The following is a 72,089-nucleotide window of genomic DNA, read 5'->3' as shown; positions in this document are numbered from 1 at the left end:
TACTTACATTTTTGAAACTTGCAAATCCGGTAAGTATTCTCTCTCATAAGTAATTCTGTCAAACGGAAATAATTTCCTTAATATGGAAAAACAATCATATGTATTACTTTTTGGGCACAAAATCATCGCAAAGATGGATTCCCTACAACGGAAATTCAGATATCCGGAACACGGAATTACAGTCCATGCAAAATTGTGTAATTTTCATGCTCGATATATGGGAAAAAAGTTGTCCGTTCCGCCACATTTCTTGCCAGTGATGTTGTTTCGCAGAAGATGATGCGCAGTAGGACGGGATAGCCCCAGGCAATCCACATAGGCTTGCTTTCGAAACCGTGCGTTGTTTAATGTAGTGTAGCAGTTGTATTAGGTTGTTCTAGTCCAGGGGTGGCCAACCAGTCAGAGACTAAGAGCCACATTTTTTACTCTGTTACTGCAAAGAGCCACATCAAGATGGCGGCGCGTGAACACGCAGCGGCTCCTCTCTCTCTCCCGGCAAATTGGCGTTTTTGTGTTTATTATGTTTGTTAAAGTCATTATAAGTGCCTTGCACGCTGGGTCCGAGAGCACAGTCATTTCATCTGTGCTGTATGTCATGCATATGAGCATATTCGACAATAACGCTGACTTTGATAAACATGGGCACACATGAACACTCCATCGCCCCATCCCTCACGCACACAGACCTCTGTTCAGACAGATTTATTATAAGTCTCACCTTTTAAATACTCTTAAATTAATCTTATCCAGGGTATCGCTGGTGACTTGCCCGCTGGCTTTTAGCAGAGTGGAAAAATGTGTTAAATCTCCCTTTTGAATATGCGCCCTGAACAGCTTCAGTTTGTTGACAAACGCAAACACACTTTGCACCAAGTCAGGCAGAATTTTTGAGTTGCCCTGCAGGGTAAGTTCAGTTTGTCCAGGTGACACAATCCTTTGTCACACACCGTGCAAATATTGCCAACTGAGGCTTGTCTTGTATGCCACAACTTTCATCCAATGCGACACTAAAATATTCACATGCTTGAAGGTCAGAGTGCAGCTTTGATTCAATAGCGGTGTTAATATCTGAAATTCCGCGTTCAACAGTGTGGCGGGACAGTTGGAAATCTGCTACCATTTGTTTTAGTTTGTCGTTTTCAGGAGACAAGATTTCCACAGCGTCACTGAGGCATTTCTTAATAAACTCCCCTTCGTTGTATGGCTTTTTAGACTGTGCAATGTTCCAAGCCAGTTGGTATGATGCAAGAGTTACGGTCTCTGGTTGCTTTGTAAATTTTCGGATTTTTTTTTTTTTTTAAGTGACCAACTTGTGCTTGCGAAGTTCAGTCCCTTTGGGGAATTCTTGGTTGATGTTCGCGTGGAGTGAGCTGAAGTGGCGCTGAAGATTTGACGCTTTGAAATGCGCCAATGACGCCTGACATATAAGGCAGAATGGCTTGCCCTTACGCTCAACAAAAAAATATAAACTCTCCCACTCTGTTAAAAACGTCCTGTGTTCATCTTCATATTTTCGTTTTGCTGTGCATTTTTTCCCTGCCATTTTGAGAGCGAACTTGACGCAAATGAATTGTTTACGTCGTAAACAATTTGTGTCGAGTCTCTGATTGGTTGGCCACCCGTGGTTTACGACATAAATGATTGATTTTCATCACACGCACATGCGTGTTAACGTCACATGGTCAGCTTGATACCGTAATTTCACGACTATCAGGTGCACTTAAAAGTCTTCACGATTCTCAGGTGCCCTTAAAAGTCTTAAATTTTCTCCAAAATGTGCAGCGCGCGCTATGGTCACGAAATTACGGTACATAGAGGATGAATGGCAGCGCGAGCGCCAAACCTTTTTTACGCTTGTCATGTGGACGCCCCTTACGAGTCGGCCCCTTAAGAGCCGCATGAAATTAGCCAAAGAGCCGCATGCGGCTCGTGAGCCGCGGTTTGGCCAGGCCTGTTCTAGTCAGTAGCAAATTCTGTGTTCATGGCATCCAAACGCAAGAGAGTCGTTATGAGGGTAGAAGAGAGTGAAGTGCGTTAAACTGAAGGATATAAAATGATACAAATTAAAGGAATTACTCAGAGTACGATAAAAAAACAAAGAAAACATGCAACGGTACAACACGGGTGAGTTGATTGCAACACGCAAGTTACTGGTGTCTCGAAAGACAAACTATACGGAAGTAATGACATCATGATGATGCCGCCGACGACCCTCCTACTGACTTAAAGCCACCATCCCACAAAGAAACTATGGCGATGGTTTTAATACTAGTGTCACCAGATGTTACTGATCAGCGGGACAGTTACTTGGAACTGGCAACAACATTATACATTTTCCACCAAACATTATATACACTGAAGAACGCCCTTTTCATCATAGGTGCATCTCCATTGTAAGAGAGATAAACTAAAAAGAAAAATCCAGAAATCACAATGCATGATTTTTAATGATTTATTTATGTGAATAAGTATTTGAACACCTGAGAAAATGAATCTTAATATTTGGTACAGTAGCCTTGGTTTGCTATTACAGAGGTCAAACGTTTCCTGTAGTTTTTCACCAGGTTTGCACGTACTGCAGGAGGAATCTTGGCCCGCTCCTCCACACAGATCTTCTTTAGATCAGTCAAGTTTCTGGACTGTCGCTGAGAAACACAGAGTTTGAGCTGCCTCCAAAGATTTTCGATTGGGTTCAGGTCTGGAGACTGGCTGGGCCATTCTCGAACCTTAATATGCTTCTTATGGAGCCACTCCTTGGTTTTCCTGGCTGTATGATTCAGGTTCTTGTCGTGTTGGAACTCCCAGCCACGACCCATCTTTAGTGCTCTGACTGAGGGGAGGAGGTTGTCCCCCAAGATCTCACAATACCTCGTCCCCAGTCATCCTCTCTTTAATGCACTTGTCCTGTCCCATATGTAGAAAAACACCCTCAAAGCATGATGCTACCACCCCCCATGCTTCACAGTAGGGATGGTGTTCTTCGGATTGTACTCTTCATTCTTCTTCCTCCAAACAGTGGAATGATCTGGATGATACCTGGAGTGCAGGTGAACTTCTAATGGACAAACTAACAGGTCTTTCAGGGTCAGAATTCTAGATGATACACAGGTGTTCAAATACGTATTTGCAGCTGTATTACACAAATAAATTATTTAAAAAAAACATGCATTGTGATTTCTGGATTTTTCTTTTTTGTTTATCTCTCTCACAGTGGACATGCACCTTCGATGAAAATTTCAACCCCCTCAGTGGCAGAAATAGCAGGGTGTTCAAATACTTATTTTATTCACTGTATATGAATTAATAGGTTTACAGCACATGCATAACACCATACATTTATTTACACTTTCATACAGAACACACGTAAATTCCCACATTCTGTTAAGGAAAATGTTGGTACCGCAAACGCGATTCCTTATGAGAGAATATTTACTATACTAATTTTGATAACTTTGTAAAGGCGACTATTTCAGTGGGGGGTGCCTAGTTTTAGATCTGAATTCTGAGGCCGTCAAGTGTTGCCCTTTCAATGTTTCCATCATGAAATGGTTGTCAGTCAAGGCTTACATGAACCTTTGTGGTTGTCTTTGAAGTCACCTTTGGTACCTCTGATAAAGATTGCAAGTACATTTTTTATTGTGTCGTTAAATGCAGGGCTGCAACCGTCAAAATGTTTTAATACTATTTTTTTTCAATTAATCTGATTGAAGACTTAAATCCAATCCATTTAAAAACTGCACATATGGAATTGGTACAGCACAACAGTGCACAATCGGGTTGCTTCGTGAACATTCAAAAGCGCTTCTCATTTCACTTTATGGTAGAATGTGTCACCTGACCTCAGCATACTGAGTCAGTGCAATTTGGAAGCTCTTTTGCGGGGGGCTTAAAAATACTGTAGTCCAAAATTGATTTCTCTAAGGGGTTAATTAACACTGTAGTTGAAATTGACTGATGAAAAAGACTGATTAAAAAATGCTGCATTATAATTTCAATCATGTCATTCATTGCCAAAACGCATTGATTTTCTCCCTTTGTTATCGCCGACTATTATCCTTGCTGTCATTGCCTTTTTATCGAGCATCTTCATCTTTATTAAGATCATCGAATTGCTTGTTCGGTGGCCAGAAGGGGACACAGGGTCTTATTGTGCCGGTCCCAAGCCCGGAAAAATACAGAGGGTTGTGTCAGGAAGGGCATTCAATGTAAAAGCTTGGCCAAAACAAACATGTGAATCAAACCTCTGAAGATGGAGGACTGATTCGCTGTGGCGACTCCTGACGGGAAAAGCCGAAAGGAAAAGAAGTTATTGCATTCAAAATAGAGCTGTGATTCTAATGTTGGTCATTGTCTCAGGAGCATTTGAGGACACATCTTTTGCTTCTCTCGCGGAACTGGTGAGTGAAAGCACACTGAAAGGAGTTAAGGAGATGGGCTTTGAACACATGACTGAAATCCAACACAGAAGCATTCGCCCTCTACTGGAGGGAAGGTGGGTTCTGATTCTTGGTCATTCGTGTGTAACTGTTTTTTTCTATTGAATTGTTGTATGCTTATTCTGTGAAAATAAATTGCAGCTATCACAAACATCGACTTTGTTGATTGTATTTCTTTGTTTTGGTGGACAGAGATGTGCTGGCTGCTGCCAAGACAGGGAGTGGTAAAACCCTGGCCTTCCTAATCCCATCCATAGAGCTAATCTACAAACTTAAATTTATGCCCAGGAATGGTAATGACTTTTCACCTTATCCTTAAGTTTTATATTGCATATTGGATGGATGTTGATTTTTACACTGTTTTTACTTTTCGGGCTGTACGTCTGTTTTTATTATATTACCATTAATTGATTTTTTTTGTTTGTTTTCTCTTTCTCTCAGGGACTGGTGTAGTGATTCTTTCTCCAACACGAGAGTTGGCAATGCAGACGTATGGTGTGCTGAAAGAACTGATGACCCACCACGTGCACACATATGGCCTCATCATGGGAGGCAGCAACCGATCAGCGGAGGCTCAAAAATTGGCTAATGGTGTCAACATCATGGTGGCAACACCAGGCCGTCTGCTGGATCACCTTCAGGTGAGCTAGGATCTACCTTTTTGTAGAATGTCGAGTGCAACAAAGAGAAAATATCCTCCTGTGGTTGTGAGGAAAGACATTTAATCTGTGCTGTATGTTACACAGAGAGCACATTGGACAGTAAAGTGGACTTGAACTTGAAAGTACACGTTCACACTTAGTGAGTGTGAACACATGACAGCTCAGCAGTTCCCTATTGCCACTATACACTGTTAACGGTGCCCGGTTTTCCTCTCCTCAGACGCTGAATGGTCTTACGTGAATAACGAAATAAATGCTGTTACATACCTAAAAAATACTACCAACTTCTAGCCTTTATTTTATATATATATATATAACTGAAAAAAAAACTAAACACATTTATGTGGGGCGGGGAAAAATGAAATTAGCATGTCTTAATATGAATTAGTGACGAGCAACAACACAGCTGGCTTAGATCAGAGACGCATTTTTAAAAGGTTTCTTTGGAGGGAGGTGACATCTCATCTGGATTTAAAAAAACCATCAAACATACACTGCAAATGCCATGGTGATGAATCGCAATTCCATGTTGCCGCATTTCTATATACAGTGGGGCCTCGGTTTACGAACACCTTGCCTTACGAACTTTTTGGTTTACGAACGTTAAATTTATGAAAATTAAACCTTGGTTTAGCACTACTTTTCGCGATACACAACCCCCACCACGGCTGGCGGAGTAATCTTCGGTGGAAGAACACCAAAGCACACGACCGAACAGCTCCCCTGCCGGCCTACCTTTCCACACCCCCTTTCTATGAGTGCACATGTCGATTGTCTTCAACGATACTTTTGCTTTTATGGGGCCGAAAAAGACCCCACCACAGGCTCGTGTTCGGCCGAAGAAGACACAAAACAAAATTACAGTCGAGGAGACGGAGGAGATCATTGAGAAACATGAACGAGGTGTGCGTTTGTGGTGTCCCAGGTGCGCACCGCGGCTTTCATGTGAATCTCAGCCTGACACATTTCCCATGCTGTGTGTCACTTCCCTAAGAGTAACTTTCTACTACCATTCTACAAATAAAGAGCCGATATGCTAAGTCCACCATTGCTACACAAAGGCGTTATTTACTCGATGCTTTCACGTGACTAATGACACCGGACTTGTCACGTGCGAGTTGACAGCTGGGGCGGGGTCCCCGCTCCCGACCTCCGCCAGCTGCTGTCAATCCGCTGATCACTGATACTGGGACATTTCAACGAGTCGCTGTCACCTCACCAGTGACATGATTACGACGCCTCGCTGGACTTGCCAGCACAAGAGTTTGCTTCGCCCGAGGTGATTGTTAGCCGCGATCGCGTAAGTTTGTTGCTTTCCGGGATGGCAAATTTTTTCACCCCCGCGTGCCGTTCTTTTCAGCCTAGATTGATAGGCTGGACGGATCACCCCCGCCCGCCTTCTTTTGTCGCACGCGTCATTCCGGGCCCGTGGAATCATCGGACTCGCGCCTTTTGTTGTTTTCTATGAGTGCACATGTCGATTGTCTTCAACGATACTTTTGCTTTTATGGGGCCGAAAAAGACCCCACCACAGGCTCGTGTTCGGCCGAAGAAGACACAAAACAAAATTACAGTCGAGGAGACGGAGGAGATCATTGAGAAACATGAACGAGGTGTGCGTTTGTGGTGTCCCAGGTGCGCACCGCGGCTTTCATGTGAATCTCAGCCTGACACATTTCCCATGCTGTGTGTCACTTCCCTAAGAGTAACTTTCTACTACCATTCTACAAATAAAGAGCCGATATGCTAAGTCCACCATTGCTACACAAAGGCGTTATTTACTCGATGCTTTCACGTGACTAATGACACCGGACTTGTCACGTGCGAGTTGACAGCTGGGGCGGGGTCCCCGCTCCCGACCTCCGCCAGCTGCTGTCAATCCGCTGATCACTGATACTGGGACATTTCAACGAGTCGCTGTCACCTCACCAGTGACATGATTACGACGCCTCGCTGGACTTGCCAGCACAAGAGTTTGCTTCGCCCGAGGTGATTGTTAGCCGCGATCGCGTAAGTTTGTTGCTTTCCGGGATGGCAAATTTTTTCACCCCCGCGTGCCGTTCTTTTCAGCCTAGATTGATAGGCTGGACGGATCACCCCCGCCCGCCTTCTTTTGTCGCACGCGTCATTCCGGGCCCGTGGAATCATCGGACTCGCGCCTTTTGTTGTAATAAAATCTATGCCAGCACCTACCGCCTGCTGAGGGATCCAACGACTTTTATTAACATTCCGACGAGTCAGCTATCCCTGTCACGCTCGGAACGTGACAGTATCATTGTGTTCAGCTGATAGAAAAGGCTTGGCATAATGTTATCCTTCGATCCTTGAAAGCAGCATGGAAGAATTTGTGATGCGCAGGCTTTTATTGAAAAGTTCCATCCAGAAAAGACTGTGACTATGAGAATCAACATGATGAATGATAATGTGATGCCTCAGTTTTGTAAGACCTTGCAAGTGAGAAAGCAACAGGTGTCAATTAAGAGCCATCAACGACCATCACACATGTAAATAAAGTGACTTTATTATACTGTGCAGTGTATTTATTTCATTACAATACAAGAGAACATGTATTATACATAGAATAAGGTATGTTGTGTTTAGTTTTAAGGCTTATTTAGTTGAAAATTATATTTTATGGAGACCTGGGAACGCATTATTCTCATTTTAATGGTTTCCTATGGGAAATTAATTTTTGGTATACACACTTTTCACCTTACACACTCTGTCTGGGAACCAATTAAGTTCGTAAGCCAAGGCCCCACTGTAGCTTGTCCACGTTTTGAGGTTTTCAACTGTTTCTTGAGACTGAATTTATTGTTTCCTTGTTCATTGTTACCCTGGCCCTGTATCCCCAGAACACGCCTGGTTTCATGTTCAAGAACTTGCAGTGTTTGATCATTGATGAAGCTGATCGCATTTTGGAGGTGGGCTTTGAGGAGGAACTGAAGCAGATCATAAAGCTTCTCCCCAGTAAGCCGTTTTTTCTGTACAGATAACATGCAACTTACGACCAGGTTCCATTCTGACTAACCGGTCGTAAGTCAAAATGCTCGTAAGTCGAAATCCATTCGAGATGTTCAATAGAGACTCGGTGCTAAATGACGGGGGCCACCACCTCACCCCGAAGAAGAACAAACAGTCTCAAAGAGGCGGCGGCCGTGGGCCCGCTGTGGCGTTCTCATTGCGGCGAGCACACGTGCCAACGCCCAACCTGCCACGGCTCTAGTCCTGGCTGAGCCGCGGCCGGTGTTGGCGGACACTCCCCCTTCCGATGCCATGACGCGGCTGATTGCTGTGCCAGAGTGAGATGCTGGCTGGCCAAAATTGTCGTATGCGTTAAATAAAAAATAGGGTGTGGCGGTTGTGGTCGTAAGTCAGGCTGGTCGTAAGTCGGATGCTACCTGTATTTTTTATTATTGTTTTTTTAATTTGTTTGTTTACTTATGGGTGGGGTGGGGGCGTTTTCCGGAAAATGTTGTGACTTCTGTATATTTGTTATTCTTATTCATTTTTCAATGGGTCGTTCACAGTCCAAATCAAAGTAAATAAGTGTAAGTGTGTATTTTCTTCAGAGAAAAGACAGACCATGCTGTTTTCGGCGACCCAGACTCGAAAGGTGGAGGACTTGGCTCGTATTTCTCTAAAGAAAGAGCCTCTCTATGTTGGAGTAGATGACAATAAGGACACGGCCACTGTCGATGGTTTGGAGCAGGTATGTTGCTTGGCGTGACAGTTGTAGCTGGGCTCCCTCTTCATGAGTGTCTCATTGACCGCAGGGCTACGTAGTGTGCCCATCGGAGAAGCGCTTCTTGTTGCTCTTCACCTTCCTGAAGAAGAACCGCAAGAAGAAGCTCATGGTCTTCTTCTCCTCCTGCCTGTCTGTCAAATTCCACTATGAGCTGCTCAACTACATTGACCTCCCAGTTATGGCCATCCATGTAAGTCAGGACCTACTGCACATAACCTACCGCTCACACTTGGCATCATTTGCGGCCGATCTGTCGGTGTTACTTTCTCTACTGCTCAGGGCAAGCAGAAGCAGACCAAACGCACCACCACCTTCTTCCAGTTCTGCAACGCAGATTCAGGCATATTGCTCTGTACAGATGTAGCAGCTCGAGGACTGGACATCCCAGAGGTGGACTGGATCGTCCAATACGACCCCCCAGATGACCCCAAGGTCTCATGATGACTATGACATTATACTTGCTAGATTTCTTCTGTAATCTCACCCCATTGTAGTGTGCCTAATAATGTGCAGTTTTCTGTGTTTTATGTATCTAATGCTCTATAATTATTTTTTTACATTATGATTATCATACATTTAAGACAGCACCAATCTAATATACGTTTTAGGGTTACAAATGGCACACCGTGAACAAGTTTGCATCGCGTCATAAGAATGTCATGCTGCAAATCATATCATAATCTGCATTAATTGCCATTCCCAAATGTATTCGGGAATAGAAAATATGAAGTCGAGCGCCATTCCCGAATTTGTTCGGGCTCTGGTTTTTCTTGCGGGGGGTGCTGATAAAGCGCTGCTCAGACCTCTGGCATTGTTTTTTCCCTTCCACGAGGGGAGAGCATTTCCCTTTTTTTACATGTTAGTGCTTTCTTACAGCTTCAGCTGTTGTTAAAGCGCTACATAAACCAATATGTATGTATCATTGTATCATATTTTGGACAGTCGAGCTCATATAACTCCAGACCCATATAATTTAGGGATTAACTCTTTTTTTCTGACAAAAGGAGTTCGTCTAATTTTGCTGCCATGAATGTTTATGTAGTCCTAAAACCCAATATTCTGTGGTTCCTGAAATTTGAGTGAAACTGACAAAAACCCTGGCACTGGATTGGACACATTTTTGCATGTCTGGCAGTCAATGAGTTAAGTATTTTTCATACCACTGTCTGATGTTATTCTGACCATGTAATTGTAGTAGTGATGAATTTGTCACATCCCAGCTTGAGTCCAAGTTGGGTTTATGTCTCACCTCTAGGAGCGGAAATTTGGCCCCCCTTTGATGATTGAATGAAATTGTGGAAAATGACACCAAAAATAAATATAGGTTCATCCCGCCAATCAAACAATGCCTTACTTAATGGACTATTCTTTCCCATGATTTCAGTGCAATGCACATATAAAGTACCGTATTTTCCAGACTGAGGCGCACCCAAAAGCCTTCATTTTCTTCAAAAGATGACACTGCCTGATAAGCCGGTGAACCTTACATGTGAAGTAATATTGAGCCGCAACAGGTCTCACAACTACGGTCAGCAGCCACCAACTCAATTTCCCCCCTGGAAGAAGTGTGGTGCGTAACCACAGCCTCTACTACACTGCCTTATAATGTCGTGTGCCTTATATTTGGAAAACATTTATATATAATATTCCGAAAACAATTTTCATTCATTGAAGGTGCGCCTTATAGTCCGGTTGCCTTATGTATGGCAAAGATTTGAAAATAAACAATCCATTGGGGCGGGTGTGCATTATACCCCGGTGCGCCTTATACACTGGAAAATATGGTAAGCCTTTTCGTGATTAAACTCATGCATGTTAACCATTTCAACTCAACAAACATGCATGGTGGTTCTGTGTAGAGAAGCTACAGAAGTTTCAAAATGTTCCCCTTTCGAACCCTCCCCCCCATGCTTCTACAAATTTATGGTAACTTCCCGCCGACAGGAATATATCCACAGAGTGGGCAGAACAGCTCGAGGCGTCAATGGCAGAGGGCATGCTCTCCTGATCCTGAGACCGGAGGAGCTTGGATTTCTGCGCTTCCTCAAGCAAGCCAAGGCACATGTTCCCAACTGCCCGATAGCCTCCTTGCTTGTGACACTTTGACAGTTGACTAAAAACAATTTTGCTGCGTTCTCCAGATCCCCCTGAGTGAGTTTGAATTTTCCTGGTGTAAAATCTCCGATATCCAGTCCCAGGTAAGAAATCTAGTGCCTCGAGTACCTGAGATGTCATGTTCTGTTGTCATTTGAAATTGTCTTTCTTAGTTGGAGAAACTGATTGAGAAGAATTACTATCTTCACAAGTCAGCCCAAGAAGCCTACAAGTCTTATGTGCGGGCTTATGACTCTCACTCACTCAAGCAGATCTACAGCGTCAACACGCTTAACCTCCTTATGGTGGCTTTGTCGTTCGGATTCAAAGTCCCACCATACGTTGATCTCAGTATCCTTTTTCCGTCATATCACGTGGTTCAAATGTCATGTATTTTGAATTCTGTCCTAGTCTTGAACCGCATCCACATTTGTAAGCCAAATTTGATGACATTTTGATTGAGCAGAGCAATGTGAAATGGTTCAACCAACTTTTTTCCTTCACTCAGCTCTTCCTCAGACGTCCACGGTAGTAAAGGCACGAAGCTCCAAAAGCGAGGTGGTGGTGGTGGTTCTGGGTACCAGAAATCCAAGAACGCGCACAAGGTCAAAATCTTCAAGCATGTCAACAAAGGTTTTCATGACAAAAGGCAGTTCTCTCGTTAATCAGGCTGAGTTGTACTTCGGTTAGGAACAAATGCACCATTGCATGTGCAACAAAGAGAGAGTTCCCTCCTGTGGTTGAGAGGAAAGACATTTAATCTGTGCTGTATATTAAACAGAGAGCACATCGGACAGTAAAGTGGACTTGAACTCGAAAGTATATGTTCACACTTAGTGAGTGTGAACACATGACAGCTCAGCAGTTTCCGCAAAGAAACTATGGTGATGTTTTTAAAACCAGTGTCACCAGATGTTACTGAACAGCGGGACAGTTACTTGGAACTGGCAACAAAGCTTTACGACAACCAAGCAAACATCTTGATTAAGAAAAAACCCAAGCAAGAAAATGATCAAAATATGACTCTTATTTTACAAAGAACTAAACTGCTTTCATATTGCATTGTATTTTTTTTCAACATGTTTATGCACATGACATATTGAAGATTCACCATATTCTGTCTGCCCTTGTATTTTTCTTCTTTTAGATTCATATATATTCTTTTCTGGATATCATGATGTTATCTTGAGTAAATTGTCATATGTTGTATTTGTCCTGATTACTGAAATACGGTTTTATCTAATTTGCTACTTTTGTATCTTCTGCCTTTTGAATTTATTTTTTAATCTGAAAAAAGTTCGACAGCTTGTAACATGCGCGGTTGAACACTCGATGCACTTCAACTCCATCTACACACGAATGGTGTTCCTGGAGTTTAGTGCGGTATATTGGGCCGTCGTTTTTTTTAAACGGTTTTCGTATTTTCTTGACAGATTCAGGCACCTCTGAGGTTGCGCCTTGAACAAGTGTCCTGTCCTACCTACTGACACACGTGTATGTGTTCAACATGGCCGACTTACAGATGAAGCTTCTGCGTCAGAAAATACAGATAAGAAAAGAAAAAAACTGAAGAAGCACGCATTAGACGCTGAGTCTGTTCAGTACTGATCGTCGAAATCTGATGTCTCAGTTCATGGCGATTACTGTTAGCTTCATTACCGTTGTTCGCTTGTATCAGCATGATTTCTCATCGTCATAAGTTACAACTAAATGCCTCGTTGTTTCCACGTTTACCACTGAACTATTATGAATACCTGCCCGTTATCAATCGTATGATATCAATATGTACTGATGTAAACGAGATGTTTAGGATATTGCTAGTTGTGTGTGGATTTAACCCTTTACGGACGATTGTGCCAAATTCGGTACACTAAAGATAAATGCTTATAGATCGAGAAAATGAAAGGTAGCAGTTCAAGTGCCGATTGGAACTGATGCAGCACAAGTTACATGTCCCTTTAAAACAGGTTATGTGCAGCTTTGCCTTAAGAGCGTCAGTGACATCATCTCCTTGCGCAACACAACGTGAGCTTAAAGAGTTTGATGGTTCTCTTTATTTGTAAGTAGGTTCGTTGTCAGATCTCCCAGGCAGGTGACGCGCAGAGATTGATCGCGGCGTGGAGTCGAGAAGGTTGTGCCGTGATATCTGTCCGCCGCCCGGCGCGAGCCGGGCGCCTGAGCGGGTCTGTGAGTCCGAGATGATTCTGCCCCGTGGTTCGCCCCATCTCTCTGTCCCGCGACAGCTTCTTTTATACAATTTGCAAGCGTGTGCTATGCGTCAGGGTGATACGCACATCAAGGAGATCAAGGAATTGAAAGACATGAAAGTGTTGAAAGGCGCACTTCAAAATCATACACTCGTGTGACGCAACAGGGCTCCCCTCCTGGATCCAAAGTCGGTGAAAACGATGAAGGAAAAAGAAATAAAAACAAAAGTCATTCTGCGACATGGTGAGGCCAGGCAAGATGACGGTCACCGGGCATGGCAGGCGTCGGTGGGGTGGTTGCCGAGGAAGTTTCATGGTGCCTGAAGTCGTTGTACGGGAGCACGGCAAAGAGTGCTCTACGACTGCCAGTTTGAGTCGATCGATGGAAACTTTCCTCGCGGCCGTCGAGTCGATGCCGGAAGGTCTTCTCACCGTGAGTTGTTCGGCTGGGATCGGTCAAGTCGGAGAATCGATGAGGGATTGTGAGGACGAAGATGCGTGGGGTTGGCCATGCTGCCGGGCACGGACAGGCGGGTCATCGGCGACGGTGGCGTTGATCGCGCTGCCATGGCGCTCTGCAGGACGCTGAGGAAGAACGCTGACGTCGGCGGCCGTGTCGGCCATGAAGCGTCTTCCCGAAGTCCGATCGTGGACATAAGCGATGTCCGATCGTGGACATATATGATGTCCGATCGTGGACATAAGCGATGTCCGACAATGTGCGATCGTGGACATATACGATGCAGCTAGTTGCAGAGTCGCCAGGCGAATTGGACGATGTCGGCCATCAGGGTGCGGCAGGTTTCACGGTGGGGTCGGGGCGCCCACGGGTGGTGGCGGCCCATCGGGAGCTCGGCTTGAGGGGTCTTGCTGTGAAGATGCCGGGTTCACGGGCGGCTGGGAAATCTGGATCTTTCCATTTGGAGAGTTGATTGGGCTGAGGAGGAGGGAAAAAATCCTCCTGGCTGGCTCGCCAATAAAGAGTTTAATGTTTCTCTTTGTAAGTAGGTTCGTTGTCAGATCTCCCAGGCAGGTGACGCGCAGAGATTGATCGCGGCGTGGAGTCGAGAAGGTTGTGCCGTGATATCTGTCCGACGCCCGGCGCGAGCCGGGCGCCTGAGCGGGTCTGTGAGTCCGAGATGATTCTGCCCCGTGGTTCGCCCCATCTCTCTGTCCCGCGACAGCTTCTTTTATACAATTTGCAAGCGTGTGCTATGCGTCAGGGTGATACGCACATCAAGGAGATCAAGGAATTGAAAGACATGAAAGTGTTGAAAGGCGCACTTCAAAATCATACACTCGTGTGACGCAACAGTGAGCTCCTCCATCTTCAAAGCTTCATTATTTTTGTCATGGATGAAATATCACGTAAGTATATATGTTGTAACTATTTTATGAGCTATTCAGAAGAGGTTTACCTTGATACTGAAATGGATAAACTAACGCCAACTTGTTTATTTACCGAGAAATATTAAAAATCAGGAGTGCCCCGAATTCGGATTATTCGGCGTGCTAACGCTAATTTCATGATGACATTGTTTATCCTGACTAGGCTACCCGATGTGAATAATTGTAAGTGCATGGTGCGTTTTCCACTAATAACTGTACCGCATAGCTTTGCATTATCAATATGATTATTGGAACGGAGGTCCATATGTTTTTTTCTAAAATACCCATGTAATGTATATCTTTCCAGATCCCGATGAGAATGAAATAGATGTCCATGTTGGCAAGACATTTTGGCATCTGACACAGTTGTGACTGTTGCATTGATGAACTTCTATCACCATTCAAATATTTTCAAAGGATTTTCAATGAAAAAATTATGGATATTATTGTTGAACAGTCAAACCTCGATGCAATGCAAAATAAATGCTGTGAAATGTAAATTTCTCCACTGCGAGACTAATAAAGGCAAATCCAATCCAGTGACATCAATAAGGCCATGTGTCTCGACAAAGAAGAGCTTGAGAAGTGGCTGGGATTTATATTTTATTTCTCAATCTCAAAATTACCACAATCGGATGCATTGGGCTTGAAATCTATCGCCACTAACTGATTATGCTGCAGAATGTATGTCAAGGGATCGCTTCGAAATTATAAAAAGTAATTTGCAGACAGGGCGGCTCGGCTGCACAAAACAGGCTTAGATGGAGGACATTGATTCGCTGTGGCGACCCTTGAAGGGAAAAGCTGAAAGGAAAAGAAGATATATTTGATTATTATATCCTGCTTCGATTGAAAGTCCAGTTTAGAAAAGTCTTTCAATTTAGATATGTAATCCACCATTCTGAAAATAAGTCCAACTAACACGAAAAAATGACTGGATGGTTGCACTTAACTTGCTAACTGTTTACTGTAGCTTGCTGTCACTAATTCTATTATTCTGCAGCCGAGGAGTCTCAAGAAGAATCTAATCACCAGCGCCCCCTGTCATGAGGCAGGAGAACTGTGTGCCTCACCTATGCACACAGTTTTGAATAAAATTAAATAAACACTGTCGTACAGTGTTTATAATCAGAATCAGAATCATCTTTATTGCCAAGTATGTAGAACACACAAGGAATTTGTTTCCGGTAGAACACGCTGCACTAGTATCGTTGTCAAAAAAACTGCTAAGTGGCACTATACAGTTCCATTTTGGCTACTGTTGTTGATAATGTACAGTGACTCTACATTATATACACCAGCTAAACTTTAGAAATTTAGTTCATATACTAAAAGCTTTTGAACATTTTAATAGCGATATGCAGATGGACAGCAATGCGGTCTCACTGCAGAGCAAGCCAGCAGTCAGCATAGTGATTGCGCAATCCATGGTGAGGCTCAGCCGGGTGCTGCCTCGCCCCTCGTGTCTACTTAGTATTTGAACGGTAAATGTGAAAATTCAGCGATTTTTGGGAAAAAAATCCAAAAATGGTGAAGTTAAATGGAAAAGAACGTTAAAGTACAAATCACTCAATAAATATAACTTTAATTTATTTTATCATTTGATATTTCCATGATGACAGGTGAGGCATAGCCTCACCTGCCTCCCCTGACTGCACGTCACTGAGTTGGTTGATAGTTGTCCTGCAATGGAGGCACCGATTGCCTGCTGTGTTGGGGTGCATTGCTTTTGGCATAACTAACAGTGCATGCCTTCCTTAATATGCCTGAGTCACTGCTAACTGCTTTCAAAGCCACTGCATGGTGTGCTTTTAAGATACAGTGCTACCTCGGCTTACGAACGCTTTAGCTCACAAACCTTTCGCCTTATGAATGTTAAATTCGCGAGAATATAATCTTGGCATACAAACTATTTTTCGGGAAACACACGGAGCGCCACAGTGATTGATTTGTCGTTCACGAACGAGCCGGTTCTTGTCACTCCAAACAAGGTGCTGGAAATGGCAGCTGGCTTTTTATAATAATAATAATACATTTCATTTCAAGCGCCTTTCAAAACACCCAAGGACACTTTACAATAAAAACAATAACAAAGCACATAACAATAAAACCATAAGTAAAATGATACATAATAAAATAGCAGAATGAATTAGACATTGAAAGCAATTTTAAACAAATGGGTTTTGAGGTGGGACTTGAAAATAGGGAGGGAGTTAATATTACGGATGTTGGGTGGAAGAGAATTCCAGCGTTTGGGAGCAGAGCGGCTGAAAGCTCTGCATCCCATCGTGGTGAGACGGGCAGATGGCACATAGAGGTGAAGGGAGGATGAGGATCTGAGGGACCGAGATGGAACAGAGATTTGAAGCAGGTCAGAAAGATAGGGAGGAGCAAGGTTATGGATGGCTTTGAATGTAAATAGAAGTATTTTGAATTCGATACGATGTTTAACAGGTAGCCAGTGAAGTAGCTGGAAGACAGGGGTGATGTGATAAAAGGAGGGTGTTCTAGTGATGATCCGGGTTGAAGAGTTTTGGACGAGTTGGAGTTTATGGAGAAATTTCTGATTGATACCGAAGAGAAGCGAGTTACAATAATCGATGCGGGAGGTGACGAGACTGGATAAGGATAGCAGCGGAGTGAGGGGTGAGCGAGGGACGGAGACGGTTAATATTACGGAGGTGGAAATAAGCAGACCGAGTTATGTTATTTATATGGGAGTGAAAAGATAGTGAGCTATCGAGGATGACACCCAGGCTCTTGACCTGAGGGGAGGGGGACACGGTTGAACTGTCAATGGTGAGAGAGAAACTGTTAGTTTTGTGGAGGGTGGATTTAGTACTGACAAGGAGAAGTTCGGTTTTTTCACTGTTAAGCTTGAGAAAGTTATGGGAAAGCCAGGATTTAATTTCTGAGAGGCAAAGTGAGAGGGATGAAGGTGGAAGAGAGGCGTCGGGTTTGCTGGAGAGGTAGAGTTGGGTGTCACCCGCGAAGCAGTGAAAGTGAATGCCAAACTTAAATAAATATTGCCAAGAGGAAGTAGGTAGACAATAAAGAGAAGTGGCCCCAGGACAGACCCTTGAGGTACACCAGAGGACACATGAGAGGACCGTGAGGTGAACGAGTTGATTTGGATAAATTGTGAGCGATTAGAGAGATAGTAATGAAACCAGCGAAGTGGGGTGTGGGTGATGCCTAGGGTGGAAAGTTTGTCGAGCAGGATAGGGTGGGAAATGGTGTCAAAAGCTGAGGTTAGGTCAAGAAGGATGAGGATGGAGAGTGAACCAGCATCGACTGCCATAAAAAAGATCATTTGATTTTTATGAGAGCCGATTCAGTACTGTGGCGGGGGCGGAAACCAGACTGGAATTGTTCGCAGAGGTTATTGTGAGTGAGGTGAGAGTGAAGCTGGGATACAACTGTCTTTTCAAGGATTTTGGCGATGAATGGAAGGTGGGAAATAGGACGTAAGTTATTGAAATCGTTTGGATCTGAGCCAGGTTTTTTCAGGATTGGAGTAACAGCTGCGGTTTTGAGTGGGATAGGAACAATTCCAGTTGATAATGAGGAGTGAATAATGGTTGAAATAAATGGGAGAAGAGAGGGTAGGCAGGACTTGATAAGGATAGTAGGGGGGGGGGTCGAGTTGACAGGGGGAGTTCTTGGATTTGGTGATAATGTCTGAGATTATAGGGGGATGGGGAGTTCAAAAGCGGAAAGTAGTTGGGAAGGAGTAGAAAGGCTGGGAGAGGGTGGGGGGGGGGGCAGAGGACCCGAGGTGCTGATGGATTGTTGCATATATCAGAGGAATAAAAGTGTGAGGGGAGAGAGATAGGAGGTTGTATGATTTTGTGATAGAGGGAAAAGAGGACCCGTGAGTTTCCAGGATTAGTGTCAATGAGTCCAGAGTAATATTGCGATTTTGCGCGTGAGATTGAATCCTTGTAATGGGTGAGGTGAGTTGTGTACATGTCCTTGTGAGTAGTGAGCCCGGTCTTCCTGTAGAGTCTTTCCAGTTGGCGAGATTTTGTCTTGATGGAGCGGAGATAGGCGGTGAACCAGGGGGCAGACCGGGTAAATTGGACAGACCGGGACTTTACAGGAGAAAGGGCGTTGAGGGTGTTCGTGAGGTCCGCGTTGTACCGGGAGACAAGTTCATCAGGGGATGAGTTGTAGTCCGGAGTCAGGGTGGCAATCATCTCAGCGAGGGTGGCAACGTTGATGTCCTTGATGTTGCGATATGTGATGACACGGGGTGGTTTGGGGAGAGAGAGGGTGATGGAAACGTTGAATGAAACCAGGAAATTGTCTGTTATAGGAAGTTCATTAGCCGTGCAATTCTTTGGGATAAGGCCAGACATGCAAATGAGGTCCAGGGTGTGGCCTTTTATGTGGGTGGGAAAGTCCGAGAATTGATGCAGACCAAAGCTGTCAAGTGAGGAGGTGAAATCTTTAGTGAGGGGAAGAGTGGAATTGTCCATGTGGATATTGAAGTCCCCGAGAATAATTACATTTGGTGACAGGGTCGAGAGGTGTGTGTGGACATCAGAGAATTCTTTTATAAAGTCACAATGTGGTTTTGGTGCATGGTATACAGTGGCTATGATAGTGGGCGAGGGTCCAGAAATTTTACATGCAAGGCATTCGAATGATAAGGTTTCCTGGAATGAAACTTGAAGGATTTTCCAGCTCTTGCGGTAAATTATCGCGAGACCACCTCCTCGGCCTGAGAGGCGGGGCTTAGAAATGTAAACAAAGCCTGGCGGAGTCTCGTCATTGAGCTCGGAGAAGTTTGCCATTTGTCAGGTCTCATGTATACAAAAAAAGTCAAGCTTACGATCAATTAGGATGTCTTGGATAAGACACCCCTTTCCCGTAAGCGAGCGGACGTTGAGGAGGCCGAAGTTGACGCTGGTGGCGTCCCCACTGTGAGGCGCATTAGCCGACCTAGCCAGGCCGACCTACCACAGGGAGGTGATATCCTTGGAGCCATTGAGGTGAAAGCCTCGATGTGATCCGCGGTGGATATACCTCAGAGAAGGGCGACGAGCGATTTCCGGGAACCGGAGAATCGCCATTGGCACGCTCGTCCATCGGGACCCAACAGGTCGATGGAGAAGCGACATGACATTCACCAGCAACACCGAGAGAGAGGCAGCGGCCAGGTTAGCCCTCGACAGCAGGAACAGGTGGGTGGAGATGATAACGTCTGTGCGGCTTCGTCTGTGATCGGATAAGCGACCGGAATCATGAGATGAATCGATAGCCAACGTTCGTTTGGTGACTGTCTGGTATTTCCAGAGGTTCGTGAATCATAAAAAAGCTAAAAAGAGGTTAAAAAAGGCTAAAAGAAGTTAAAAACATTTCGCGGGAAAGCAGCGGCAGCCAAAGCGCGCCAGCGTACGCTCGACCCAGAAGCGGAAGTCTAGCTTTTTTTCCCTCTATTCCCCACCCCCAGTCTTCGGTTAAAGCCGCACGTGATTGGTCAAGATCCGTGATCGAGGATGGTGGGGGACACATGGAGGGGTTACAGAAACACACACACACGAAAGGGAGACGAAAAAGCTTGAAACAAAACAAACCAAAAGTGAAATAATGAGAACATTGATAGAAAACAGTAAAATTTGGAATTGTTTCAACTTTATTGATAGTTCAAAGGCAGAGTGTAGACTGCAAGTTTAAAATATCCCTTCAATCAGGCTCCACAAATAACCCGCACAAGCCATCTGTACAATTTCAAGAGAACATACAAGCAAGGGAACCAGCTATTAATGGAATTTCTATTGTGTCTGCCTGCATCTGTTGTTGTTGCAATATCACAACTTCTAAGATGTACTACCCAGAGCTTCTTGAGACACTTTATGCAAAAAGCTATCCATTCCATCAAGCCATCAACGACCATCACAATGGTAAATAAAATGAATTTATTAAACAGTCCAGTTTATTTCTTTAATTACAATATAATAGCACATTTATTATACATAATATAAGGTACAGTTTGTAGTTTTAAGGCTCATTTAGTTGAAAATTATGTTTTATGGGGACCTGGGAACGGATTATTCTCGTTCTAATGGTTTCCTATGGTCACCTTACACACACTTTCTGGGAACAAATTAAGTTCGTAAGCCAAGGTATCACCGTACTGTAATATATAAAGAGCAAATAATAAAATAATGTTTAAATCATTGCGTTGAGCAATACAAAATTAGGTGGAGGCAGTGGAAGGAAAACCCCTTTTCTGCTTTTTATTGATTTTTTTTTTTGCTTTCCTGCAGAATCCTGAAGGTTTTATGTTTGGAACAAAAATTAAATATCTCAACCGTATTATATGGAGATGTAAAAAAAAAGTATGTTTAGTGCAAACACAACACTGCTGTATAATGCTTATAAGAAACTGGAGCCCGAAAAATGCTGGATACTGTTATGTACAGTGTGAAATACCAGTCAGTGTTCACACAATACTGTCAGGATTCTGCAAATGTGATTGGTAATCACTGTTGGTGAGTTTTTGTTGTTGTTGTTATTTGTTTTGTTAGGTAAGGGAGCGTCGAGAAAAGACCAGACTGGGTGGCCAAATGGAGGGCCAAGCGGAAACTTCAGGCTTGTCTCAATCAGGTTGAGGTTTGTATATGGATGCCTTGCGTTTGTATAAGATCACATCAGCCAGGGCTGACACACATCATCCTTTGCCGGTGATATAATAACATTTCTACTGGCATCCTTATAATTAAGAACATGCTCATTTCCAGACTGAAGGTGGTGCAGTGTCTCTTTCCCAGGATGGCTTCCCAGTCAGTGGTCCTCAGCAACACAAAGCATCTTGTGGTAAGATGAGCCTCTCGCTCTAATTGTCTAATTCAGTTGCAGTCGTGCCGTTTGTGCATCACACACAAGTAATAAAATGACATGAAGCAGGAAATTCATTTTATGACTCGTTTGCAAACCCGATTTCAGAGATGTCAAACTCATGGACTACGCCGTAGTTCTGGTAACTTCTAGTGGGTCATTTAGTACAGTAATGTCAGTTTAAGGACATCCGACAATTTTTTTTGTTTCCTAACTGACATCAGAAAAACGTTTTATAGCATCTAAAATACCCAAAACACGCAGGCTGATATTTTTAATCAAATGCAAAACACCAATAAACTTCACCAAACTACTTCAAAATGACCTCAGAAAGTTTCAGTTTCAGAAGGTCCCGTCCCCTTGTTCGTGACGTTACGCCAGGACGTCTTGCCTTGCTCGAGAATCAAAACAATGGCTTCAGAGTCGGAGAAGATGCTTTCTTGTTACTCATCCAGTTAAGAATATGATTTAAATAGTTCTGAAGAGGAAAGAATACATGTTTGCAATGGATTAAAGAAGTTCTTCCGTCTCATTTTGAGGCGTCTGGACTCCAATGTAGTGCCCAGAAAATGCACAAGATGGCGTCCACGCTCCGTTGGAAATGGACTGATTTGTCTGCTGGGAATTTGTGTCAATAGTGTCAAATAGTAGTCTTGGTGCAACACACAACGATTCACCATCGTGTTATTTATGTTTTTTCAAAGCTGGCCCGAACGGATGCCTTCTTAAGCTGAGCTTGGCGTCCAAATGTATTCTGCTGAGATAATACTCCACTTTTCGCTTTGAGAGTTCTTCCGCTCGTATTTGGCCTTGCAAGCTATCATACTTGTCTTTGTGATGGGATTCATAGTGTCGGTGAAGATTGTATTCTTTGAATACTGCCACCGCCTCTTGACAGATGAGACAAACAGCCTTTTCTTTGTATTGAACATAAAAATAATCGTTTGTCCACTGTAGGTTAAATACCCTGCATTCTGAATCAATTTTTCTCTTACCTAACCTTTTCGCCATTATTCCGTTCTCTCTTTGACAGGAAGGTCTACAAGAGAAAACGGGTCTGGGACCAAATAGAGCACCTAACTGAGCGCACCTGAATGTCCCACCGGACTCCCCTCCACTTACTCATACGTCACTTTCTTGTGTCGCGTCGCATTGTGACCGACTCCTTTAGCGTTCTATTGTGAGCAGGTGTGTTTGTATTGTTCAATCACGATTATAAAAAACATACATTGATTACATTGATTAAATTTCTGGAGGCCAAATGGGAAAAAAATCGGATAGCATCTCTGGTATTGTTCAGGGGGCCGGACCAAATGTGCTGACGGGCCGTAGTTTGGTGACCACTGATCTAGAGTGTCCTTCTTTGGCATAATTAGAATGAACAAATTATTGTTTGTTTTTGATGATAAGCACTTTCCCCAAATACTTCAGTCTCCATGGTGACAGTGGGGGAGAGACATATAACTGCACTTTGGGGAATAAACCTAAAATGTGTGAACAATTTTGTTGCAATAATCTACGGAAGGCATTGATATTTTACAGTAGCTGGCCAGCCTGAAACATGAGTTGTTGCTATCCTCCAAAATTGTCTGAAATTCCCAATAATCAATAAATGTACAAAGTACATTATTTATAGCCATTCCTGATAATGCCACACATCTCTTTTTGTCTTTAGTGAACTTTGAAAACCTCAGTGTATTGTTCAACTATTATCAATTACTCACGCAGACTGCCAAATGGCTAGCATTTTATTTTTATTTACTCAAACGGTATACACCCTACTGTATGCAGAAACGAAACTTAAACAGTTTTGTGTATTATGTTCACCTTATTCCATTAAAATGTGTTGTGCGAGTAACATGTGTAATCATTCAGTGTTTACCACCACATTTTTAACCTTCATTTTTCCAACAAAAATACATTTAACTGCCCCCATTAAAAAACAGACGTTATAAATAATTTCCATACATTTTTATGTGCATGCATGTATTATCCATTGACTATTTTTTGGGATATGGCACCCGGCAGTGTGTAGAATAACAGGGCCAGGAAGAGCACCGTGATGAGGAGCAGCAGAGCAATGATGATGTACTTCTTGTAGTTCCGCCATACCAAGTGGAAGAAACACTTGAAAGGGTTGACGAACCACGAGAAGGAGGTGTCGGGACGGCTGGGGAACGGGCACACAAAGAGAAAAGGATGTTGTCCACGTTTTGTTTTCTGCCATTTAACTTTGTTTGCTAGTTTATGTGACGGTCCATTAAGTTAACTATTCACTTGATTGAACTGATGAACTTTGAAGACAAGTGAAACCATCAATGAAAAGGTATCTCCAGCCGTCATCTGTACTTCTTTGAAGGTGTCGGACGTTTTGCTTCTTATCCAAAAGGCTTCGTCAGCAAATTCAAATTTTGCTGGTAGCTACTGTCCAGAGGTGGCGGTGCCAGACCTCTGCTGTGATATGTCCCTGGTCTAAGGTTGGGGGGAGCAGAGGACCATTTCCTTAGGCTCCACTGATTGCTTCTATTGTCCTGATTATGGTCTACGATTGGCCTGATTGCCCCATTTGCCCTGGTATCACCTCATCAGCATAACTAAGCCTATGTGGCAACGTTCTCAGAAGTGTGTTGTAATCACGATCCAAATTAAACCTCACACCACCATGGCGATTTAGTGAAGGGTTTTGCTGTTTTATAAAAATAGCTTCTTTTGCTCCCCTTTCAAACCATATATATTCTTTCGCTAAGAGTTTAACCACACTGTTGTCAAATGAGTGGTTGCTAGCTTTTAGGTACATATGTACTGCAGATTGAGGCCCGCTAGTATTAACCCTGTGATGTTAATATAGTCTTTTTTTGACAATTTGTTTAGTCTCCCCAATGTATTGTTCTTTACAATTTTCATTCTTACAATGTATTGAATAAACTACATTACTTTTCATTTGGCAGCCTATCTTCTGGATGCACTAATTTTTTGTCTTAAAGTGTTTATCGGTTTGAAATAAGTAGGAATTTTGTGTTGCCAAAGGACCCTTTGTAGTTTTTCAGAAACCCCTGCAATGTAAGGTACTGATACTCCTCTCCTTTTAGTATCTTCAGAATTTTTGGTTTCATTCCCTATTCTAGTTCGCTGCCGAAGCCTCTTGGATTGATCCAAGATGGCGCCGCGGATGGCAGCCTCGGTCACACGCTCCCTAGTATTGTTCCTGGTTTTGTCATTTTCATTTGTTTTTTGCGATCCTACGCGACTCAGTTACACGAGGGAAGAGTTACTGAGCATTGGGGAATCCACTCTTGGACTATTTTCACCGACACACCAAAATCTACAAGGTTTTTCGGGGCTGCTCGCGAGCGGCGTAGCAGCTCTGTACGGAGCTTTGAGATGCCGGCGTAGGAGGGGGAAGTGAGCCGGCGTGCTCGTCAAGCTTCGGCAGCGTGGATTTCGAACGCCGCTCCCATCGATCCACCTCGCTAATCTGCGCTCACTACCAAACAATATGGACGAACTTCTGCTTCTCACAAAGACCAATAAAACGTTCGCCCGCTCTGCTGCGCTGTGCTTCACTGAGACTTGGCTCAGTGACCGCCACCCGGACTCCGCGCCACAACTACCCGGATTCCGTCTCCTTCGGGCCGACCGTGATACGGAGCAATCGGGGAAATCCAAAGGCGGTGGACTATGCTTTTACATCAACGAAGAATGGTGCACCGATGTCACGATGCTCGACCCACACTGCAGCCCTGGTTTGGAATCGCTGTCTCTCAACTGCAAGCCATTCTACTCGCCACGTGAGTTCGCTTCCTTTATTCTCGTTGCCGTGTACATCGCGCCACAAGCTAATGCTAACGCGTGTATACAAACGCTAGCGGACCATGTAAACCATCTCGAACTGAAATATCCAGAATCACCCCTGATCATTTTGGGCGATTTTAATCAAACACGTTTAAACCGTGAACTTCCCAAATATAAGCAGCATATTGACTGTTTTACCAGAGGAGAAAGCATTCTAGATCATTGTTACACAGCACTCAAAGGCGCATACCGGTCTGTTGCGCATGCAGCATTGGGTCTTTCTGACCACTATTTAATCCACTTAATTCCCACATACAAACTCAAATGTGTAAAACCGGTAGTCAAGACAGTTAAAACATGGACAGATGAAGCAAAGTTATCGCTACAAGAATGCTTAGACTGCACTGATTGGAGCGTCTTTGAAACTTCAACGGGCACATTGGATGAATACACAGACACTGTAACATCATACATCAGTTTCTGTGAGGACATGTGTGTACCAACAAAGTCCTTCCGCTCATTCAACAACAACAAGCCATGGTTCACTCCCAAACTCAGGCAGCTTAGGAAAGAGAAAGAATCCGCATTTAAAAGCGGTGATCGAGCAGTTTACAAACTCGCCCGAAACAGACTGACGAAGGAAATTAACATCGCAAAGAAACGTTATGCGGAGAGGCTTAACAAACAGTTCTCCGCTAACGACTCTGCATCGGTGTGGAATGGCCTGAAAGCAATAACAAATTATCGTTTACCTTCCCCCCAAGCAGTGTACAACAATGGTGTGGCTGATGAGTTAAATACATACTTTTGCCGATTTGAAAGGGACACCCCCATTTCCCCGGTCTGCCCACCATTACCAGAAACTACCGTATCTCCGCCCTCTGCCCTACAGATCCACGAACTGGACGTTAGACGGCTCTTCAAGCAGCAGAAGATCAAGAAAGCTGCAGGACCTGACAGAGTGTCCCCCTCCTGCCTGAGAGTCTGCGCTGACCAGCTGGCTCCGGTCTTCACACAAATCTTCAACAGATCCCTGGAGCAGTGTGAAGTCCCATCCTGCTTCAAACAGTCTACTATCGTCCCAGTTCCAAAGAAACCAGCACCCTCGGGATTGAACGACTATAGACCTGTCGCTCTGACGTCTGTGGTCATGAAGTCCTTTGAACGCCTCGTGCTGAACCACCTAAAGAACATCACCGGACCTCTGCTAGATCCTCTTCAGTTTGCCTACCGGGCAAACAGGTCTGTGGAGGATGCAGTCAACATCGGACTGCATCACATCCTCGACCACCTTGACAACACAGGAACCTACGCAAGGATCCTGTTTGTGGACTACAGCTCTGCGTTCAATACCATCATCCCAGAACTCCTCATCCCCAAACTTCTCCAGCTTGGTGTGTCCCCCACGATCTGCCAGTGGACCCTCAGCTTCCTGACAGGACGGACACAACAGGTCAGACTGGGAAATATATCATCCACAACACGATCCACGAGCACTGGAGCCCCGCAGGGATGCGTCCTCTCTCCATTGCTCTTCTCTCTCTACACAAACGACTGCACCTCAACGCACCCAGCTGTCAAATTCATAAAGTTCGCAGACGACACCACGGTCATCGGTCTCATCAAAGACGGCGACGAGTCTGCGTACCGACAACAAGTGGAGCAGCTGGAGCTCTGGTGCAGCCGTCACAACCTGGAGCTGAACACGCTCAAGACAGTTGAGATGATCGTGGACTTCAGGAAACATCCATCACCACAGCTACCCCTCACACTATCCAACTGCCTGGTGTCAACCGTTGAGACCTTCAAGTTCCTGGGAATCACAGTCTCCCAGGACATGAAGTGGAAGATCAACACCAACTCTATCCTGAAAAAGGCCCAACAGAGAATGTACTTCCTGAGGCTGCTAAGAAGCATGGCCTGCCACAGGAGGTGCTGCAACATTTCTACACGGCTGTCATTGAATCCATCCTGTGTTCTTCCATCACCGTTTGGTTCGGGGCCGCCACAAAAATGGACAAAATCCGACTTCAACGGACAGTTAGGACGGCGGAAAAAATCATTGGCACCGCCCTACCCACTCTCGAGGACTTGCACACTGCAAGAATCCAAACTCGGGCGCGGAAAATCCTACTGGACCCTCCGCACCCTGCCCACCACCTTTTCCAGCTACTCCCCTCAGGCAGGCGCTACCGATCCATACGCACCAAATCCAGCAGACATTTAAACAGCTTCTTCCCCCAAGCCATTAACTCTTTGAACTCTTTCAACAGTAGCCAAAATGGAACTGTGTAGTGCCACTTAGCAGTTTTTTTTTGACAACGATACTAGTGCAGCGTGTTCTACCGGAAACAAATTCCTTGTGTGTTCTACATACTTGGCAATAAAGATGATTCTGATTCTGATTCTGATAAGTAGCGAAACGTCCAACACCTTCAAAGAAGTACAGATGATGGCTGAAGAAACCTTTTCATTGATGGACCACTCCTGTACGACAAAGAGCTTACACACACAAAACACAAGTGAAAGAATGAGTTGAGTGGAGACTACGGAAGCGGGGCTTGGTTTGCAGTCCAGTTTCGAGCAAACATGGCCTTCATGCATGTTTTCACTGCATCTGCTGTTGTAGTCACTGTAGCCTACAAGTGATTCTTACTTGGGTTTGGGCAGCGGTTCTGGTTCCTTGCGGGCTCGCCCCACTGGGTTCTTCTCAGCCTCTTCGGCTGTCACAAGATGAAATTCGGCTTCTACTTTGCCCTGTGTGAGGTAATCGGGAAACACCTGTTAGTCAACTCTACTCGACTTCAAGGATTTATTTCTCAGTCCTATGGGGATGTGCAATCTTATGGTTAGCATACCGTTAACTCTCCAGACTTGCTGAAAGGCCACCATCCTCTGGATCTCTTCTGCTGGAAGATGGAGATCCTCTCTGTCCCATCCGTGAAGACATCCATTTTGCACGATTTGGCTGTCTTTGCTCCACGCGGGAAACTGTGGAGGTCTAACTCCACCGTGCCTGAAAACGTACAATGCAAGCATGGCGTGAAACAACTTTTTGAAGCTCCCTTGGCATACTGGGCATACCGAGGAAGTCGTCGGAGGAGAGCGTCTCAAAGTCCCACACTTGAAGACTCAGGATGGCGGGCAGCTTCTGTTCCGTTTTGTCCAGGGAAAAAATATTGTCTCGCTTCTTCACCACCACGACCTGTAAGAAGATATATTGGTCTTTGACCAAAATGTTTTAGGGCAATTTACAGGCAAATATTTGAAAAAACAGCGACAATCACCTTCTCAGCAGGCAAGTAGCTGAAGGGGAAAACCAAACGCCAGTTGAAATTTCCTTCCCCTGTTAGAGAATTGTAGTGGACGTCCGTCTCCTGGCGGTCGTCCTCCAAACCTTTCAGCCAGCTATAGACGAGTAGAGTTATTTACTGTCGCTACATGCCTCAAGGAAAGGTAAAAAATGCTACAAAAAATTACCCTTTGATATAAATATCACTGGACTTTTGACCAGTCAGGAAGTTGCTGTCCTCGAGTATGACGTCCTCAGTGTTCCAGATGATGACGCGTAGCTCATACCTGCAAACACACATTCAACAGTGACACCTAGTCCCAAAAATAAAATAAAAACTGGCAGGTTTTGCCTGAGTTCCATTCACAAACTGGTCTCACCCTCTAGGCTTGCGAGGGGAAATATCCACTGCAAGACCAGGATGAGGCATTTCCAAGGGGAACATGTCGACCCACATTTGGACCTGGCCCTGCATACAAGAGCGCACACACGAATGCACACACGTGTACACAATATTCACACAAACTCACCTTTAAACAATCAAATTAGCAAAATCGAGCTTAATATTGCCTGCAACAAGGTAACAGTCATGTTGATACGATACTTAGTTTCATCCGGTAGTTCAAAACTAAGTTGAACCTGATCCATCCCAGGCCGAGCCTTGTGAAACAGTGTCCTGGTCTCGATATGTTCGGGTACCAGCTTGCATCCGACAGCCGGTATCTCAGCCCATCGATGTAGAATCTTCAGAGACAAGTGCTCATAGGACTCTACCGGTTCCTCATCTGGTATGTATACACACGTCAGGATCATCCTTTGGGTCATCCATTGTATCAGAAACTGGGTTTATGTACCTTCATGCATGAAAAGGGTCTTGCCGATGAAGTCTTTGTCAGCCACGGTGATGCATCCTGGTCTGAAGTGAGGACCATCCACTTTGTTCTCTCTGCACAGCTTTGACAGCAGCTCAGATGGCTTCAGACAATCTCTCCAGGCGTTATAACCTTCACTGTGGGACGCAATTAGCAGAAGCAGTACATATTTTAATATTTGACGAGATTAATGCAGTCTACATGTTCTGTTCCCTGTCAGAGTAATTGTGTAGTACTCTTCCATCCCAATAGGTCGCAGTGGCAGCTAGCTAACTGCCTTGTGCTTAGGGACAAGCAAATTAGTGACCTATGAATGTCGGATGTTGGTGGCAGTTTTATTGATTGTTAAATGTGTGATTGGTCACTTCACTTAATTCTGGTAAGTAAACATAACACTAAAACTGATACAGTGAACTGCAAACTGGATAAAGTTTTACTGTTCAAATCTATACAGTTACAAGCGGAAACAAACTCGAATATTCTTCTTTTCCTTTCGGCTTTTCCCCTCAGGGGTCGCCACAGCGAATCAATGTCCTCCATCTATCCCGGTTTTGTGCATCCTCTTCTCTTACACCAGCTACCTTCATGTCCTCTTTGACCACATCCATAAACCTCCTCTTCGGTCTTCCTCTCGGTCTCCTGCCTGGCAGTTCAAGACTCAGCATCCTTCTCCCGGTATAGTCACTCTCTCTCCTCTGGACATGTCCAAACCATCTCAGTCTGGCCTCTCTGACTTTCTCTCCAAAGCCTCTAATATGAGTTGTCCCTCTAATGTACTCATTCCTGATCCTATCCAACTTGGTCACTCCCAAAGAAAATCTCAACATCTTCAGCTCTACTACCTCCAGCTCTGCTTCCTGTCTTTTCTTCAGTGGCACTGTCTCCAGTCCAAACATCATGGCTGGTCTGACCACGGTTTTATACACTTTTCCTTTCATCCTAGCTGAAACCCTTCTATCACACATCACACCTGACATTTTTCTCCAGCCTGCCTGGACACGCTTCTTCACCTCTTTTCCACACTCTCCATTGCTCTGGACAGTTGACCACAAGTACTTAAAATCCTCCACCTTCTTTATCTCTTCCCCCTGTAGCATCACTCTTGCACTTGGATCCCTCTCATTCACACACATATATTCCGTCTGCGACTGATCTTCATTCCTCTCCTTTCCAGGGCATATCTCCACATCTCTAGTTTCTCCGCCACCTGTTCCCTGTTCTCGCTACAGATCACAATGTCATCTGCAAACATCATGGTCCAAGGAGATTCTTGTCTAACATCGTCTGTCAGCCTGTCCATCACCATAGCAAACAAGAAAGGGCTCAGAGCTGACCCCTGGTGGAGTCCCACCTCCACCTTGAATTCCTCAGTCATACCGACAGCACACTTCACAACTGTCTTACAGTCATGATACATGTCTTGCACCGCTCTGACATACTTTTCCGTCACTCCAGACTTCCTCATGCAATGCCACAGCTCTTCTCTGGGCACCCTGTCATACGCTTTCTCCAGATCTACAAAGACACAATGCAATTCCTTCTGACCTTCTCTGTACTTCTCTATCAGCATTCTTAAACAAACACTGCATCTGTCGTACTCTTTTTTTGGCATGACGCCATACTGCTGCTCACAAATGTTGACTTCTGCTCTTAGTCTAGCTTCAACTACTCTTTCCCAGAGTTTCATTGTATGGCTCATCAACTTTATTCCTCTGTAATTAGTACCACTCTGCACATCTCCTTTGTTCTTAAAAATGGGCACGAGTACACTTGGTCTCCATTCTTCAGGCATCTGTTCACCATCTAAGATCTTGTTGAATAACCCAGTCAAGAACACCACCGCTACCTCTCCAAGACACTTCCATACCTCGATTGGTAAATCATCAGGCCCGAGTGCCTTTCCCCCCTTCATCCTCTTCAGCGCCCTCCTCACTTCATCCTTGCTAATGTTTGCTACGTCTTGGTCCATAACAGTCACGTCTTCTACTCTTTGTTCCTTCTCATTTTCCTCATTCAACAATTCTTCAAAGTACTCTTTCCATCTTGCCATCACACTACTGGCACCTGTTATTACATTGCCATCTCTATCCTTAATTACCCGAACCTGCTGCAGGTCCTTACCATCTTTGTCTCTCTGTCTCGCCAGCCTGTAAAGATCAGTCTCACCTTCCTTGCTGTCTAGCCGAGCATACAAATCATCATAGGCCTCTTGTTTGGCCTTTGCCACCTTTACTTTAACCGTGCGCTGCATCTCCTTGTACTGCTGTCTACTCTCGTCCGTCCTCTCAGTGTCCCACTTCTTCTTTACTAACCTCTTTCTCTGTATACACTGCTGCACCTCCCCATTCCACCACCAAGTCTCCTTATCTACCTTGCTTCCACTCGATACTCCAAGTACTTTCCGACCTGTGTCTCTGATTATGTTCGCTGTAGCTTGCCAGTCATCTGGAAGGACCTCCTGCCCACCCAGTGCTTGTCTTACCTCCTTCCTAAATGTCATGTAACACTCTTCCTTTTTCAACTTCCACCATTTTGTCCTCACTTCAGCCTTTGGTTTCTTCAGCTTCCTCACTGCCAGGGTCATCCTACACACCACCAACCTATGCTGTCTGGCTACACTCTCACCAACCACTACTTTGCAGTCACTGATTTCCTTTAGATGGCGCAGTTGACACAAAATGTAGTCTACGTGTGTACTTCTGCCTCCACTCTTATAGGTCACCCTATGTTCCTGTCTCTTCTGAAAGAAAGTATTCACAATAGCCATTTTCATTCTCTTAGCAAAGTCAACCACCATCTGTCCTTCAGGGTTCCTCATCTGGAGTCCAAACCTGGCCATCACCTCCTCATTATCTTTGTTTCCTGCGCCAACATGTCCATTGAAGTCTCCACCAATTACAACCCTGTCACTTCTCGGGATGTTCTGTATGACTTCATCAAAATCTAACCAAAATTCCTCCTTCTCCGCCAGCTCACATCCTACTTGTGGGGCATACCCACAAACAACAGTGAACCTCACACCTTCTATTTCTAGCTTCAGACTCATCATTCTATCTGAGACTCTTTTTACTTGTAAGACATTTTTAACAAACTCCTCTTTTAAGATAACCCCAACTCCATTTCTCTTTCTGTCTTCACCATGATAGAACAACTTAAACCCTGACCCTAAGCTTCTAGCCTTGCTCCCTTTCCACTTGGTCTCCTGGACACACAGTATGTCTACCTTCCTTCTCTGCATCATGTCAACCAGCTCTCTACCTTTACCTGTCATTGTTCCTACATTCAAAGTTCCTACTCTTAGTTCTATACTCTTGGCGTTCCATTTCTCTCTTTTCCTCCGGGCACACCTCCCTCCTCTCCTTCTTCGACCAACAGTAGTCCATTTTCCACTGGCACCCTGAAGGTCAACAGTACCAATGGCTGCCGTTGTCAACCCGGGCCTCGACCGATCCGGTATGGGATTCATAGGTTTGATTCGCATATTTGTTTTGGCAATTTTTTTTTAACGTCGGATGCCCTTCCTGACACAACCCTCTGTATTTATCCGGGCTTGGGACCGGCACAATAAGATACTGGCTTGTGCCCCCTTTTGGCTACATTTCGAATGCTAGGTTGAAATCATCATTACGTACAGACTGTACTCGGTTGGAATTCCGCAGGTGGCTCGGTGTCGGCTGTAGAAGCGGTTCTCCAAGTCAATCCGAGTCTCCCCAATCAGGTCGTCCCCTCCCACCATATCATAGTCATAGATGAGCACAGAGAGCAGAGACTCCTGAGGAAATGTCGCCTGCATTTCAAATGACCTGCAAGGCAAAACATATCAACCGGTGTGCGTTTTAAACAGCAGAACTGTCATGTTGGAGAATGCAACCTTCCAAAGACGGGGTTCAACTCTTTAGGGATGTAGTTGTCACGGTCCTTGATTTCATTTTTGCCAAGTTGAACAACAACGTAAGGGTCTGCTTTCCCATCCGCGTCGGCAGGGTGCAGGTTTGATGCCTTCAGCGACCACGCAATAAAGATTTAGTATGGCAACAAGGAGATCACAACACCAAACAATACAACTTACAGAGACAATGTAAACCCGGATCAGGACTTGAACGGGGGTGTTCTTCGGAATCCCTCTGTTCACTCTGAGATGCGCATTGTCTTCCTTCCAATATCCTTCCTCATCCTCTGTGAGCTTGTACAAGCAGAAGCGCCCCTATGGAAAAGGGAAACTCACATAGAGGAGAAGAGCAATTCTGGTGGGGACAGTAATTTGTCATGATCGTCTCACCTTGAACTTGCCGACGAACCTCTCGTCTGTAGAGCCATCTTCCTGGCTAGCCTTACCACGGAACAGCTCGTATGTGCTGACCCAGTCATCGAAGTGTCCGAACTCTGCCTCCAGCTCCTTGTTGTACAGCTGCAGAGTTCAGGGTTATGAATTTTTAGGTTAACACACACGAGACTTTGAATTATCATTCCTAAAAAAGTAACTGCAAGCCTTTTTCCTTTGCTGGGTTTCATGACTATGGGTACCTCCAGTGTGGCAAGTTTGGTTGCCAAACTCAGACTCCGGTTTAGGTTCTGCTCTGACGTTCCTTTTCCCTTCTGTTTCCTTTTCTTGTTGCCATGTGATAAAGTTCTCACTGACAGGACAAAAACACATGTCAAGCTTTAAGATGAGGAGTTAAAAAACAAAACAAAAACAGAACAAACGCGTTTTAAAAAGGACCATCCCTTCCTGGGGCAAAACAGCTATGCCATACCAGAACCACACCACTATTCGCTCGAAAAACCTGCATCAATTAGGACCTAATGGCAGGCTCTTCACGCTTGTACCACACTTTTCATTTCTATGTTTGTCCTTACCTAAAGAGTCTATTCCATCGCTGAGCAAGCTGTGGCACGGCAAAGCTGTAATACACAACAATCATGTGATCCCTTTCATACTTCCATCCATCCATCCATCCATTTTCCATACCGCTTTATACTCATTAGGGTTCCGGGAGGTGCTGGAACCGATACCAACCGTCTTCGGGCACTAGGCGGGGGACACCCTAAATTGGATCCCAGTCAATCACAGGGCACCAGAGACAAACAACCAGTCACTCTCACACTCACACCTATGGACAATTTAGAGTGTTCAATCAGTCTGCTATGCATGTTTTTGGACCCGGAGAATACCCATGCAGGCCCAGGGAGAACGTGCAAATTTCACACAGGGAGGCCGAACCAGGTCTTGAACTAACGACCTCTGCAGTGTGAAGCCGGCGTGCTCACCACTCGACTACCAGGCCACCCTTCCTTTCATACTTGTGTAAGACTCTCTGGATTTGAAGTTGCGTAAATCTGACTAAGCGCGCATTCACCAAAATGTTAATTGATCTGCCCTTTACTCATATTGCTTGTAGTATTCTAAACTGGTGTAAACGTTTCTCCCCTAACTTTCCACTTTGATTTCCTAGAATTATGCATTTAGCAAATGTCTGCTGCAGGGGTCAGGAAGACCAGGGCGCAGCGCTCTGAATTAAAATTTGAACAAAATACAAGAAAAAAGTGTGTGCTAGTTTGGTCGCAAAGTCATCTCTGATGTTAGACTAATTGGGAGACCACAAAGCAGGAAGCGGAAGTCCGCCACTCAAAGTGTGTTCTTGGTGATGTTTTTCGTTTGGGTGTGCCATTTCTGGTTATGATACACTTTTACTCTCGATCCTGCCCCTCAGGGTTTCTACTATTCATTCAGTTATTCGTATTTCTCATGAGGGTCACGGGGGGTGCTGGAGCCTATCCCAGCTGTCTTCGGGCACTAGGCGGGGGACACCCTGAATTGGTTGCCAACCAATTTCAGGGCACACAGAAACCGCTATTACTCACACCTAGGGATAATTTGGACTTTTCCATTGATCTGCCCTGCATGTTTTTGTACTGTGGGAAGACACTGCAGAAAACTCAGGCAGGCACGGATAGAACATGAAAACTCCACACAGGCTGCAGCAGGATTTGAACTCACAACCTCTGCACTGTAAAGTCGACGTGCTCAGCACTCACCAATAGGGCCGCCCTTGGTTTCCACTAGTAATACTAATATGTTGAGGTTAGCCTACAAGGAGAACCATCTTTCCACACCACCCTGAGAGAAGATTTTTAGCCAATGTATATGCCCTTACCAGGGGTGGAAGCCTTGCATTATTTTGCAAGAAACCGCTCATAAAACAAAACATGCTCACACAAACTTGCGAAGTATTTAAACCTGTCTTGAAAGGGGAACCTGAAGTCAAAGAGGATCTTACCTTTTTCAAAGACTTCTGGAAAGGCATATCCTTCTGTTTGTTTCATCTGTAATGGCAATAAGGCAGTTTATTTGAATTTGAGGATTTAGTGTCATAGAGTTGCATGTTCTGTAGCCACAAGGGGACATTAGCCAGTGTTTCTTGTGCCGGTCCCAAGCCCGGATAAATACAGAGGGTTGTGTCAGGAAGGGCATCCAATGCAAAAGTTTGGCCTCTATCTATCTATCTATCTATCTATCTATCTATCTATCTATCTATCTATCTATCTATCTATCTATCTATCTATCTATCTATCTATCTATCCCGCTTGAGGCAGAGAAAAATGAGCACAAAACATCATCCAGTGTGGGTCTTTGGGCAAGACCCTTCACGCTAATGCCTACCTCATACAATGATGAGAGACAATAAATCAAATGACATGCCTCAGACGTCGCCCGGCCAAACAAGGTCTGCGTCAGGTGCTGGGGAACCAGAGCACCTTGATGAAAAATGGGCTACTGGAACAAAGCGGAGATGGACAAGATGCGATAATATGGCTCTGTTGGAATGCTACTACTCAAGCAACCCTAGTCAGAGGGGAAACATGCGGAGAATGGGGGCTGAATGGTTACTTCGAAACCTAGTCACGGTTGACCACGAAACAACTAGTAGCTTAGTGTTCCAATATCCACAAACGGCAATTGCTATCACAACTTGAGATTGATGATGTACAACACAAATTCCGAGGTGAAGGGCCCCAGGCTGCCACATCAGAAGAAGAGGTTCAACCAGAGATTGGGAGGCAAGCCCCAACGAATGATGAGATTGGGAAGCCAGCCCCAATGAATGAAATGTTGAGCGAAGCAGCAACTGACCTGAGAGATAAGATCATGGCAATAATGACAACTGGGTAACTAAGAAACCGATTCCAACGGCTATGTGAAGTACCACCTGAAAGTCTCATGGAAACTGTGAATGCAGCACTGAGAACGATCCCGGCCGGAACGATCACGGAAACCAATGAGCTGATATACGCTTCAGCATCAGTGATCCTAGAGATGCTTGGCTACAAGAGCAACCATGAGAGCCACGAGATTCATTACCCACCATGGAAAAGACGGTTGGAGGCTAAGATCAAGGCGGCTCGGAAAGATGTGAGTCAATTGACGGAGACTCATAGAGGTGTGAATAAAAGGCCAATACCCAAGCAGATAACCATGCCTGAAGCACTCGAAACTGCCAAACAAAGGCCCCAGGCTTGTCCAGTTGCCTAAAGAGGTACACGGAAGAGAATGAGGCCAGAATAATAAACAGGCTGTTCGCAACACAACCTGTGAAAGTGTACGCTCAGTGGCAGGGCTCTAACAGCAGAGCAGACACTCCAAGGCTAGAAACTGAAAGATACTGGAAAGGCATATGGGAGAAGGAGGTCGCACATAACAGCAGTGCACAATGGCTGGTGAGTCTGAAAGAGGAGCACAGCAACCTCCCTGAACAGAATCCAGTTACCATACAGCGGCAGATATACAAGAAAGAGTCACAGGTATGAAAAACTGGATGGCACCAGGCCCAACATAGTCCACACCTACTGGCTAAAGAAACTCACAGCTCTCCACGTGCGCCTAGCAGCACAAATGAACCTGATGGATGGGACTCACCCAGGATGGCTAACCGAAGGGCGAACAATCCTGATCATGCAGGATTCCTCAAAGGGTGCAGTTCCTTCCAACTATCGGCCAATAACCTGTCTCTCCACAACATGGAAGCTCATGCCAGGCATCATTGCGGCTAAGATAAGTGGACACATGGATCAATGCATGAGCAAAGCACAGAAAGGCATTGGTAGAGATACTAGAGGTGCCAAACATCAGCTGCTGGTTGACAGAACAGTCGCACAAGACTGCAGGTCCCGACATACCAATCTGTGCACAGCCTGGATTGATTACAAGAAGCATATGACTCAATGCACCTGGATCACTGAATGATTGTAGTTGTATAAGGTCAACAGGACCCTGAGAGCCTTTCTTGCAAACTCGATGAGGATGTGGAAAACCACACTTGAAGCCAATGGCAAGCCACTAACGCAAGTGTCCATCAAATGTGGCATATACCAAGGTGATGCACTCTCACCACTGCTGTTCTGCATAGGACTGAACCCCCTCAGCCAGATAATCGCCAAGACAGGCAATGGATACCGCCTCAGAAATGGAGCTACGATCAGTCACTTCCTCTACATGGATGACATAAAGCTGTTTGCTAAGAGCGAAAGGGACAGACTCCCTGATCCACACAACCAGGATCTACAAGTGATATCGGGATGTCATTCGGGCTGGAGAAATGTAGTCGGATGGTGACTAAGAGGGGCAAGGTAGTCCACACTGAAGGGGTCTCACTCCCTGAAGGACCAATAGTAGACATCTACGTCTGTGTAAGCTCTCAGTCGTACAGGAGTGGTCCATCGATGAGAAGGTTTCTTCAGCCGTCATCTGTACAAATTTGAAGGTTTTGGACGTTTCACTTCCTATCCAAGAGGCTTCGTCAGCGAACTAAAGTCTGACTGGTCGTATCGGCCCTATTTATATATCCATAATGTCCAGCCATGGAGGCGCCAGTGGTATTTCTCAGGTAACTCCTACGCCAGGATAGAAGGCGAAATGTCCAAAACCTTCAAAATTGTACAGATGACGGCTGAAGAAACCTTCTCAATAGTAGACATTGAAAACAGCTACAAGTACCTTGGTATACCACAGGCCAATGGCAACCTCGAACTAACAACAAGGAAAGCGACTACGACCAAATACCTCCAGCGGGTGAGGCAAGTCCTCAGAAGCCAGCTCAATGGCAAGAACAAGACCCAGGCAATAAACAACTATGCACTGCCAGTGATCAGATACCCTACAGCAGGGGTCGGGAACCAATGGCTCGCGAGCCATATATGGCTCTTTTGATGATTGCATATGGCTCGCCGATAAATATTACATATTATAATACATATTGTCGTTATTTTCGGCGTTCATTTCCCGTTGGGGCTGCAGTTGGCGGAAAGCGCAATTTTGATTGGATGACACTGACCTAGAATGGCCGAAAGCGCCATGTTGATTGGATAATAGTGGCCCTCATGTTGAAACAGGTAAACGCCCCTTTAAATGAGCCCAACTTGTGCACTTCAGCCTGAATGCACCGGAGCATTAGAGGAGAGAAAATGTTCTGTTTCTAATTTGCAATGAAACAATACCATCGATGAAACAGTCGAATGTCAGTGACATTTTAACAAGCCCCATGTTAACGTTAGCATCGACATACTTCTGCGAGAAGTAGATTGCAGATAGCAAGTGTGGAAGCTTATGAGCCGTGTGCAGGCTAGCTAGCAGTAACTTCGCCTCTGGACCGGCAAATTGAATTTCATTCCGATCGTTTTCCTGGATTTTTACCAAACACGAGGAACGGAAGACCATCCATGTTAACGGTTAGTACTATCACAAAGTTATTTTAAATAATACATTCTGATATTTTGTTGAAAAGTGGCCGCGCGTGCGCGTGTGTGTGCGCGCGCGCACGCGAGCGTTTGTATGTGCGCGCGCGCGTGCGTGTGGCTCTCGCTGAAAAACATTTCTAAATGTTTTACTTTTATGGCTCTCTTAGTCAAAAAGGTTCCCGACCCCTGCCCTACAGGAATAACAAGGTGGCCAAAGGAAGAGATTCAGACCACAGATGTTAAGACCCGAAAACTCCTCACCACGCACGGAGGATTACATCCCAAGTCCAGCATCCTGAGACTGTACACAAGCCGTAAGGAAGGAGGCCGGGGACTAGTGAGTGTGAGAGCCACTGTCCAGGATGAAACATCCAAGCTCAATGAATACATCAAAGAGAAGGCTCCAGCGGATGACGTACTCAGAGAATGTCTCAGACAATGAGGAACAGAGGATGAGGTGCTGGAAGAGGGACAATCATGGGAGGAAAAGCCCCTACACGGGATGTACCACCGAACCATAACAGAAGCGGCTGATCTCAAGAAGTCCTATCAGTGGCTAGAGAGGGCTGGCCTAAAGAACAGCACAGAGGCACTCATCCTGGCTGCTCAAGAGCAGGCCCTGAACACCAGAGCCATAGAGGCAGGGATATACCACACCAGGCAAGACCCAAGGTGTAGGTTGTGCAAAGAGGCACCTGAGACAATCCAACACATAACTGCAGGTGTAAGATGCTGGCAGGGAAAGCCTACATGGAGCGCCATAACCAGGTGGCTGGCATAGTCTACCGAAACATCTGTGCGGAGTATGGACTGGAAACCCCAAGGTCAAAATGGGAAACACCTCCAAAGGTATTAGAGAATGACCGAGCAAATATCCTGTGGGACTTCCAGATACAGACTTACAAGATGGTAATGGCCAACCAACCAGATATCGTGGTCATAGATAAAGGGCAAAGGAAAGCCATTGTCGTGGATGTAGCGGTCCCGAGTGATTCAACACAAACATCAGAAAGAAGGAACATGAGAAAATCAAGAAATACCAAGGGCTCAGAGAGGAGCTGGAGAGAGCCTGGAAGGTAAAGGTGACAGTCGTGCCTGTGGTGGTCGGAGCACTCGGGGCAGTGACCCACAAACTCGAGTGGTTGCAACAGATCCCGGGAACAACATCGGATGTCTCGGTCCAGAAAAGCGCAGTGCTGGGAACAGTACGGATACTGCGCAGATTGGATGATAGTGGCCGTCATGTTGAAACAGCCCCGAACCCTCAAGCTTCCTGGCCTCTGGCAGACACCACCCATGAGGGGTGAGACAAGGATTTATATATAACAGCATACAAGGTACTATGTTGGTTCTGCATGTCATTCAAAACCGCCCCAGAAATATTTGGCCATAAAAAGACCTGGTCTTAGTCATGTTTGTCATCTCGTGGTTAATGTTGATATCTCTCATCTCATCTCATTTTCCATACCGCTTATTCCTCATGAGGGTCGCGGGGGTTGCTGGAGCCTATCTCAGCTGTCTTTGGGCACGAGGCGGGGGACACCCTGAATTGGTTGCCAGCCAATCGCAGGGCACACAAAGACATACAACAGTCACTCTCACACTCACACCTAGGGACAATTTATGAGTGGTCAATCTGCCTGCCATGCATGTTTTTGGAGTGTGGGAGGAAACCGGAGGACCCGGAGAAAACCCACGCGGGCCCGAGGAGAACATGCAAACTCCACACAGGGAGGCCGGACCGGGACGTGAACCGGCGACCTCTGCACTGTGAAGCCGGTGTGCTAACCACTTGACTACCGGGCCGCCCAATGTTGATATTACAACTTAAAAATATTCTCGACTATTGCATATTTGCAGTTTGGTACATGCAGTTTCGCAATTTGGCCTAATCACAGATAGTCTTTTTCCATTTTTCAACATCCTTTTATATTGTAGATGTTTTCCACAAATGTTTCCTGTCATTTCCTACCATTTACATGCTTGAAAGCATTTTTCTTTTAATTTGGACGATTTGTATGAAGATGTTTTCACCCCTATTTACATAAATAAATAAATCATTAACAAACACACGAATAAATAAATGAATGAATGAATAAATATATTTTTTTCCCCAAATGTCCACTAAAAGTGAGATGCAGCCCGCGCGCCACCAGTTGCCCATCCCTGATTGAAGATGTGCTTGACGGGAAGATCATTGAGTGAAGGTGTACAGTGGATCCCAAAAATAAAAACATTTGTAACTGGTGAATTTACAATTTGTGTATACACGGGCGTTCATTATACCTGTTTTTCTACAGATGCATAATATTTGGACCACCAGTCAATGACGCACTCTGCTGACTCATCCGCAATGGTCCGCCTTCTTCGCTTGGAAGAACGATGGGTGCTCTTTTTGCGACTATCCTACAGTATATTCCATACAAATTCAAAAATATAAATATTAAGAGTAAAACTATGATACCCATGTACTCATCTGGGTCACCTTTTTCGTTCTCTGTGCTGTCTTTTCAGGGGTCGGTTCCTCAACTATGATAGCAACGTCATGCATGGCTCTTGACGCTGCAGTGGAGCTTTTCTCCGTAGCATGCTGCCAAGATTCTGTGATTGACAAGAGACAAAATAGAAACACACGCAAACACACACAAACAACAAGACATTAAATTTCTCACAAAATAAAAATATAATAGATTGTAAATGTATGCAAGTCAGTAAATAAAAAGTACAACAAACATAAAACAAAGATGGAAAAAGTAAATAAAGGTATAACGGATGGAATATAAGACTTGTAATTTACTTTTCCATATGTAACATTACCATCATATTTTTGAGGTCCTGGGCTGTATGTGACTGCAAGTGGCATATGCGTCTTTGTGGAGGAAAGCTGTGCTGTGGGAGCAATGTATTCAAACGTCATCAAGTTGTTGACGATGTGGTTTCCAACCAATGTGCTGCGGCCAAAAGCCCTCCAGTCGACAATGGTGATGCTGAGTGGTGGGTGGAGATGCTCATTCTCAGGTAACTCCTACAAGAGGTGAAAAACGAATTTCAATAATTGTTTCTTTACGGAGAATAAACTCATGGAAACATGTTGAAAAAAACCCAAACACGTATAAAACATAAAATTCAGAAAAATGGACAGACCAGCTCAATACTGTCCACCAGGGTGGTGAAGTTGGGGTTGGATTTATATCGTTGAATAACAGCAGAACGCAACGTTTTTCCAGCGCATTCTATGAAGACCTGCGAACACAATATGATTCACATTTATTTTTTAATACAATGTAATGTAATGAAAATGTATTGGTTTCGTGTCATTGTGACATTGTTCTAATCTACTGCGTGTTAAAATAACATGATTATGTTAAGTTCTTAATAAATTTACATCATATGAATATTACAATATATGTTATAAATAAGAAAATATAAAATAGACATTTTAAACAATGGAGGTGGTACCAATATTTCCGCGGCTTATGACAAAAGTGGCCTTTTAAATATGGACAAAAATAAAATCAATACAAAAAAGGGGCTGAACGATCATGAACAATCCACATACATGGTTATAATGCATAAAAATACCATTCAAGGCTAGCACCAAGAGCCAGGACAGCAGTGAAATATTAACATTTTTTTGGATTTTGGATTTTCCTTTTTGTCCGACGAAATCTGTTGCCACGCCTCGTTCGGACGTGACAGAAACAAGACAATGGAACCCCTCTGCTCTACAAGTCGCGAACATATGCATGTAGAAGACGGACACTGAAATGTTTTGGGGAAAATGAAATACTTTTAAGAACAAAAATAAAATATATGCCTCAAATACAAATTTGGTACAAAATTAACACGGTTTATTATTTTAATAAATGCTTCAATTGCTGCTGTGGACTGCAAATTTCCCCATTGCGGTATTCTGATTCTGATTCTGGAATGGGCCAATCAGAGTCTGGCTGCAAATTACCCACTACTAAACTATTAGAACTATTCTTTAATGCAATAAATATGAGTCTATAAGATACAAAATATTTCAATACAATGAATATATATAATTATATATCCATACTTAAAACTTGGCAATTTGTGCATACCTGAGGGCGATCAACAGACAGTAACTGAACCTTCTTCAGCTCACGTAGACCCCAAAATAACACCTAGTGGTAAAAAACAGGGACTCCTATTCAATTGACGGTATGTATGCAATATTTGTATTTGTGGTTCCTAACCTTGTTAGAGATACCAAACCCAAAGAGTTCAAATACACATTCACCGAACCCTTCATTAGTTTTTTTTTTAAAGAGATTTATTTACAAATTCAAGACATAAAAAACTCATTTATTATAAACAAACATAAACACAATTAATATAATTGTAAAGCTAAAGTTGTTTTAATTATGCACAAAATGGCCAGTGATGGCCAAGCGGGCATGTCAAAACTAATTGGCATGTTGACCTCCATGGCCGAGGCTCTGTCGAACTTCAGAGTCACCGATTTAGAAACCCTCGGGTTTGATCAAATCCAGGTTAAGAACCACTTGTTTAGTTATTCTTATTTGATGGAGTTTAATGAAGGAATATTTTGCTGTTTCAATAAATTGTTTTGAGAAAACACACACCTCTAGTCTGTATGTGCTGAGAACAGGTCTGATGTTTTCAGGCACTGTGTAGATGCCTCCTTCTTGTTCCTCCAAGGGTGGAAGACTCTGCTCTCCAGGCATTGGAACCTACACTTGTACAACAGCAACTTGTTATCTATACATTTTCAATCAATGCTGCAGGGAAACAACAAGAGGCACATTTACTGACCTGCATCAGCTCGAAGGCAGCCAGCAGTTCCCCTCCCGATTGGTTGGAGTAGTGCAGCGGGCTGTAATGCAGTGTCGGTGGTGTGTAGGACTCTGAGAGGAGGCGGACTTCAGGTAAAGCCACTGTGGCTCCCAAATACTCTGCCTTGCCCTGCACATGACATTTGGGAAATGTAAACCTTTTTATTTTAGACTCATCTTCTTCTTTTCCTTTTGGCTTTTCCCTTCAGGGGTCGCCACAGAGAATCAGTGTCCTCAATGTAACCCGGTTTTGTTCATCCTCTTCTCTCACACCCAGCTACTTTTATGTCTGTGTAAGCTCTCAGTCGTACAGGAGTGGTCCATCGATGAGAAGGTTTCTTCAGCCGTTTTTGAAGGTTTCGGACGTTTCGCCTCCTATCCAAGAGGCTTCGTCAGCGAACTAAAGTCTGACTGGTCGTGTCGGCCCTATTTATATATCCCTAATGTCCAGACATGGCGGCGCCGGACACAGCTATGCTAGGTTCCTACTCTCAGGTTGGGGAGAGCAGAGGACCACTCCCTGTGGCCCCACTGATTGTTCCTACATTCCTGACTAACGACTGGCCTATTTGCCCCACTCCCACCGGTATCACCTCATCAGCATTACAAATGTTGCCTAACCTGTGTTGCTTAAGCAGGCTATTGTATGAACGATCCAAATTGAACCTCACCCCACCAGACCTGTTTAATGAAGGATTTAGTTGTTTTATGAGAATCGCTTCTTTTACTCCCCTTTCAAACCATCTATGTTCGCTAAGATTTTAACTTCATTGTCGTCAAATGAGTGGTTGCAAGCTTGTAGGTGCAAATGTACTGCCGATTGAGGCCCACTTGTATTATCCCTGCGATGTTGATAGTTTTTTTTTTTTTGAGGATTTGTTGAGTCTCCCCAATGTACTGCTCTTTACAATTTTCATTCTTACAATGTATTGAATGAACTACATTACTTTGTTTTTCATTTGGTAGCCTATCTTTTGGATGCACTAATTTTTGCCTTAACGTGTTTATCGGTTTGAAATAAGTAGGAATTTTGTGTTGCCAAAGGACTCTGTAATTTTCAGAAACTCCTGCAATGTAAGGTACTGCTACTCCTCTCGTTTTTTTGTCTTGAGAATTTTTGGTTTCATTCCCTATTCTTTCTTTCTGACATTTGTTGAATGACCGCTGAGGGTACCCACAGTTAGTGAGTGCTCGCCTGATATGTTTTGACTCCTTTTCTCTACCTTCAATGCTAGTTGGTATTAATTTAGCCCTATGCTGGAGGGTTCTGATAACTCGTAGTTTGTGTTGTAAAGGGTCGTTAGAGTCAAAAATTAAGTATTGGTCAGTGTGCGTAGCCTTCTTTAGAGTTTTTAGCGCTCTGTCCTCTTTTATAATTACTTTACAATCCAAGAAGGCTAATTGGTTCTCACGAGTAAATTTAATTTCCTCACGAGCAAATTTAATGTTGATGTCTACAGAGTTGAGGTGATCTGTGAAGGATTGAATTTCTTGTTTTTTAATTATGACAAAAGTATCGTCCGCATATCTAAACCAGTGTCTAGGTTTTGTCCCCGGGAAGGATGTGAGGGCCTGTTTCCCCATCTCTTCCATGTACAGATTAGCCACTATGGGTGAAACTGGTGAGCCCATAGCACAACCATGAATTTGTTTATGAAATTTCTCCCGAAATTGAAAATACGTAGTATTAAGGCAGATTTCCAATAATTGGCAGATGTGATCCGGTTTAAGTTTGGTTCGTTCATGCAGAGAAACATCCGCCAGCAGTCTCGTCCTCACCACTGAGACTGCTGCTGGGGTTGGGACAGATGTAAAGAGAGAAGTCACATCGTATGATGCCAAAGTTTCCTTAGGTTCCAATATGAGGTCTTTGATCCTCTCTACAAACCCTGTGGTGTTCTATACGTGATATTCTATTGTTCCAATAGATACAAGAAAGAAATGATAGACTGTCTCCAAAAGTTAGAGAAAGGAAAACATATAGACAAACAGATGTATTTTAGATTATACCCGGGAGAGGCCACGCCATTTGCACCTAAAAGCTAGCAACCACTCATTTGACGACAATGAGGTTAAAATCTTAGCGAAAGAACATAGATGGTTAGGCAACACAGGTTAGGCAACATTTGTAATGCTGATGAGGTGATACCGGTGGGAGTGGGGCAAATAGGCCAGTCATTAGTCAGGAATGTAGGAACAATCAGTGGGGGCACAGGGAGTGGTCCTCTGCTCCCCCCAACCTGAGAGTAGGAACGCCGCCATGTCTGGACATTAGGGATATATAAATAGGGCCGACACGACCAGTCAGACTTTAGTTCGCTGACGAAGCCTCTTAGATCAGAATCAGAATCAGAATCAGAATACCTTTATTCGTCCCGCAATGGGGAAATTTGCAAGATTAGATAGGAGGTGAAACGTCAGAAACCTTCAAAAAGTACAGATGACGGCTGAAGAAACCTTCTCATCGACAGCTACCTTTATGTCCTCTTTGACAACATCGATAAACCTCCTATTTGGTCTTCCTCTCTGACTCCTGCCTGGCAGTTCAAGGCTAAGCATCCTTCTCCCGATATCGACACTCTCTCTCCTCTGGACATGTCCAAACCATCTCAAGTCTGGCCTCTCTGACTTTCTCTCCAAAGCCTCGAATATGAGTTGTCCTTCTAATGGACTCATTCTTGATCCTATCCAACCTGGTCACTCCCAAAGAAAACCTCAACATCTTCAGCTCTGCTACCTCCAGCTCTGCTTCCTGTCTTTTCTTCAGTGGCATTGTCTCCAGTCCAAACATCATGGCTGGTCTCACCACCGTTTTATACACCTTTCCTTTCATCCTAGCTGAAACCCTTCTATCACACGGCAGACCTAACATTTTTATCCAGCCGTTCCAGCCTGCCTGGACACGCTTCTTCACCTCTGTTCCACACTCTCCATTGCTCTGGACATTTGAGCCCAAGTACTTACAATCTTCTACCTTCTTTATCTCTTCTCCCTGTAACATCAATCTTCTATTTGTATCCCTCTCATTCACACACATTTATTAAGTCTTGCTGCAACTGATCTTCATTCCTCTCCTTTCCTGGGAATACCTCCACATTTGTAGTTTCTCCCCCACCTGTTCCCTGCTCCTGCTACAGATCACAATGTCATCTGCAAACATCATGGTCCATGGAGATTCTTGTCTAACATCGTCTGTCAGCCTGTCCATCGCCATAGCAAATAAGAAGGGGCTCAGAGCTGACCAGTGGTGGTGTCCCACCTCCACCTTGAATTCCTCCGTCACACCGACAGCACACTTCACAACTGTCTTACAGTCATGATACATGTTTTGCACCGCTCCGACATACTTTTCTGTCACTCCAGACTTCCTCATGCAATACCACAGCTCTTATCTGGGCACCCTGTCATACACTTTCTCCAGATCTATAAAAACACAATGCAATTCCTTCTGACCTTCTCTGTACTTCTCCTTCAGCATTCTTCAAGCAAACACCGCATCTGCCGTACTCTTTTTTTTTTGGCATGAAGCCATACTGCTGCTCACAAATGTTCACTTCTGCTCTTAGTCTAGCTTCAACTACTCTTTCCTATAGTTTCATTTTATGGCTCATCAACTTTATTTTTTTTCTCATTATAGTCTGTTTGGTATTGTACTGATATGTATGACGGCCCATATCTTTTCTATCTACGGTATTTAAGATAAGTTGATCTTTCTTACCAGTGTGTCATCATCATATACTTCAATAACGAGTCTTGGTGGGTCCTTTTGGATGTGTTGAAGATCTCCACTCAATACAATATGACTCATCTGCAAGCACTGATTCCACGTGGGGCTGAGAGTCTGACTGATCACCTGATGTGCACAGCAAATAAACACAAGTGTGCTGACTACAAACAACGCAGTATGTAGTTTTACTTTTATGATTATTTACGTTGGTGGTCTGGCTGTGTGACACGAATGTGACCCGGGCAAAAGGGTCAGAAAGGCCAGAGTTGTCGGCTGCAATCAACCCACGAGCTTGATACACGTGACATCGTAACTGGAACTGATGCTGCTCTGCACACACGCACGCACGCACGCATGCACGCACGCACGCACGCACGCGCACACACACACACACACACACACACACACACACACACACACACACACACACACACACACACACACACACACACACACACACGCAAATAAATCTAGCCTCATTTTCAATATGCCTGATCTCATATACAATATTATCAATAAATAATTAAAACTTTTCATGCATCCTGTATCCCGATAACATATAAGCTATCCATTGTAGTGACCGCTGTCACTAAAAGGGTTATATCTACATCAAAAATACATTTTGTGTCACATGAAGATATCACTGATTAAAATTTGGTGACCAGAGTAATAATATAAAGCAAGACTGTCTCTCTCTCTCTCTCTCTCTCTCTCTCTCTCTCTCTCTCTCTCTCTCTCTCTCTCTCTCTCTCTCTCTCTCTCTCTCACCTGTACATGTCAGGTTAGTGGGGGGGGTTTTGGCGTCAGTGCCCCCAGTGTCAGCGCTGAAGCCTTCAGGCAGGTCATCCAGCATATGTGCAGAGTCCGTGCAGGACCCAAACCACAAATACACATCCACTTTGGCTTGCACAGAAAAGCCTGTCGCACGGTTGCCCGGGGGCTGCCGACATACCCACAAACATGCAAGCATCATAGTTTTTGGCCACGACTGCTTGATAGTGCATGTTTCCTACCTTGAGAAAGAGTGTTACTATCTTTCCACAATGGACTCCGCGAGCCTCCTGACTGCTGCAGAAGACAACATCTCTGGCTGGGAGCCGAGTGTATGCAACGCGCTTGTTGTTGCTCAGCAACCACACAAAGATGTCTGGTACTGTGTGTTGAGGCTGCGAAACACAGGTGCGTTATGAAAACACCTGGTCCTTGTTTTCATTGGTGAAAGCGTGCAACATGTACCTCCTCCACCAGAAAGCGTAGTTTCTGCGTGAGTTTGGTAACATCCTGGAGGGCTTCTTTCACGCCACCTGACTTCCTCTTCCTCTGGACCAGGGATTGAGCATCACCGATCATACTTTCCTGCAGCAAGCACATAACGGAAAGACCTGAGGATAAAAAATGTGTGGGTTTCCAAATGTTAACAAAATCAATTTTTGAGGATTTTTTTCTTGTGGTTTATCTTAGTCATCTTCTTTTCATCGTGTATGACCACTCAGAAGGTAAATAAATAAACAAACAAAAGTTTTCATGTAAATTGGATGCCATGGCTCAACTACAGTGAGGGTAGAACCCGAGTATTGTATCATGATTGACCTGAAGGGTTGTATTCTTGTTATTCATTTTAAGTGGGAGTGTGCCTATTTATCAACTGTGAGCATTTTCTTTTCCCACCAGTTCTTGTTTGCACATTGAGAGGCGTTTCCTGTCCAATTGCGTCAGGTAGTTGACCTTTAACTGAGCCTTCAATTTGGCCTCTGCCGCCACAATGAAGCACCTGCAAAGACACAATGCTTTATGGACTGCTTTGATAAGTAAACATTTCCACTCTTCACATCCCCGTAATTGATTTGATTGAAAACCTGGCATCGATGCAAAACTCTTTGACTGTAGTTTTTAATGTCTGCTCGGCTCTGGGATGCGACTTCCTGTGGAGTTCAACTGCCTTGGTCACGCCTTCCTCCTGTAAGTTCGAACAAATTTCTGCCCAAAGACGAATATTGAAGTATCTTATTTTCCACACTAAAAGGCGTACCTAATAGCCTTGCATTTTTTTAAAAAGCTCAAAACGCACCTTAAAATCTAATGTGCTTTGTGTATGGTCATTATGTTAATATTTTGAGCCAAAAATGGCTCCTTGTTAGAGACATGCTTACAAACCAGTTGAAACTTAAAGAGATCGGTTACACAGTTGTACTTGGAAATAGAACAGCAGTACAAGGGTTCAATGTTAATGAGTTTGTTAACTTGCTGTTGGTTGGTTGATCCATGTCGTTGCTTTATTAAATACATTTAACTGACATCTGATCATTCTGTTGGCATTTCCTTGAGCGCAGCTTCATCGAGTGGATATATTATTATGAGGTGCGCCCAATGTATTAAAAAAAATACAAAATAGCCCATTTCTTGAAGGTGCGCCTCATCATCCAGTCCGCCTTTTAGTTTTGTGGGACTTTGGGTCAACTGTCCAGAGCAGAGTGTGGAAAAGACGTGAAGAAGTGTGTACATACCGCCTGGAACGACTGGAGAAAAATGTCAGTTGTGATGTGTGATAGGCTAAGATGAAAGGAAAGGTGTGACTGTGGCCATGATGTTTGGACTGGAGACATTGCCACTGATGAAAAGACAGGACACATATATGGAGGTAGCAGGTTTCCTTTGGGAGTGACCAGTTTGGATAGGATCAAAAATGAGTATATCAGAGGGACAACTCATACTCCTCTTTTTTTCTCCTCTTGAATATATTGGGAGAAGGATGCAGAGTCTTGAACTGCCATGCAGGAGACAGAGTGGAAGACCAAAGAGGAGGTTTATGCATGTAGTGAAAGAGGACATGAGGGTAGCTGGTGTGAGAGAAGAGGATGTACAAAACAGGGTTAGATGGAGGCAACTGATTTGCTGTGGCAATCCCTGAAGGCAAAAACCGAAAGAAAAAGACGGCTCATAACAACGTGAAATTGTTTGTGTGTGCGGACATACAAAAAGGGCTGCTATGTTCTCCAGCATGTTGGAATTGTACAGCCTGTAGGTTCTGTCCTCCCATTGACTCAAGACATTGATGCAGGGCTTCTGTTTCTCCAAAGGCAAATACATGTAGTACCTGCAGTGTAAAACACGCACATAAACATACATTTTTATCACTCTGTCTATCTATCCTATAATGGAGTGGCGGGTGCTTCTGCTGAAGCCTGTAGCTGAACACTGGATTTCATGATATTCAGTTGTTACTGAATTGTCTTATCAAAAAGCATTATAGATACAAATGACCATTTTTTTCCAAAGTGAAGAATTTTTTTTTATCTACTCTACATGTTTGCAGCACTTATCGAGTGGTGGTTTATGCTTGAGGGGCCATCTATTTAAAGTATCTTCTTCATTCCTTGGCATGTAATGGCAATTCACGTTCAGTTCCAAATCATCTATTTTGATCGTGGTTTTTGTTTGATGTACTGTCTGAATTAGAAAAATTCCCTCATTACAGCATCCACCTGTTTCCTTCAACGAGGAGCGGTTTCTGGGGACGTGTGGTTGACTTAAAGGTCCCGCTGAGGTCTTGAGATTCTCTGGGTAACAGTGGGCAGGAAGCGGAGTTCCTGTCTGAGAAATCTTGTGCCTGCCTTCTGCGGCTGAGCGTGGGACTCAGGGTGCTTGGGCTGTGCTGGCTTACAGCCTCCTCCACGTTACCGCAATTCCCTTTGCAACAAAATATAGCAGAGAACCATAATCACTGATGGTGAAACTAAATGTCTGAGACAACTTCAACCGCAAATACATAACTAATAATAATTAAAGCTGCAAGCCAAATGGCACAACCTGGCCACATACAATCGTACTACTGAGAAAGTTAGAAATAACCCCCTTGTTATTGAAGCACAGTGCAACTATCTATACAAGTGACCATGACTTGTTTAGTGATGGGCTAGATTTTTTTTAATAATAATAATAATACATTTCATTTGTAAGTGCCTTTCAAAACTCTCAAGGTCACTTTTCAGTCAGTTTTTGGTGGGTGAGCAGCGGCAGCCACACACGCCAGCGTTCACTCAACCCGGAATAACTCAAATACTGTGTATAGAAAGCTATCTAGCTAATAGATAGATACCTAATAGCTAGCTAGCTAGCTAGATAGATGGCCAACCAGCTAAATTGCTAATAGATAGCAAATATATAGCTAGCTAGGAACCCAGCTAGATACCCAGCTAGATAGCCAGCTAGATAGCCAGCCAACTAGATAACAAATAGCTAGCTTTAAGGACAATGAGCACATAGTGAAGTAATAAAATTGACTTCATAATATACAAGTGTACATACTCCCATGTATGCAATTTCCATTCATCCATTTTCTCATCCACTTTATCCTCTCAAGGGTCGTGGGCCGTGCTGGAGCCTATCCCAGCTGTCTTTGGGATGTGAGTGGGGGGCACCCTGAACCGGTTGCCAGCCAATCCCAGGGTACAAAGAGACGAACAACCATTCACATTCACACCCATAGATAGGGACAATTTAGAGTGTTCAATCAACCTGACGTGCATGTTTTTGGAATGTGGGAGGAAACCGGAGTACTTGGAGAAAACCCATGCAGGCCAGAGGAGAACAACCAAACGCCACACAGGGAGGCCAGAACTGGAATTAAACCCCATAAATCTGCACTGTGAGATCGATGTGCTAACCATTCAACCAACGGCCACCCGTATAAAATGATATGGTATAATAAATAATAATAATAATAATAATAATAATAATAATAATAATAATAATAATAATAATAATAATAATAATACATTTCATTTATAAGCACCTTTCAAAACTCTCAAAGACATTTTACAGTCACAGGATAAGTTTATTGCTTCACCTACCGAGTGAGAACTCAAAGGTTACCGGCTTGTCTCCAATCTTTCTGTCAATCATGGTGGCTTCAAACAGGGCCCCAAAAAGCAGGAAATCCTCTCTGTTCTCTGTATTTATCTAATAAAAAACAAATCTTAATGATAATGGTAACCACACATCTTAAATCATCTGCTCCCTGTCCTGATCAACACTTTGCTATGAATAACCTTTGAGGAATCGTGTTCTTACTGTTGGCGGACATTCCACAGGAAGAACCTCCGCAACCGCTTTCCCTTTGTCGTCATCAGCTGGACCTCCAGATGTCCCCCCAGTTACTCCTACGGCTGCTGGGGTCTTATTGTCCTTCCCTCCCACTTTTACTACCTTTGCATGTCTTACAGGCTTCATCAGTTGGGCTAGTTTGGACTCTGGGCCTGACCCGCCTGATAGGATCTCCACTGCGAGCTCCAAAAAGACACGCCCTCTGGAGGCAGAATTTCATCTACTTGATTGGTTGTTTCTTTATTGTCATAATCACCAATATTTTTAACAAACCGATAAGAGACACCCTCCCCAATGCCCTCGTTAAGTTCGGCTGTGTCGTCACCCAGAGAGTTTCTGACAGAGCCATACAAATTAATCCAGGCGGGACCAAAAGTTGGCAAAAATCCTGTACAAACATCAAGACTACTGTTACATTCCAGCAAAACTTTCCTAAATTGCTCAATGCAAATCTGCTGCCTTACCTCTGTCACCATCCTGCTCATTAGAGATGCGTCTCAGATCAACATAATGGGTTCCTATGGCAACGTTGCTCATACTTCCTTCATCCCAAACCTATGAGGAGGCAAGTTTTGGATAAGAACATGGACGCCCAGACTTGTTTTCAATGTTTACAATAGTTCACAATGTTGTACAACAGTTACTCAATGGGTGAATCGATTAAAAGGTTTCTTCAGCCGTCATCTGTACTTTGAAGGTGTCGGACGTTTAGCTTCTTCCAAAATGCTTCTTCAGCGAACTAAAGTCCTGCTGGTAGTTTCGGCCCCATATATATATCCCCACTGTCCAGACGTGGCGGTGCCGAACTCTGCTATGATTGGTCCCTGCTCTCAGGTTGGGGGGGAGCAGAGGACTACTCCCTGCGGCGCCACTGATTACTTGTATTGTCCTGACTGATTACTTCTATTGTCCTGCCTGAGTATGAGGTCTACGACTGGCCATATTGCCCCATTTGCTCTGGTATCACCTCATCAGCATAACTAAGCCTATGTTGCCTAAGCAGTTTGTTGTACGAAGGATCCAAATTGAACCTCACCCCACCATGGCGGTTAAGTGAATGATTTTGCTGTTTTATGAAAATAGCTTCTTTTACTCCCCTTTCAAACCATTGATTTTCTTTTGCTAAGATTTTAACCTCATTGTCGTCTAATGCGTGGTTGCTAGCTTTTAGGTGCATATGTACTGCCGATTAAGGCCCACTAATATTATCCCTGCGATGTTGATAAAGTCTTTTTTTTTCAGTATTTGTTTAGTCTCCCCAATGTATTGCTCTTTACAATTTTCACTTTTACAATGCATTGAATAAACTACGTTACTTTGGTTTTCATTTGGCAGCCTATCTTTTGGATGCACTAATGTTTGCCTTAAAGTGTTCGTGTGTCTATCGATTTGAAATAAGTAGGAATTTTGTGTTGCCAAAGTACTCTGTAGTTTTTAAGAAACTCATGCAATGTAAGGTACTGCTACTCCCCTCCTTTTAGTATCTTCAGAATTTCATTCTATCCCTATTCTTTCCTTTAGACGTTTGTTAAGACCACTGAGGGTACCCACAGTTTGTGAGTGCCCTCCTGATATGTTTGACTCCTTTTCTCTACCTTTGATCCTTGTCGGTATTAGTTTAGCCCTATGCTGTAGGGTTCTGATAACTCCTGTGGGTTCTGATAACTCAATGGGTGAACTTATTTTCTCCACTGTGAAATTGCATCATTAAACTGTCAAACTCATTCAACTGTCCAACCTAAATCTCAGATGCGGCGAAAGGAGTTACTTTGCTATGTAATGCTGTCAGTCAAATGTTGAACAGAGAGGTGTTGATTTCGCCCAACCGACGTGGTAAACGTTGGTTCCTTAAGTGGAGTTGCTAAATTGTTGCACTGATTTAATCAACTGTAGAAACAATTGCCGAACCAAGGTGTACAACCTCAGAGAGACTTGATATTCTTTATATACAAATTCCAAAACACATGAATTGAAAGGCAGAAGTGTCCACACCTGGATCTTCATCCTCTGGCACAGAGGAGGAAACATCTCTGTGAAGACGATCTGTTCATTCCACACTGGATCTGCATTGGACTTTTGTGTGGAAGTGCGTCCCTTGGAGTTGAGACAGAGAGGAGGTGGGCTGTGTTATGTGTTACATGAGGAAATGCTGTTTTTGAAGAAGGTATTCAGCAGGGATAGAATAGTTTGGGATCTTTGAATATTTGCTTTATTTTGTTTTGACTGTTTTTTTTCCAGCTAGTACGGGTATTTCAAGTAGTTGTAATTAGTGACGGGTGTTTTAAAAAAAGTTTTTTATTCATTCATTCTCCTATCTGAAGCCTATCCATGCTATTTTCGGGCAGTCGGCCGTGGACACCTTCAAATAGTAGTTGCCAGCCAATCTAAAGGCACACAGACGAACAACCATTTGCTCTCACACTCACACGTAGGAACAATTTTGTATGTTCAATCAGCCTGATATGCATGTTTTTGGAATATGAAAGGAAACGAGAATACCTTGACAAAACCCACGCAGAAGAGATCATGCAAACTCCAAACAGGGAAGCTGGAGGTGGAATTGAACTGTGAAGTCGACATGTACTGAGCATTCTTTTAAAATTATTGTTTTATTTTTCAATAAATTTTTTTTTTTGCTCAATTACAGTTGATTTTTTTTTACCTTGTTATTAGGTTTAGTGTTAGTTTTATTTATTTATTTTATTTATTTTACTGTATAGTTGATTATGTTTTGGAATGTAGCCACAAGGGGGCACAAGCCAGTGTCTTATTGTGCCGGTCCCAAGCCCGGATAAATACAGACGGTTGTCAGGAAGGGCATCCGACGTAAAAAAGTTTGCCAAAACAAATATGCGAATCAAACCTATGAATCCCATACCGGATCGGTCGAGGCCCGGGTTAACAACGGCGGCCATTGGTACTGTTGACCTTCAGGGTGCCAGTGGAAAATGGACTACTGTTGGTCGAAGAAGGAGAGGAGGGAGGTGTGCCCGGAGGAAAAGAGAGAAATGGAACACCAAGAGTATTGAACGAAGAGTAGGAACTTTGAATGTCGGAACAATGACAGGTAAAGGTAGAGAGCTGGTTGACATGATGCAGAGAAGGAAGGTAGACATACTGTGTGTCCAGGAGACCAGGTGGAAAGGGAGCAAGGCTAGAAGCTTAGGGTAAGGGTTTAAGTTGTTCTATCATGGTGAAGACAGAAAGAGAAATGGAGTCGGGGTTATCTTAAAAGAGGAGTTTGTTAGGAATGTCTTAGAAGTAAAAAGAGTATCAGGTAGAATGATGAGTCTGAAGCTAGAAATTGAAGGTGTGATGTTCAATGTTGTTTGTGGTTATGCCCCACAAGTAATTTTTGTTGGACTTTGATGAAGTCATACAGAACATCCCGAGAAGTGAGAGGGTTGTAATTGGTGGAGACTTCAATGGACATGTTGGCGCAGGAAACAAAGATGAGGAGGAGGTGACGGGCAGGTTTGGACTCCAGATGAGGAACGCTGAAGGACAGATGGTGGTTGACTTTGCTAAGAGAATGGAAATGGCTATTGTGAATACTTTCGTTCAGAAGAGACAGGAACATAGGGTGACCTATAAGAGTGGAGGCAGAAGTACACAGGTAGACTACATTTTGTGTCAACTGCGCCATCTAAAGGAAATCAGTGACTGCAAAGTAGTGGTTGGTGAGAGTGTAGCCAGACAGCATAGGTTGGTGGTGTGTAGGATGACGCTGGCAGTGAGGAAGATGAAGAAACCAAAGGCTGAAGTGAGGACAAAATGGTGGACGTTGAAAAAGGAAGAGTGTTGCATGACATTTAGGAAGGAGGTAAGACAAGCACTGGGTGGGCAAGAGGTCCTTCCAGATGACTGGCAAACTACAGCGAACATAATCAGAGACACAGGTCGGAAAGTACTTGGTGTATCGAGTGGAAGAAAGGTAGATAAGGAGACTTGGTGGTGGAATGGGGAGGTGCAGGAGTGTATACAGAGAAAGAGGTTAGCAAAGAAGAAGTGGGACACTGAGAGGACGGACGAGAGTAGACAGCAGTACAAGGAGATGCAGCGCACGGTTAAAGTAAAGGTGGCAAAGGCCAAACAAGAGGCCTATGATGACTTGTATGCTCGGCTGGACAGCAAGGAAGGTGAGACTGATCTTTACAGGCTGGCGAGACAGAGAGACAAAGATGGTAAGGACCTGCAGCAGGTTCGGGTAATTAAGGATAGAGGTGGCAATGTATTAACAGGTGCCAGTAGTGTGATGGCAAGATGGAAAGAGTACGTTGAAGAATTGATGAATGAGGAAAATGAGAAGGAACAAAGAGTAGAAGACGTGACTGTTGTGGACCAAGACGTAGCAAACATTAGCAAGGATGAAGTGAGGAAGGCGTTGAAGAGGATGAAGGGGGGAAAGGCACTGGGGCCTGATGATTTACCAATCGGGGTATGGAAGTGTCTTGGAGAGGTGGCGGTGGTGTTCCTGACTGGGTTATTCAACAAGATCTTAGATGGTGAACAGATGCCTGAAGAATGGAGACGAAGTGTACTCGTGCCCATTTTTAAGAACAAAGGAGATATGCAGAGTTGTACTAATTACAGAGGAATAAAGTTGATGAGCCATACAATGAAACTCTGGGAAAGAGTAGTTGAAGCTAGACTAAGAGCAGAAGTGAACATTTGTGAGCAGCAGTATGGCTTCATGCCAAAAAAAGAGTACGACAGATGCAGTGTTTGCTTTAAGAATGCTGATAGAGAAGTACAGAGAAGGTCAGAAGGAATTGCATTGTGTCTTTGTAGATCTGGAGAAAGCGTATGACAGGGTGCCCAGAGAAGAGCTGTGGCATTGCATGAGGAAGTCTGGAGTGACGGAAAAGTATGTTAGAGCGGTATAAGACATGTATCATGACTGTAAGACAGTTGTGAGGTGTGCTATCGGTATGACTGAGGAATTCAAGGTGGAGGTGGGACTCCACCAGGGGTCAGCTCTGAGCCCCTTCTTGTTTGCTATGGTGATGGACAGGCTGACAGACGATATTAGACAAGAATCTCCTTGGACCATGATGTTTGCAGATGACATTGTGATCTGTAGCGAGAACAGGGAACAGGTGGCGGAGAAACTAGGGCTGTGGAGATATGCCCTGGAAAGGAGAGGAATGAAGATCAGTCGCAGCAAGACGGAATATATGTGTGTGAATGAGAGGGATCCAAGTGCAAGAGTGATGCTACAGGGAGAAGAGACAAAGAAGGTGGAGGATTTCAAGTACTTGGGGTCAACTGTCCAGAGCAATGGAGAGCGTGGAAAAGAGGTGAAGAAGCGTGTCCAGGCAGGCTGGAGCGGCTAGAGAAAAATGTTAGGTGTGATGTGTGATAGAAGGGTTTCAGCTAGGATGAAAGGAAAAGTGTATAAAACCGTGGTGAGACCAGCCATGATGTTTGGACTGGAGACAGTGCCACTGAAAAAAAGACCCACCATGGGTGTGACTGTCCCTGTATATATATATATATATATATATATATATACAGTAAAGTCTCGTTATATCGATATTCAAGGGAGCCCGAAAAAATATCGATATAACCGGGACTATCGATATATCCGATCCTGCGCCGAACTGCATTAAACAAAAGCCGCCAAAAGAGGGCAGCCAAGCGCCATATAAGAAACGGAGCTGGCCATTAGCTCCCTTTTTTTTGGGTGAGAGATGTTCCCCCAATGTTGCCTCAAAATGGCACATATAATTCTTTAATGATTGTAAACATGTATGCTTTAATCTTCAGAACTACAGTGTATTTGAAACATATTCATAACTGGATGTGTAACAAGAAAGCATATTATCCGAATCTGAAGCCATTGTTTGGATTCACAAGCAATGCAAGACGTCTTGGCGTGAAGTCATTTTTATTTGCATTTGAATAAAAAGTGACATCGGCTGTCCTTTAATACACAGTAGGGAATGTTAATAATTTTCAAAATCATCGCGCTTCAGCAGACAAAACAAGAAACATTGTTGCAAAAAAACGATTGCATTCATATACAGTACAGTGGGCATGTACATAACACAACAGGGAAACTGCAACGCTTACATCTTACTGTATTATGTATACAATTTAAAAAAGTAATCAATCTTCTTCTGCTTCCCATTTTTACCTTTTAACACAAACACTTCAATCTCGTCTGCTACACACGAGCTAGCGTCTGAAAATGAAAATGGCTCTGCTACACGGGTGCTGGGCACGTAACCAAGTCACCTGACCAAGTAGACCAATGGCGCGACAGATGGCGTGACACGTAACCGAGACACGTGACCAAGTTGACCAATGGCGCGACCGATGGCGTGTCACGTGACAAAGTCACACGGCCAAGTCGACCAATAGCGCGAACGATGGCGGCTCATGTGACCAAGTCGACCAATGGCGCGACCGTTGGCGGCTCACGTAACAAGACACGTGACCAAGTTGACCAATGGCGCGACGGATATATCGATATAAACAACAAAAATGGCCGGCGGGGGATGAAAAGGAGCACCGTAATAACCGGATTATTGTAATAACCGGATTATTGTAATAACCGGGTATCGTACTAAACGGTACTAATTATACATAAAAAGACTAGAAATGTGCAAGGGAAATGAAAATAGTATCGTAATAAGCGGTACTATCGATATAACCGATATCGATATAACGAGACTTTACTGTATATATATATATATATATATATATATATATATATATATATATATATATATATATATATATATCAATTGTGTTCTGCTACCTCCAGCTCTGCTTCCTGAAGAAAAGACAGGAAGCAGAGCTGGAGGTAGTAGAGCTGAAGATGTTGAGGTTTTCTTTGGGAGTGACCAGGTTTGATAGGATCAGGAATGAGTACATTAGAGGGACAACTCATATTAGAGGCTTTGGAGACAAAGTCAGAGAGGCCAGACTGAGATGGTTTGGACATGTCCAGAGGAGAGAGAGTGACTATATCGGGAAAAGGATGCTGAGCCTTGAACTGCCAGGCAGGAGACCGAGAGGAAGACCGAAGAGGAGGTTTATGGATGTGGTCAAAGAGGACATGAAGGTAGCTGGTGTGAGAGAAGAGGATGCACAAAACCGGGATAGATGGAGGACATTGATTCGTTGTGGCTATCTCTGAGGGGAAAAGCCGAAAGGAAAAGAAGAAGAAGTTGATTATTTTTTGGGTGAATGATTCAAAAAAAGATTCGGTAATTTATAACAATAAGAAAACTACAATTTAATTCTCCAACACCTGTTCAAAATTTCTTGTTCCATATAACCAAAGAGCATTGGATACATCAAATATAAACACCGCAAGATAATTTTAATTATTCCAATAGTTTATATGAACAATATTAATAATGCTCCGCACACTACTGATCTGGTACCCACCATTTGTTTGAAGAAGCTAACAACCACAAACGGGTCTATGAGCGCTGTGTTGTCTCCAATGAAAGCCTTCGTGACGTTGGCCATGATGCTGGAGTTGTTGCGAGGAAGACCTTCCGCTCGATAAACCCTCACAGAAAAACGAGCCCAAGGACGTTCCGACGGGAATCCTTCTGGTAATAAGAGGTTCCTAGTAAAAGTATTTAAAACATGTAAAAACCAGAGGTCTATTCACATGAAAAGCGATACAATACAATACGATATATATTGATTTATATAGCACTTTAACAACAGCTGAAGCTGTAATAAAGAGCGTAACATGGACAACTATTATATACAGGAAATAAAGTACAGTGATACCTCGGCTTACGAACGCTATAGTTAACGAATTCGCGAGAATATAAGCTTAGCATACGAACTAGTTTTCGGCGGAAGAACCAAACCACATGGCCGAACAGCGCCACTGTGGCTGCCGGACTACTTTTCCACACAACCTTTCTCTGAGTGCATACGTGGCATATGCGGTTTGCTATCGAGTGGATACGTCTGTGTAAGCTCTCAGTCGTACAGGAGTGGTCCATCGATGAAAAGGTTTCTTCAGCCGTCATCTGTACTTTTTTTGAAGGTGTCGGACGTTTCGCTTCTTATCCAAGATGCTTCTTCAAATCCTCAATCGGCAGTACATATGCACCTAAAAGCTAGCAACCACTCAGTTGACGACAATGAGGTTAAAATCTTAGCGAAAGAACATAGATGGTTTGAAAGTGGAGTAAAAGAAGTGATTTACAGAAAACAACTAAATCCGTCATTAAACCGGTTTGGTGGGGTGAAGTTCAATTTGGATCGTTCATACAATAGCCTGCTTAGGCAACATAGGTTAGGCAACATTCGTAATGCTGATGAGGGGATACCGGAGGGAGTGGGGCAATCAGGCCAGTCGTTAGTCAGGAATGTAGGAACAATTGGTGGGGCCGCAGGGAGTGGTCCTCTGCTCCCCCCAACCTGAGAGTAGGGACCTATCATAGCAGTGTCCCGCGCCACTATGTCTGGACATTAGGGATATATATATATCGGGCCGATACTACCAGTAAGACTTTAGTTCGCTGAAGATGCATCTTGTATAAGAAGCGAAACGTCCGACACCTTCATAAAAAGGACGGATGACGGCTGAAGAAACCTTTTCATCTATCGAGTGGATACTTTTGTTTTTTTGGGACCGAAAAAAAAAACACCACAGGCTAGTATTAAGCCGAAGAGGACACAAAACCAAATTACGGTCGAGCAGAAGAAGGAGCTCATCGAGAAACACGAACGAGGTGTGCTTGTGACTTCGTGTCCCAGTACCAGTATGCTAAGTCGACCATTGCTACGTGTGGCTTAGGGTGTTTCTGTGTTGTCTAAGCAACGGTCTCAGGCAATAGAAGAGGTTGGAAAACTTCTGTTGATTTAGATTAACGAAAAGCAGCTCGCAGGGGACCGTGTTAGTGAGGCTATTATCACAGAGAAAGCACAGGAACTTCACTCGGATATCATCAAGAGGCAACTACAACGACCATCACAAAGGTAAATAAAACGACATTACACAGTACAGTTTATTTAATTACAATACAATAGCACATTTATTATACATAAAATAAGGTATATTTTGTGTAGTTTTAAAGGACAACCGACACAATTTTTTTGTTTCCTAACTGACATCAGAAAAACGTTTTATAGCATCTAAAATATCCAAAACACACAGGTTGATATTTTTAGTCAAATGCAAAACACCAATAAAAATGAGTAAACGTGTCCCAAAACTACTTCAAAATGACCTCTGAGAAGCCGAGTTTCAGAAGGCCCCGCCCCCATGTTCGTGACATCACGCTATGACGTCTTGCCTTGCTCTAGAATCAAAACAATGGCTTCCGCTTCGGAGAAGATGCTTTCTTGTTACTCATCCAGTTATGAATATGATTCAAATAGTTGTGAAGAGGAAAGCATAAATGTTTGCAATGGATTAAAGAAGTCCTCCCGTATCAATTCAAGCCGTCAGGACTCCAATGTAGTGTCCAAGAAAATGCAAATGGGCTGATTTGTCTGCTGGGAACTGTCAACTTGTATTAAATAGTAGTCTTGTTGCAACACACGATTCACCATCGCGTTATTTATGTGTTTTCCTTCTAATTTCGCCATCAACACGGGTCAACACGAAATTTTCAGACCAAGCAAAGTACAGCAAAATGCATTGTGTGTCGCTTTCTCGGTCAGGGGCGATCCCTCTGTGACGTGGGAACTCCCCTGACTTCCTGAATATTCAGCGCGAGTCTTAAAACGTACAATATAGCTATATGCGGTGGAATCTTTGTAAAATATGCTCAGTAGAAGTCATTTGAAGTGATTTTACAAATTATCGACACACCTTGTCCGGAGGCGACGATTGTCCTTTAAGGCTTATTTAGTAGAAAATCATGTTTTATGGGGACCGGGAAACGGATTATTCCCCTTTTTTAATTGTTTCCTATGGGAAATTAATGTTTGGAAGACACACTTTTTGCCTTACACACATTCTGGGAACCAATTAAGTTCGTAAGATGAGATATCACTGTAGTCTCATAGATAGTAGAAAGCACCAGGGAGTAAAACTAAGATCAATATTGACATTGAGCCCAAACATTAACCAAACTTAACTACATACTTTTCTATTTGTTCCTCTGCATCACTGGCTTTCATTCCGGGTTGCATGGCCTCACCCTTTGCCGAGACACAAATGTCACACTTGACGTAACCTTTGCACCCAGCGCTGATGTCACAAGGGGCCGTTAGCATTGCCCACTTGTTGATGAATTGGTGACCTCAAATACAAAAATAAAAATCAAGTCAAGGAAAGCCCATATTGATCTTACACATTGTGATGACCAGATGACCTCAATCTTGCATTTTTATTTATTAAAGTTGGAATGTGTACCAATACGTTAGTGTGTAAAATGAATGATCACGTCAGGTATCGATTGTCATATGTGTCTGTTTTGTTTCAGTCCCAGTTGGAGTGAAGGGAGTTTCCCTCCAGCAGGTGCACCTCTTACACATTGACCAATCAAGCCTACTAAGTATTTATGGACTGCCAAGCTGCCAAGTTGCCCTTCTGATTATTGACCCCCCTGGCTTGATGCTTTGAGTGTTATTTTCTAGACCGCTCGATAGTATTCAGTCACTCTTGTTTCATCATAAAACCCTAAGTATTTTCATGACTCGTTTTTTTTATTGATCTTGATCTTTGGTTTGGGGCAGGGATGCAAAATTTCCATAAATGTTGGAGTGACATACGATCAACATTTGAGCCAGTTGTATTGGTCACATAAGCGACAACATCTAATATTGCCATAATGGCCACCTGGTTGTTTGTAGACTGTCCAGACGTCCAGCTTAAAGGAGCCGATGGAGAAGCTCCTCAACATCTTGGAGTGCATCACCTTGCAGATCAAAAGAGAAAAATAACCACGAGGCGTTCAAGCATCTGACAAAATTATAAAACTTCCTCTGACCTGTATTTGAACTCACCGTCAGCTTGATGACTTTGTCAAAGAAAATCTCTTTGATGGCAAAGAAGTCAAACACAAAATACTGAAAGCAAGAAAGGATGGTTAACTCCATTAGATGCCTCATGCCTGATCACTATAATTTTTGTTCATTGCAGTGTTCCCTTTGTCATTTAACTTTGTTTGTCCTCGCACCTCATTGTAAAAGGGAGCATTGGTTCCTTCTTTGACTGTTGTTTGTTTCTTTTCATCGCCAATCTCAATCATGACACTGGGGTCGATGTTCTCACCAACCAGGTGCTTGGCCTCTGTGATGTTAATAGCAATCTACACACACAGAAATGCACAAATTGTATTCATGAACAGTCATTCACGTTTAAATTTATGTGCCTCTGATTGCGTAATCTCTACACCAGGGTTTGGGACATTTTTTGACTAAGAGTGCCGTAAATACAAAATATTTAGAAATGTTTTGGTGTGAGAGACACTGTTAACGCAATTCGCTATACGAACACATTTTAAACATCGTCTTATTTTCTCTGACCTCTGTTTTATTATATAGTGATACCTCAGTTTACGAACTTAATTGGTTTCCAGAAAGTGTGCAAGGCGAAAAATTCGTCTGCCAAACATTTATTTCCCATAAGAAACCATTAAAAATGAGAATAATCCGTTCCCAGGTCCCCGTAAAACATAATTTTCTACTAAATAAGCCTTAAAATACACAAAATATACCTTATTTTATATATAATAAATGTGCTATTGTAATGTACTTAAAGAAATAAACTACTGAATAAGAAAGTCATTTTATTTACCTTTGTGATGGTAGTTGATGTAGTTGCTTCTTGATGATATCCGAGTGAAGTTCTCGGCGATAATACCCTCACTCATACTAGTTGCTTTTCGCTAATCCAAATCAACAGAAGTTTTTGAACCTCTTCTATTGACTGAAACCGTTGCTTGGACAACACAGAAACACCCTTAGCCACATGTAGCAATAGTTGACTTAGCGTACTGGTATTTTCTTTTGTGTCCTCTCCGGCTTAACACTAGCGGCTAGCCTGTGGTGGGGTCTTTTTTGGTCCCATAATAGCAAAAGTACTCCACTCAATAACAAACCACGTCTGCATTCAAAGGAAGTGCATGTGGAAAACTAGCCTGCCAGCCACCGTGGCGCTGTTCGACCGTGTGGTTTGGTGTTCATCCGGCAAAAATTAGTCCGCCAGCCACCGTGGCGCTGTGTGGTTTGGTTCGTTTGCCGAAAAGTATTTCATCTGCCAAAATTATATTCTCGTGAATTTAATGTTCGTAAGGTGAAAGGTTTGGAGTTAAAGCGTTTGTAAGCTGAGGTATCACTGTACATACGATCAATGATGTTACATCCTGCCAATCTTTATAAAAGCTCTCCCAAACAGCTCGGCCGCTCTCTTCTCCTCTCGCGCCTCTACCATCCGCTCGAGCTGCCTGCACCAGTTGGTGCAGCTAATTTCAATTATGTGCCATCCCAAAGATTAAAGAATCTTTTTGTTCTTACTTTTGATTCAATGCTTTTTTCATAAACGACGTGTGTTAGATGTATTAAGTTCATCCTGTCTACTTGATATCTAATTTCGCCGTATACTCTGACGAAGGCGGAAGTATAAACCGAAACATGTCAGGTATTTGAACACCTACAATACCCTGTCTGTAAGAAAATAATCTGACAACACAATACACACACACGCAACCACACACACACATAAAGGATTTGTATGTGTGCGTGAATTCCTGCGCGCGTGTGTGTGTGTGTGTGTGTGTGTGTGTGTGTGTGTGTGCGTGTGTGTGCGTGTGTGTGTGTGTGTGTTTACCTGGTAGCTCTGCGGTTTCTCTTCATTATCCTGAATACGAGTGTTGAATTTGCCCCTGGACAACGTTGATACATTATCATTAGCTGTTGTTAAAGTGCTGTATAAATCAATATGTATTGTTGTATTGTATTGTATTATGACAGGGACATTGAAAAAGTCATAAAGTATGTCATATGATGCGCTACTTCATGAAATACATTAATCTAAATCGTACAAACCATATTCCAATGAAATTGGGATATTGTGCTAAGTATAAATAATCACAGAATAAAACGAAGCGTGACATCAATCAAAACACATTTGATGTAAGCAAACCTTTTGGTGTTGGGCATGAATCTGGCTCTAATGGCTGAGAATTCATGTTGATCATTGTCATTTTTGTCCTCTGGCATCTGTGATGTTTCGGAACTGAACTCCACTTCACTGTCTTTTGAAATAAAAAGAAAAGATGATGTACAATATGAAAAAAAATGAAGAAATACTTGTAGCATATGCCACACTGCTACAGTACATAATGTCGCAGCAGTGTCTTAAAGCTGGGAGGGTGACACACCCGCGAATTGACGAACATGGCGGCACAATAAAGATAATAAAGTGGTCAAAGCAAGTCGTCTCCTCTCGTTCCTCCGGACACAACAATACTGTTGGATTCAGGTGATAAATAAATAAAAGTGACCTTTCATGGTCATGTGACAAAGGTAACTATTTGACAAAGGTGAGTCTCTTTACCTCAGCAGCACGCACGCATGCACAATGGTTAATGTTAGCACAGATATACAGTACAGTGAGACCTCGGCTTACGAACACCTTACCTTACGAACTTTTTGGTTGACGAACGTCAAATTTATGAAAATTAAACGCACTTCTTTTCGCAATACACACCCACCATGGCTGGCGGAGTGATCTTCGGATCTGGCGGAGTGATCTTCGGATCTTCGGCGAAGCACACGACCGAACAGCGCTCCAGCCGGCGCACCTTTCCACAACCCCTCTCTCTGAATTCACACGTCAATCACCTCCGATTAGCTTTTTGCAGATAATTTTACTATTAGGAAATGAATGCAAGATGATCCCCCAATAATCACCGTCGAGGAGAAGAAGGACATCATTGAAACACGAACGAGGTGTGCGTTTGTGGCGTCACATGTGCACACCGCGGCCGTCATGTGAATCTCAGCCTGACACATCTCTCACGCTGTGTGTCACTTCCCTGAGAGTAACTTTCTACGACCATTCTACAAATAAAGAGCCCGGTACTGTTCACCATTGCTACCATCCTTCGCCGAAAAGCTTTACACAAAGGCCTTATTTCGATGCTTTCACGTGACTAATGACACCGAAATTGTCACATGCGAGTTTACAGCTGGGGCGGGGCCGCCGCTCGCGACCGTTGCCAGCCGAAGAAGACACTTCAATTTCATTTCAACGAGTCGCTGTCACCTCATCAGTGACAGGATTACGACACATCGACCCTCACTGTGTCTTGTGCTGGCAAATCCAACTGTTTGCTTTGCCGGAGGCGATTGTTAGTCGCGATTGCATAAGTTTGGTGCTTTCCGGGATCGCGAATGTGCGTAGTGTGCGTGGTGATCCCCTCATCACCGATACTGGGACATTTCAACGAGTCGCTGTCACCTCACTAGTGACATGATTACGATGCCTCGTTCCTCGCTGTGTCTTGTGCTGGCAAGTTCAAGAGTTTGCTTTGCCGAGGTGATTGTTAGCAGCGATGGCGTAAGTTTGATCGCGAATGTGCTGGACGGATCGCCCCGCCCGCCTTCTTTTGTTGCGTTTTATTCCGCGTCCGTGGAATCATCGGACTTGCGCCTTTTGTTGTAATAAAATCTCTGCCAGCATCTACGGGACTCAAAGTGGATGCAGATGACATCGAGGAGCTTGTTGCTGACCATAATGAGGTCCTCAACACAGATGATTTGATTTGCCTTCAAGGGGACAAGCAGAAGCAGGCCATCCAGGAGTTATTGTGCAGGCTTTTATTGAACAGTTCCATCCAGAAAAGGCGATGAGAATCATCAACATGATGAATGATAATGTGATGCCTCAGTTTCGTAAGATCTTACAAGTCAGAAAGCACAGGTGTCAATTAACAGCCATCAACGACCATCACAAATGTAAATAAAGTGACTTTATTACATAGTGCAGTGTATTTCTTTCATTACAATACAATAGCACATTTCTTATACATAGAATAAGGTATGTTGTGTGTAGTTTTAAGGGTTATTTATTTGAAAATTATATTTTGTGGAGACCTGGGAACGGATTATTCTCATTTTAATATTTCCTATGGGGAAAAAAATGGGATACACACTTTTCGCCTTACACACTCTATCTGGGAACCAATTAAGTTCGTAAGCCAATGTCTCACTGTATTTACATTTGTGTTTGTGCGTGTGAGTGTGCATTTGAGTGTGTGTGTGATTGTGTGTGTGTGTCTGCGTGCGTGCGTACGTGTGTGTGTGTGTGTGTGTGTGTGTGTGTGTGTGTGTGTGTACGCACATGCGTGTGTGTGTGTGTGTGTGTGTGTGTGTGTGTGTGTGTGTGTGTGTGTGTGTGTGTGTGTGTGTGTGTGTGTGTGTGTGTGTGTGTGTGTGATGACTTACCAAGAGCATCCTTATTTGTCAGGACTAAGTCTGAGTGGGCCTTCTTCTTCTTTTTGCCTTTCAGGCCGAATATCAGCTTTGCCTTTCTGCTCACAGTGGAAGACGGCTATGTGAAGTACCACCTGAAAGTCTCATGGAAACTGTGAATGCAACACTGAGAGCGATCCCGACCGGAACGATCACGGAAACCAATGAGCTGATATACGCTTCAGCATCAGTGATCCTAGAGATGCTTGGCTACAACTACAAGAGCAACCGTGAGAGCCACTAGATTCGTTACCCACCCAGTGGAAGACAACAAACAAATCATCCTGTATCTGTAAATGTGCAGATTCTAATACAAACTTACCAAGATCATACTGTCATGAAAGACAAATTCCTGAAAAAAATGCATTGCCAAAGATGGTTTGGTTGTGTTTTTGTGTTGTGCTTGTGTTACCAGCAAGACCACAAAGAACCAAGATAGCAAACAGCCAAATCTTCAGTCACCGGGTAAATCACGCTATAATCTGAGCCACAAAGTCACACGAAGGCCAGCCTGTGTCTGGGGGCCTTTCTGAAACGGCTGATCTGCTGACGCCCAAGTTGTCTTGGTGATGTGACCAGCTACTGGCAGGACAACAATAGCATGTTGCTCTTGCTAAGTGGTTTGAGCTCAGTTGATAAAGCTGGTTTCCCAGCGATTGAAGGTTTAGATCAGGGGTCTCAAACTCAATTTACCCAGGAGCCGCTGGAGGCAGAGTCTGGGCGAGGCTGGGCCGCATAAGGATTTCCACAAGAAAAGCACAGATAAAACATTCCAATGTTCTCAAAATTTTTATTTTTAACACACAAATAAATAGAAAAATGAATAAAAAAAATAACCAGTAATAAATAAATAAAATAATTATAATAATAAGGCAGACACAGACGACTGAAAAAAAACACAGGAAACTAATTATTTTAATACAGTTTCAAATGTCTGTATTCACAGTTCTTTAACCTTTAACTTTCTGAACATCAATAAAATATTGAACATGAACTGTCCTAAACATGGCTTCTCTTGCCTACTTATTGCTGCTCGAGTCCTGGCAGCGCTTCTTTTCACAAAGCCGAGCCACATTTGGCTTAAGGGAGGAGGCAATGGAGAATCTGAGTAGGACTTGAAGATGCTCATCAGTAAGTTTGGACCTGTACTAGGACTTATTGAAGTTCAAGCTGGACAAAAGAGCTTCTCACATCAGTATGTGCTCCCAAAAAGACGCATTGAACATTTGGGAAAGTTCAGAGAAGCTGGGATAAGCTTGTCTGCTTCTCCATTTACATCCCTGAACTTGGCTTTGAGTGCAGAGTGGCCCTGTAGGTCACAGAGCTCCATTTGGAACACAGGAAATCTTGCACATCAAAAGAGAATGGGTCCGCAAAAATTTGAAATGTGGCTTTGTGTGTCTTGAAGTCTGCAAATCTGTGATTAAATTCTCTCTGTAGCTCCAAAATGGTGGTTTGTTCCATGGTTTGTTCAGTGGTGTGTTCAGCTCCACACACAAGTTTCATTTATATCAATCACGCGGGCTGCACTAACATTACTCTTTCATGTCAAGGCGGGCCGCAAAATATTCTTCCAGGGGCCGCAGTTGGCCCGCGGGCCGTGAGTTTGAGACCCCTTGTTTAGATGGTTCGTGTTTCTTCTACTTCTGGACTAGGAGGCAAGGGCTAGTAGTCATTGGGAATGTCGGGAAAATATTTAGGTTCTCCCCACGAGTGGTTAGCGCTTGTCAAGATCTGGTTGGCGACCAACGGGTGGCGCTGTCGGCCCCGCCTGTACCTGCACAGGTGCTGGTCGTCCCGATCAGTGGCAGACTGCCATGTTCTAATTGCCGACGAACGGGTAGCGCTGTCGGCCCTGCCTGCAGCCACGCAGGTGTTGGGCGTTCCAATGAGTGGGAGTCAAAAGGACTCCCGGCACAATCATTCTGTGTCGGGTCATTGCATTGTGCAGTGAATTCATTGCATTGGATGCTGTGCATGTGTTTTTTGGACCCTGTGAAGTTTGTTTCATCCTGGCAGACTTTTACTCTTGGTTTTCTTTGATACTTTGTATTTTTCTGTTCAGATGATTTTGATGTTTTAGATTTTGTTCTTGTTGAGATTATTTTAATACAATTTCTCAAATACAACCTGCTGCTCCCTCGTGGCTGCTTTTTGGGATCCAGCACCGCCATCACCTCCTTGCAAACCGTGACAGCGCTTCCACCTCACAGGTCAGAAGACATCGATTCATCCCGGTTTTGGCCTCCCTGTGCTTCTGTGGGTTTTCTCCAGGTACCCCGGTTTCCTCCGACATTCCAAATGTGGCATGGCATGGCATGGCAGGTTGATTGAGCCCTTTTAATTCTCCCTAGGTATGACAGTGAGCATCTGTATGCCCTGGGATTGGAAGGCCACCGGTTTGAGGTGTCAAATACCTATTGCAACCATCTAGGATCTTCAATAGGTGTCTTATGTGGTGGAATCTTTGTAAAATACGCGTAGTAGAAGTCATTTGAAGCGATTTTACAAATTATGGACACAATTTGTCCGAGGGCGTAGGTTGTCCTTTAAATTGCATCAGATCATAAAAGGACTTCATGGATAGCTTGTTTGTTGCGCCGACTGTTCATTTTCAATTTCGAGCTGCAACTTTGTTTTTTTTTTAATTGACCCATTCTGGGTTCTTGAATATTCAATTTCTGTCCAAAGGGCAAAGTTTCATGTTTACATTTTAAATAGTAGAAAAGAAGAACTTTCACCAGTCTGTACGTTGTGATTCCAGAAAATGTTGTCGACCTCACATTATAAAGGGTCAAACTCACACCCAACCTCAGCATTGTGAGGTTTACACGCTAACCACTGGACCGCTGCCCATAAGGGAAACAATCATATGTGATAAAAATAATGACATCAATATACTGTCAAATATGTATAATGTAGATTTTCTTTTAGTTAACACAAAAAAGGATATGCCTGTAATTTAATGGAGGCTTCCTTTTTCGCTAAGAAAATACATGAATAAAATTTATACACAGAACACATTTGTAACCCCCTAAAAATTTGCTCACCCTTGTTGTGTAAAAGGACTTTCTGTCGTATCCATCTTGTTCTCTATCAAACTAAATAACCTTCACATAATTAATTACTTTTCGTCTCCACTGAATAAAAAAAAAACAGTAAAACTATTTCAAGTGCAAACTCCCCGATGGCTCTTTTCAATGCAAAAGACGGCAGAGATGGACACCCTTCCAACTTCAACACCTTTGGCTCTAGTCTCCAAATCATTGACCTTCATGCTGCGCTCTTATATTTACATATATCTTATATTTATGGTCAAACCTCTTCCTCTTGCCAAACAAAGCATATATATATATATATATATATATATATATATATATATATATATATATATATATATATATATATATATATATATATATATATATATATATATATATATATCATGGGAGGAAAAGCCCCTACACGGGATGTACCACCGAACCATAGCAGAAGTGGCTGATCTCAAGAAGTCCTATCAGTGGCTAGAGAGGGCTGGCCTAAAGGACAGCACAGAGGCACTCATCCTGGCTGCCCAAGAGCAGGCCCTGAACACCAGAGCCATAGAGGCAGGGATATACCACACCAGACAAGACCCAAGGTGTAGGTTGTGCAAAGAGGCACCTGAGACAATCCAACACGTAACTGCAGGGTGTAAGATGCTGGCAGGGAAAGCCTACATGGAGCGCCATAACCAGGTGGCTGGCATAGTCTACCGAAACATCTGTGTGGAATATGGACTGGAAACCCCAAGGTCAAAATGGGAAACACCTCCCAAGGTGGTGGAGAATGACCGAGCAAAGATCCTGTGGGACTTCCAGATACAGACCGACAAGATGGTAATGGCCAACCAACCAGATATCGTGGTCATAGATAAAGGGGAAAGGAAAGCCATTGTCGTGGATGTAGCGGTCCC

At 43.7% G+C, this 72,089-nt stretch overlaps 2 protein-coding genes and 1 long non-coding RNA gene across 5 annotated transcripts in view; 2 read left to right on the top strand and 1 right to left on the bottom strand.

Moving 5' to 3' along the window:
* The window catches only part of LOC148894587 (ATP-dependent RNA helicase DDX18-like), a 19,095-nt gene extending 3,071 nt beyond the window's left edge, over positions 1-16,024 (top strand). For 2 of the 3 annotated variants that reach the window (XM_089002729.1, XM_089002731.1), the window contains 11 exons: positions 4,357-4,492; positions 4,629-4,729; positions 4,878-5,077; positions 7,954-8,068; positions 8,671-8,810; positions 8,875-9,036; positions 9,126-9,278; positions 10,791-10,904; positions 10,988-11,044; positions 11,114-11,291; positions 11,460-12,052. In XM_089002729.1, the coding sequence (XP_088858855.1) occupies positions 4,357-4,492; positions 4,629-4,729; positions 4,878-5,077; positions 7,954-8,068; positions 8,671-8,810; positions 8,875-9,036; positions 9,126-9,278; positions 10,791-10,904; positions 10,988-11,044; positions 11,114-11,291; positions 11,460-11,605 (1,502 nt within the window). In that variant the 3' untranslated portion in view covers positions 11,606-12,052. Of the gene's footprint in view, positions 1-4,356; positions 4,493-4,628; positions 4,730-4,877; positions 5,078-7,953; positions 8,069-8,670; positions 8,811-8,874; positions 9,037-9,125; positions 9,279-10,790; positions 10,905-10,987; positions 11,045-11,113; positions 11,292-11,459; positions 12,053-14,843 lie in introns of those variants that run through there. The other variant, XM_089002730.1, reaches the window with a different exon arrangement.
* Positions 16,025-19,641: 3,617 nt separating this feature from the next.
* Positions 19,642-22,552, top strand: LOC148894586 (uncharacterized). Its single transcript, XR_016115794.1, has 3 exons — positions 19,642-21,157; positions 21,286-21,361; positions 22,416-22,552. It is a non-coding gene; the product is annotated as an uncharacterized LOC148894586 (long non-coding RNA).
* Positions 22,553-23,370: 818 nt separating this feature from the next.
* On the bottom strand, positions 23,371-71,219 carry fer1l6 (fer-1 like family member 6). Its single transcript, XM_089002722.1, has 46 exons — positions 71,185-71,219; positions 68,108-68,193; positions 65,802-65,913; positions 65,487-65,541; positions 63,835-63,966; positions 63,662-63,724; positions 63,495-63,573; positions 62,799-62,955; positions 60,125-60,311; positions 54,716-54,817; positions 53,188-53,278; positions 52,997-53,111; positions 52,691-52,925; positions 52,471-52,579; positions 51,103-51,307; positions 50,594-50,714; positions 49,477-49,577; positions 49,289-49,391; positions 48,857-48,976; positions 48,634-48,786; positions 48,389-48,560; positions 47,826-47,950; positions 47,612-47,746; positions 43,874-44,023; positions 43,684-43,791; positions 43,159-43,221; positions 42,215-42,313; positions 41,888-42,095; positions 41,556-41,671; positions 41,357-41,476; positions 35,617-35,662; positions 34,196-34,240; positions 33,863-33,972; positions 33,618-33,746; positions 33,408-33,542; positions 33,210-33,337; positions 32,971-33,141; positions 29,321-29,475; positions 29,106-29,251; positions 28,847-28,935; positions 28,655-28,753; positions 28,462-28,582; positions 28,259-28,379; positions 28,033-28,190; positions 27,831-27,931; positions 23,371-23,552 (listed from the first exon to the last, which is right to left on the bottom strand). The coding sequence occupies exons 1-46, from the start codon at positions 71,217-71,219 to the stop codon at positions 23,372-23,374; spliced, it is 5,592 nt and encodes a 1,863-aa protein (XP_088858848.1). The 3' UTR covers position 23,371.
* Between the last annotated feature and the right edge of the window lie 870 nt (positions 71,220-72,089).

Source organism: Hippocampus bargibanti, linkage group LG08 (assembly GCF_051943395.1).
Source record: "Hippocampus bargibanti isolate YZ-2025 linkage group LG08, ASM5194339v1, whole genome shotgun sequence".
Classification (NCBI taxonomy): domain Eukaryota; kingdom Metazoa; phylum Chordata; class Actinopteri; order Syngnathiformes; family Syngnathidae; genus Hippocampus; species Hippocampus bargibanti.
Note: the sequence above shows the minus strand (reverse complement) of the source record. Positions and strands in the feature narration are given on the sequence as shown.

Excerpts from the sequence above, each read along its gene's own strand:
- fer1l6 (XM_089002722.1), bottom strand. The coding sequence starts at position 71,219 with ATGGATACGACAGAAAGTCCTTTTACACAACAAGG. Across the intron at positions 52,926-52,996 it reads GGGGAGGGTGTCTCTTATCG|AGGGCGTGTCTTTTTGGAGC; the intron begins GTTTGTTAAAAA and ends TTCTGCCTCCAG. Across the intron at positions 43,222-43,683 it reads TCAGCACATACAGACTAGAG|GTGTTATTTTGGGGTCTACG; the intron begins GTGTGTGTTTTC and ends TTTTACCACTAG.